Genomic DNA, 72,089 nt, shown 5'->3' with positions numbered 1-72,089 from the left:
ATGTACTGCTTTACTTGAGGGGGCACAAACATGTTAAGTAATGGTAAAGTAAGCAGGAAGTAATGGTGTATTCCTTAGTAACTACTCAGTAAGATGTACTGCTTTACTTGAGGGGGCACAAACATGGGAACTAATGGTAAAGTAAGCAGGAAGTAATGGTGCATTCCTTACTAACAACTCGGTATATACTATAGGAATACACCATTACTTCCTGCTTACTTTACCATTACTTAACATGTTTGTGCCCCCTCAAGTAAAGCAGTACATCTTACTGAGTAGTTACTAAGGAATACACCATTACTTCCTGCTTACTTTACCATTACTTAACAACTAGTGAAATATAAAAAAAATAAATAAGGAAGTAATCATTACTTACTAGTTCGTTAACATGGTAACTAATGGTCAGTTCTTAAGTAACTACCATGGGAACTAATGGTCAGTTCTTAAGTAACTACCATTAAGGATCTTTAAGGAACTACCGATTAACTATTAACACATTCACTGCCAGCCGTTTTTTTTTACTGTAGGTAGGTTCTGCCAGAGGGTTTTTTTGAGGATTCTGGCTCATCTTTCAAGACCCGAGGATTCTTTTCTGCTAAGATTTTGTGAACACACAATATCTCAAAAGAACTAATAGAATGTGTGCTTTCTCTGTCTAAAAGAGTTAGTTTGTAGAGTTAGTAGTTATGTAAGCATTAGCAGTTGAATACAGCATGGTTTCAGCGTCAGAAAAATTATTCAGAGATAAACGGCTTTTTGTGAAATTCGATAGAACAGTCACTTTAACCATTCATTTTTGGCATCAGTAAGACGTCAGACATCTAAACAATAGTTTTGAACAGTAATTTCCTCCATAACAGCAGGAAACCCCCCTCTGCTTCCAACTCCTCCCTCCGTGTGTGTCTTCTTGGCTGCAGCGGCCGTGTCACAAGCTCGTTGCTGCTGCTGTAACCTCGCGTCACCAGTCTCATTGCTTTGCTGCTGCTGTGCCTGTCTGCGCGGCCGCTCTTTGAGGAAGTCTGGATGGACTCGCTCGCTTCTTGGAGTTTTGGTTGAGAGCTTTGATGAAGCTTTTGCGATTCTGGTCATATTTATGCTGCGTGTTTCAAAGTGTGTTCCACCCGTAATCTATTATGCAAATTTGCAATCCCGCACCGCCAGCAATCAGCGCGAAAACGAAAGCGTTTTCGCCAATCCATTTTCATGAGAATGGCTTCAGTCACACTGCTTTTTGCTTGCCTTCCTCTAGTCAGGAAAGCACTTAGTGGGTCGGTGGAATGGGTTGTACACGTTGTACACGTCCAATACTTATATAAGAGATGTAAAAGGGTTAGATGCACATCCCACCGTCAAAAAAACAAAATCGATTTTTTTTTACGTAAAAACACGTCATTGGCAGTGAATGGTTGGATTTTGTTTGACGTAAAAACACGTCATTGGCAGTGAACGTGTTAATGAACTAGTGAATGAAAACAAATGAAAAAAAGTTTTTTTTAGGGAAGTAATCATTACTTACTGGTTCGTTAACATGGTAACTAATGGTCAGTTCTTAAGTAACTACCATTAAGGAACTACCTATCAACTACTCATTAACTAATCATTAACTATTCATGAACTAATGGTTCGTTCCTTACTCGTTCCTCAGTAACTACCCATTTTTTGTGTTACAGTATTATGAAGTGTTACCGGTTGATCTAACCTGCTCCGTGTGTCAGCGAACAGGCTGAGCAACGTGTTGCTTGATTGAAAAAACACCTTCGTGCACAACTCAACCTTCAGTGTTGACTTCTTCTGGTTTATTTTTATTATTAATTTATGTGGTCCTCTGCCATTTTCTGTACTGTGTAGCCTACATGTCGTTTTGTGTTGACTGTGCTTTTATATGTTCTTGCTGAGGCCTCTTGGCCAGGTCATCCTTGTAAATGAGAATTGGTTCTGAAGTGTTTTTACCTGGTTAAATAAAGGTCAAATAAAATAAAATTTAATACAGGGGCATTTTTGGACGTGAGGGTCGTGCTGCTTCCTAGTATTGGACATCGCTCATATATGGACAATTATTTGAGCTCCATAAGCCAGAGCTCGCTCGCTGTATGTTAGGAAGAGGTGTTAGAGAGTAAGAGTGCCTGCCCACTACAAGCGACAAATAAGCCGCCCCCATTCACTTTGTATTGAAAAAGCATGCTGGGATACCTGGCAATATGAACGACAAGACGAGAGGAGGGGCCAAATTCAAAATGGACCAATGCAAAATGGATAGACAGCAAGAACGCAACCAAGCTGCAGCACGAAGAGACCAGCGGAGCAGGGCTAAACAGGGCGAAGGAGACTCATCGCAAATTGTTCGCTTGTAATGGGCAGGGACTGTAATGCCTCTTCCTAACATATAGCGAGCGAACGAACTGTGGCTTATGAAGTGCAAATAATTGTCGAGATACAGTACGAGCCATGTCCAATACTGGGAAGCAGCATGACCCTCGCGTCCAAAAATGGCCCTAGGTTGGAGGTGGAGTTGTGCGCGAACCTTTGCAGAAATAGAGCCCAGGCGAGCAATTTATCAATGAAGCGACACGTTGCTCAGCCTGTTCACTGACGCACGGAGCAGGTTAGGACAACTTCATTTGAAAACTTATGATGAGATATACTTTAATGTCCCCATAGGGAAATGTGTACTGGACTCTTACACAGCAGATAAGATCACACATACGTAGTAGAAAACAAAAAACTGAAACTATCTGATGTTCACTCGCTGGCTCATCGGCATGGCGTCCAGTTAGGAATTGGTGTAAGTAGGGGACAGAGACGGGGCAGGAGGGAGAGAGGACTTGAGGAATGACACGTTTCAGATAGTACCAGGTTACTTTACGTTTTTAATGTTTGCTGTTTTGCCTAGGTGCAGGGAAAACACTCATTCTCAGCATAAAGTGAGCGAGGGCAAAAAAACAACATCAGACAAGTTTTCAATATACCGCTTCTTCCAAGCCTCCTGTGCTGCTCCTATCTGTGGCTCTCATTACCAAACCCTCACAGCCCAGACAGATAAAACGGGAAGGTGGTGCACCATCATCCATAAAGCTTTTTGAAGCCGCTATGAACTTTTACGGTTCCCTCCTCCTATATAGTGGAAAGGTGTTGTGGGGGAGCCGGGGTTGGGGAAAAGCTGGTAAATGTCAGAGGTTGACAGCTAAATTGGCGCTGCGGACCGAGCAGTGGGGGTCCGGGGGAAACGTAGCGGAGAAAATGGCATTCTGACGTGGAGACACTGAGCTGTGGTGACAGCTAGCGCAACGGGCATCATGAGCTAATGCCAGGCTGTCTGACACAGGTGTGTGTGAGGCTGTGTGAACTGTGAAGCGTAGCTTTCAGTCACGTCTGCTGCATGGATGTGTGAGGGGACTCAGCCCGGTCGTGTCAGTGGTGAACTGTGAACTGGGCCATAAGTTAACATATTGAAAGTTTTCTTCTGGACGTTTGAATGTCGTGCACGTGATTTGGAATGTCATGAGATTATTTTAGGCCGCCATCGCAGAAAATCCTTGTCACCTTTACCCCCGTGATATATGGGCAAGGAGCGGAAATTGTCCCAGTGTCAGAGAAACCTGACAAATGTCTCGCAGAGAGGAAAATCAGCCAGCTCAAGCAACTTTATGCGACATTATCTGTCAAGGACAGTTTGTTTTTGCTGTTAGCTGGTGATGTATGGCGTATCGGAGCCGGTGTGCTTTGTCAGTCGTCAGCCGCACAGCAAGGTGGAAGCTGGATCTGGTCCTGGCTGGCTGGATGTGATAATGGGAAATAAACCATTTTCTGCAACACTATGCACCAACGCCTAAGCAGCAGCTTCACATCAGCAACATCGGACGTTCATAGACACCGATTTAATACTCATCTCAGTTTTCATTAGCTTCATGTAGCACTTGTGCCATTTGCGGTGGGATGATGTGTTCATTGATTGAAAGGAATACCATTTAAAAAAAAACATCTTTGCTTGTTGAATTGCCACACTATTCCACTGCTGTAACCACACTGCCACACTGCTGCACTGCACTGCACTGCTGCTGCCACACTGCTGTAACCAACCACACAAGTGTTTCATGAATGTCTAATCTTGTTCAGGAGTTAGCAAATGATGTTTGTGTGAAGCACATGTGAAGCGTTTGTTTACCTAACCTAACCCTCTCACTTCTGTTTTCTGATGAATTGTTCATTTAACTTTTGAGCGTGGTGTACTCCCATATCACACATACGCATTTCTAACACACATCTTCATAAATGGGATTTTTTTTTAAAGTCTTTATCTAAAAGCAACATGAGCTTAAATCTTGTGTAGTGGCTGAGTGATTTCCTGGAGGATTTTGAGAGCAAACAGACAAAACACTCCTCAACCGGTTCTTACAATTTGGCTTTGAATGCTCCTTGGAATGAACGTGTTAAATTTAGATTCCACTGAAAAGAGGCTGCACTTGCTGATGCATGGCTAAAATGATTGGCTACTTTGAACGCTGGATTTGAGTGAACTGAAACAGCGATAATGGGTTCCTAAATACATGAACATCAGGTGGAAGGAAGCCTTTTCTTTGCCACTGAATAGCTTTCTACAGAGTCTCTACTGAGTAATACCCACCCAAGAGAACATACCTTTGATACAATCAATAGCTTTCTACAGAGTCTCTATTATATCCACCCAAGAGAACAGACCTTTAATACACTGAATAGATTTCTACAGAGTCTCTACTGAGCCATATCCACCACTGAATAGCTTTCTACAGAGTCTCTACTGAGCCATATCCAGGGGTGTAGTGGTAAATACAGAGGTGGGTAAGCTATCCAAGGTGAGTAGTTTACCCACCTTGTTTTCCCTCATTAATTTATATAGGTGATCTGAAAATAGGTGAGTAAACTATCTGCCTCATTTCAAAAGGTGGGTAAACTGCGTTTACTCGCTTTTACCCTCCACTACATCCCTGGTCATATCCACCACTGAATAGCTTTCTACAGAGTCTCTACTGAGTCATATCCACCCAAGAGAACATACCTTTGATACAATGAATAGATTTCTACAGAGTCTCTACTGAGTTATATCCACCACTGAATATCTTTCTAGAGAGTCTCTACTGACTGAGTCATATCTACCCAAGAGAACATACCTTTGATACAATGAATATATTTCTACAGAGTCTCTACTGAGTCATATCCACCCAGAGAACACTGTTAGCCTTACAGAGTCTCTACTGAGTCATATCCACCCAAGAGAACACTGTTAGCCTTACAGAGTCTCTACTGAGTCATATCCACCCAAGAGAACAGACCTTTGATAGGATTCTGAATAAAGCACTATCAATTCATTATGTTTCTTGACAATTAGGGCTGGCAGGGGGCGACTTATGTTTCTGGTCCAAATATCCCCAGACTCTACAGTATATTCTTATTTAGATTATGATTTTGCTCTTATATGACTTCCGCTGCCACTAAATGTTTCCAAGTGCATTAAAAACCAAATGATGTGTGACAAAAGGCCAATATCCTGTCGTCCCAGAATCCAAATGTTCTGCTCTATTGAACTGCTGATTATTTGGTGCACTTGCCTTTTGTAATTCTGAGAACTCTTTCCATCGTAGTAAACGGGGGCACGAGTTATGCAGCACTCTCCGGCTATAGCGGCTCGTATAAAAAAGGGAGTTAAGGTTGAGAAATGCATTACTACTAAATGGAAGTGAATGATTTCACCTGATGCAGTATGTGCGGATGGATCACAAAGGCCTCATAGATTTGTATGGGCCCCTTAAATTTTTATGGCGCATGTAGGCCTAGCAAAGTCAGCCATGGCTGGAGCTCATACTGTACTGTAAGTTTGTTTGGGGTGGGTTGTGGGTAGAATGAATGGCTTCCAGCGCTGTAGAGAAACTCTTCCACTGCGCTGCAAACGAGCGCGTGTTAGCAGTATTACTATTGACACTGCCGATGTAGGCACCTGGGCAGGGAAGGGAAAGGGGGGGGGGAGGTGTTGAGCGCGCGCTTGAGTCCCTCAGGCACTTTCCATTCGCTTGTCTTCCTGACCCAGAACCACCCGCTGACAAAAGTGCTACCTCATTTCAATACTAATGTGCTGTTATGGGCATTTTTTCTAAAGCGTCCCTCTCCTATTTATTATGAATCAGCTTACCTGAGAGGCAGCGGCTAATCCTGAAGATCCCCACAGAGCTGCTGCTGTGCAGAGAGGTCATGGAGATAGTGTTTAAATAGACTCTGCTTCCATTATTATTCTACTGGGATGACCGCAGGCCCACGCCGCTAACGCATTCTCTCTTTTCTCCCTTTCCCCCGGCCACCGATATGTGTGGTGAGAGGTACTTTAGGTGAGGATCATGCGCTTAACTGTTTCCACGTACTGTAACCAGCTCTTCTAATGATTGTGGTTTTCTTCATTTTTTTCTTGCATCTAAGAATAAGCTGGTTTCTAAATCTCCACACTCCTTATTGCCTCTCTTCTGAAATTCTCACACATGGGCAGAATCAGAGGTGAATGCTTGATTTGGCCTATGGCAGTTCAAGTGTCTTCCGAAATAAATCTAGCACATTGCAATCCAAGTAACCTTTTATGTCCATATTATTCATATTATTCAAATCCCTATTCAGATAAATGTTGCTCTGTATATTTGTTGACAAGGCTACAACAGCTAAAAGCCTTAAGTGACTTTACAGCAAGAAAAAAAATCACTAAATATTCTGCTTTCAGCTCTCTTCTTTCTTCTCATCTACGAAAAGGCAAAAGGTGGTGGCGAGGTCTAGGACTTTCTGAAGGACAAGTGAAGGGCTCATGTTGGAAACGGAGCAACAGCCTCCGTCGTCTGTCCCTCTGTCTGTTTCTGTCTTTCATCACAGACATGTGAAGCGTCTCCCCACCTACCTCATCTCCTCGCTTGACATGCTTCATATCAGACTTCAGATCATGTTCAGAGAGCCAAGTCTGTTTTAATCACGCTCACCCTCCAGCGCTTCAGAGGCCATCGGTGTGTGAGCCGGAGAGCTGGGAGTCAAGACACATACTAACCAGGAAGTTCAAGATTACATCCACAGATCACTAACTCTGATCCACCAATCGATTACATCCACAGATCACTCACTCTGATCCACCAATCGATTACATGCACAGATCACTAACTCTGATCCACCAATAGAGTTAACAAAACTAAGAGCAAGCAAATAGTAAACATCTTGTCCCCCGATGTAGTTCCACCGTTGGGTCAGTCCCATTCAATGCCGCCCCCTAGCAGCACAACGTCAACATTACAGTGTGACTAACTAACAGATAGAGACCGATTCATAGTCCCCCCTTTGGTCGGGGACAATAATGAGACATATGGACGTAGAATGTTTCTAGTCTTTGTCTTTTTGTTTAGGGTTAGGGTTGTGTTAAAAAGAGAACGGATTTGGGCACAGAATTTGCTTGATGGGCTACTTTTACTGAATGAATACGAACTATGCCAGTAGATGGTGCTATTAGCTTCTTCGGCCCCCCTGAGGAAGAGCCAACGCCATTTGTACAAATCATGTCATCATGTCAATGTTGTAATACATTTTTCAGCAGTTGGCCTAAGCAAGACTGTCTGCAGGAGGTTTTTTCTCATACATAGGCCATTGACGAACTCCTTGCATAGAACTCGGTTTGGGATTATTTGGAGCAAAAATGTTCTGAATTCAGATCACTGTTGAGTCTGCTCTCTGCTGCTGCATTTCATCTGCAAGAAACCAAGTGCCCCATCTTTAAGTTGAGGATGTGTTGAAAAAATGTATATGAATTATATTTTATGATTTATTGTTTGTATTACACAATATGTGTTGCAAACTTAACAAATGACATTCGTACCAAACAAGCTGAAACTAAGCAATCGTAAAAAAAAAAAGAAAAAGAAAAAAAGCTAAACTGAAACTAACCCAAAGTTCAAAATGAAATGAAAACTGTATAAAAATCTAAACTAATGAAAGACCTCACAGTAGAATAACCCTACTCTGACTTTATTCAGGGGAGCTTTATTAAATCAAGGCCCCCGGGACAATCCAGTAAATTTGATGCATTGCACTGTTCTCCCTCTACTTGTGTGAAACACTGATACCTGTATGCAAGACATGAAGAGGGAGGAGGCAGGCGGCGTCGGACTGCACGCTCCAGGCTATTTCACCATACATCATCCATAGTGACACCCCATATCGACTGATGCACCACTACTCTGCTGCTGCTACACTGAAATGCAGCAACACTGACATCTCTTGGCTTGAGGAAGTACTACCCTATAAGATAGATATTCTGGTGTCTACTGGCTCATCTGGAAGTCGTTCAGCATACCAGCGTCAGCTAAAATACCTCAAATGAGAAAATCTTTGTGCTTATGGTTAGATCTCACAGAGGTCTGATCCCCATAATGAGTGAAAATCCTGTGCTTCTATAATCTGACTTCTTAGCATCACATTTTCAACTATCCCCTTCACGTGTGCTGTGTTGCATAATTATTGCTTAATCTTGTTTACCTGCACAGTTGTGGGCCTACATGAATTTAGATAATCAGGGGAGATGGACACCGTGGCATTGAGTTTCAGCTTTGTTGTGCCTGGTTTGGTCTTATGAGTGGATGTTCACATGTCTTCTGTAGTCAGAAAACAGTTTGGTTTCTCAATCTAACATGTGACCACCATGACCTTTGCATCTTCTGAGAGATCATTGTGTGAATTCTCAAATTGACTGTTATTCCTTTAGTGATACAAATTTAAATGTATTTGACATCTAAATTTGAGATGTAGCCTATCCACAAAAGTCATAGCCTACTTGTACACGAAAAGTAAAGTTTTAACTGTTACTGAACTTTCTCAGCTCATATGCTGTATTTGGGTATTTTCTCATGAATAAAAGCGACCAGCAGGGGCGCTAGGTATCACTTTTCCTCTATCCACCTGGTAAAGGAAGCACCGAAGAAGACGTGTGTGTTGGTTTTGGTCATGTGCAGTGGTGACTGTTGATGTGTGCGCTGCTGTCGGCGTCTGTCAACCAACTTTGTGAAAACACGAGACGGTAAGTAATACTCATAACGCGTTATTCCTCTGATACACTATAGCATAATCTTTGTATTTAGTGCTTTATCCAATTCATAAGAACGAGGAATAACGATATAGATAGAGACTTATTACTACTAGCATGCTTGGTTGGTTTGTCACCGAACAACAGTAACCACTTTTGACAAATGAAGCATGTTTGCGCATGCGTACCGTACCCTCTAGTCTGATACATGCCTTCACCAGGGGGGCGTGACATAAATAACAGATGATTAAATTTCGCTATGTTTTGAAATATTTAGCACTAAAATCTGTTACTGCAGCATTATTGGATGTACTTTACAATATGTAGGAGATGACACAAAGCATCATTATTGTAGTAGGCCTATGTATACGCTGTATACTACTACAGTATATAAATAGGTGATTTCACTTTCCTTCTGCCAGGTGATAATTGTGTGTTGAATGTTGAAATAACTGTTGACTGTGTTTTTAAGACGCAAAAGAAATGGCCTCAGTGAAGAAATTCGTTTTTTTCTAACCTAATCTCAGGTGAGTATCTCAGATGGAGGTGGTGTGTGAGCAGGCTGTGGGGGATGGAGAGGCAGAAGAGCATTCAGGAGCAGGGGCCATGCTGTGGTCCATCCAGGAGGCGTTGGAGAGGCAGACGTTGCAGATAGGCGTGTCGGCCTGCGGGGCCACGGCGGTGGTGGACGTGCTGAAGGCCCTCGGGGAGGCTGTGGAGCCGGGGGAGGCCGACCGCTGTGTCCAGACCCGCCTGAGGAGGAACGAATCCCCGCTGCCCGACTACCTGCTCTCCCGCAGCGAGGCCGGTAACTGTCTTCAACGCACACAGCCAAAAGCCAGGGCAGAGTACTCAATCATACTGATGGAAAAATGAGGCTTGCTAAACCAATGAGGCTTTCCTTTCAATTGTATTGAAAAAAGGTTCACTACTCAAACTACTCAAAACACAGTACTCTTTTGTGTCACCTGGTGGTCAAAATAAGGAGCAAAGTGTAGCACAGTGAGTGAACCAGAAGGATAGTAACAGCTTTATAGTTTATTAACGCCCTTTTGAGCAACTGTCTGTATAGCGCACTGACTAAACTTTTGCCCTCCCACACAGGAGACCCAGGTTCAATACCATGTACTGTACGTGGAAATGCGTGTGCACGAGGTGGGTTAGAAGTAATTCAGTGATACATTTTGAAATTGACTGTATTTTGCCATTATCAAATGTGTTGCGCAAACACACGGATTTGGTTTGCATATGTCTGTTTCAAACATAAATCCATTGAAAGTATTATTAGGCAAAGACATGCGTGTGTAATATGACAACCTTGTTAGGCTCAATTCAAAATAGGGCAGCTCTTTCTTTCTGGCTAAATCGTTTTTCATGATATATAAATAAGTTTACACAATCTAATCGACTGTCCACAATGACAACGCTATGCACGCTACTACCATCCATGACCTGTTCTTTCATTCACCAATACGTTTCAAATCTGACAAACGTGGTACTCGGCACATCGAAGCAGTCACGTGATTCACTGTGGGACATTTTCCGTAACGAAGCGAGCCTCGGCACAGTGGTTCAATACAACTGCCTAGCGAGTAACGCCGTAACATCACTACTCAAAGAGTAGTATGAGAAGCCCTGTATGTTCACCAGGTTGAACTGAGATCTGATTAAGGCCGCGGCCACACTGATCCGTGGTGTCTGCACGTCTCCGTTCATTTCTCTGTTCACTTCGATTCATTTTCAAAGACAGCTGTCAGTTGTCCGTGCAGCATCTCCAGCAGATTTCCATACGTTTTGATGGACAGAAGTTCAAGGGAGTTGAACTTTTTTGGAATGGACGGATTCATCACCGTCCGTTTAGCCAATCAGAATCGAGGAGGCGTTCCGACGTAGCCCACTGGACAAAAACAACACAACGGACAGAAATCTATCCATTTACAGGGCTTAAAATTAACTTTGCAAACTGGGGGGGAATTCCCCCCTTATGCGTTGTGTCCACCTAGCGTCTTTTCCTCAGGTCCAGCGTCTTTTTTCAGTTGTTTCCAATGGGGGGAGAGCGTATGCGAGTGCACACGGACGTGTAGAGAAAGTGCGCAGCGCCCAGCGTCTATTTTCGGCATTTTTGTGCGCCCGACTCCCAGCGCTGGCTTCAAGCTGAAAATATTTTAACTTTTCAGAAAGACGCTGGTGTCGGCTGCTCCTTTTCTGGTAACTAATCATATGGAAAAACTATCGCAACAGAGACAGAACGGCTCAATTGTGGGAGCAGTTCGGCTAGACACTTAATATTTCTGGTGAGTGTTGTGCTTACTGCTTTTAATAGCGTAGCCTACCTGTGTTATTAGCTTGCTAGCTGTCAGCTATCAAGCTGAACTAACGTTACTTGCAGACTGCTTCCTTGTATATTGTGCGCTGGGATCAGCGTTCCCCAGCGCACTCCCAGCGTTTAACGTCGGAAAAAGACGCTAGGTGGACACAGGCCCTTATGTTCTTCAGATAGGGGGGATTTATAGACTTTGGGGGGGCTTTTTTCAGCCGATACTATAACCAACAAATATCTGCTTCTCAAGTCCGATAAGCGATAATTTCACATTTATGTATTTAAAAAAGGAAGTTCTTAACCTGTAGTTATGCACACCTCAGTCTAAATTACTATGGCTTTTGTCAATGTGTTTTATCTGCAGACTAGGAGCCATAGGCTTTTGGTCCTATCAAAACCTTTATTTTTTGTATTGAGTGATACACTTTAATAAAACACTCATCATATTATATCAGAAGTGCTTTGTTTTGTGTTCACAATAGTGATGTCAGTTAGAGTTGGTTAGGTCAGAGCTCTGGAATATTACAGTCAAATCATCCATCTTTGCTCACTACATCTGCCTTTCTTACTGTCATGTTACTGGCAAAGCTGTAACAAATTTGGCATTGGGGAGAGTTCTATTGAAGTGAATGGGCGTTTGGGCAGGCATGGGAAGTCTGTCCCACTATAAACCATTAGGCTATCTGCCTGTGTGTTTCCACCTGATTAAAGAAAATACATTATGTGATGTTGACTGATGTTTTATGTATTACATAAAATATTACATGTTTTCGTTAAAAAGGGGGAAGCGTTTTTCAATCAAAGATGAAACGACACAGATATTATGGTTTATAGAGGGACATATCCCACACGCAATTTAACGTTAGCTCCGGTTAGCCACTGTAACGTTAGCCAGGCAGTTTTCAGAGCCACCGACCGACACAAAACCTGGACGTTTCATTTCGGGTAAAACGTGGGTTTTTTATATGGATTACGCCAGCTCTGGGAGTATGAAGTGCTTTGAATGCGCGATATTTGGGCACAACAAATATGCTGTTTGCCGAGCGGGGGGGGGGGCTACACCTCTGCCTGAGGTAACGTTGAGCTAACAGTCCGCCCGTTTAATGTGTCCGACACGGCGACCAGTCGTCCGTATTCACTATTCAGCAAACGTTCGTTCCGCTCTGTCGGCTTAACGTTATAGACATTGGTGCGCAAACAATTGCGGGACTTCTCCCGCATTATAAATTACAAATCTGCGGGAATTGGCAAAAAGATGCGTGATTCTGCCCTGCATTTATAATTCTGTCAATTTTCTGACCAATCAGTGTGGTTGCTGCCTAACTCTCCATTTTGCAATGAAGCTAGGCCAGGGTGAACACCTAGGAAGGAACCTACAGTAACTGAGATGCTAAAGGGTTAGGTGAGAGGGAAGAGGAGTTTACAGTGAAAGAATATGAAGTGGGATGGGGGCACGGTAGCTCAGTGGTTAGCACTGTTGCCTCAGAGCAACTTTCTCTGTGGAGTTTGCATGCTCTCCCCGTGTTCGTATGGGTTTGGGTGCTCCGGTTTCATCCCACCATCAAAGACATGTATGTTAGGGTTCATACTGTATGTCAGTGCCCCTGACGAAGGCACTGGCAATCAAACTGGAATTGGTCCTGGGATGCTGCACTGCTGCTCGCTAGACCCAAAAAGCAAAGGTACAAAGGAGCCCAAAAGCAACTTTTTGGCTCCCATGACAAAAGCTGGTCAACTTTTTTTACTGACCTAAATAATTGTCATTTCTCATAGAAATACACCACCCTACCTGTTCTCAGTGCTATTTTGTGTATAAAATAAGGCACTGTGTGCTCATTTAAAACGTGCTCACTCACATATGCAATGGATCAAGTTTGTAATTCATCATTAAGTGCAGCATTTAACAGAACAGAATTAAACCAGGCAGCCAATCAGGAGCCTGTGTTATACAGAGCCATTGATCTGCTTGTATTTGATTGGCTTACGGTTAGCAGCAGGGACAAAGTTTGAGATCAGAACCCATATAAATGAGGTATTCAAATGTATCTAGCTAGTGTGACAGATAAGACTTATTGACTTATCTGCCAAAGATAAATCTTACTGGCGTTTGATGCTTGGCGGGTGTTGATTTTGGACCCTGGCACTAAGGTTTCACAGACAGTCGACTATCAAAACCTCTAGTTGATACTGTGCATCATAGCCGACTAATCATTCATCTGTGGTTTTAGGAATAAACAATAGAAATTAATTAATTTAACATAGATTTGTTTGAACAATAATTTTCTAGATTATGCCATAAACAGAATTGAAGGTATTTAGAGGGGGGAAGACTCCCGTCTATGTTGTTACTTCAGTCAAACAGTCGGTATCTCCAGCTCAGACAAGTTGCTGGGGTTTAGCGGCTTATTTGTAAACAGCCTCTCAGAGCCAATGGAGGACTCTGCTATTCCGCACACCCCCAGGTTGGCTCATTTTGAGTTGTTTTTTTTAACTCAAAAGATTGTTTTTGAGTCTTTTTTAAGGAGAATCAATCATTTTTATTTGGTGAAAAACTGATAAATGATATATCTTGCGTGACTAGTTGACTAGTCGACTACCTTTTGTGAGTACCGGTAGTCGATGACTACTAAAATGCAGTAATTGTGAAAGCCTTACCTGGCACTAGTATTAGGTACTAATACTGCCTAATACTAATACTGCGGTTCCATTCCCACTATGTCCGCCGATGCAAAAAAAAGTGCCTAGTATTCATGGTAATTTACAGTATGACGCGTTATGTAATAGCAAAGTTATATGTTATTATATATAAAGATTGTGAACACTGCACACAATGGTAGCTCTCTCCAGGAAACTGCACTGAAACTTTGACAAACTGTGACACTTCAGGGAATGAATCTATGTAAATGATGACTTTGTATGGGTGCATATTTCAACTCAGCAATATTTCAGATGTTATATCAAATGCATATGAGCGTCAGCTAAAATAGCTCAAATGAGAAAATCCTCTTTGTGCTTAGATGGTTTAGATCTCACAGTTTGCTTCATGGGGAGAAGTCTGATCTCCATAATGAATGAAAAACCTGTGCTTCAATAATCTGGCCTCTTAGCATCATTTTCAACTCTTCACATTTGAATGTGTGCTGTGTTGGATGAGTGCTTAAACGTGTTTACCTGCAGTTTTACATGAATTTAGATCATCAGGGCAGCTTAGCTTTGCCTTGTGGTTGTTTGGGGTCTTATGAGTCAGTGGATGTTCGTGACTGTCATGACTCTGTGAAGTCTTGAACCCATAAGTGCTGTGCCTGCCAGCACAACAGCTGGCTGCACTGCCAAGCAAGTACATCCAAAAGTACCCCCTTGAATTAGGCAAAGACTTTAATGTCTCTCAGAGGGGTGAATTTAATTGACTTTTCCAGCTTAGTTCCACATTCTACATTTACATTTTTTTAGGCGTTTAATTGATGCTCTCACCCAGTGCGTGCAGCGTTGAATAGTTGATTTGAGGGTTTTTTGGTGATACATTTTTTTCAGATTTTTCTCCCATTTTCTCTGTGGAGAGTTGTAGACTAGCACATGCTTCCTCCAATACATGTGCAGTCGCCAGCCGCTTCTGTTCACCTGACAGCAAGGGGTTTCACTGGCAGGACGTAGCGCTTGGGCGGATCATGCTATTCCCCACAGTTCCCCTCCCCCCCGACCGACCAGAGGACGCACTAGTGCAGCGACCAGGACTCATACAACCCAAACAGCTTCCCACCCGCAGACACGACCAATTGTGTCTGTAGGAACATCTGATCAAGCCGGAGGTAGCGCCGGAGGTACCGCTACCGGGAATTACTACCCGGGTCTCCATGGTGGTAGGCGAGTACTTTTACCTCTACACTGCCTAGACACCCCAAACATCTAATTTGTGATTACTACGGCAGAATAAATTGGAAATAATATCGCGATTACTTTTTCTGCTCCACGATACTTACAGTATCACATTTTGGTATTACCATATATTGAGTTTCGATATATCCTCCCATAATGATTATTTATAATGTATAATAGAAAGTGCTAGGTAATGAAATTGAAACAAGTACGTTGTTTTTCCAGGTGCGACTCACGCTCAGCTGATCGTGGGGGCGGAGCAGGCCAGTAAGGGGAAGGTGATTGGACGTTTCTTCCACCTCCACCCTCGTCGGCGGATGCGACTGGTCCCCTGGCTGGCCGGCTGGATCCGGAAGGGAGCAGTACCTGTCGCCACCATGAACATGCAGCGGGCTGTGGCAGAGGGAGAGGAGGTGCCCGACGCCTGGCACCACCAGCTCATATTCGGGGTTGCGCCCAACGCTGTTTTCATGACCAACCCTTTAGATGTAGGTGAGTTCGGGCCAGGCAGCAATTCAGCATTATCATTTATCATCTTTCAGTGGATTATTACTTAAAGCAGTGGTTCCCAAACTGGGGTAGGTGTACCCCTAGGGGTACATGGAGGTACTACAGCAGGTACTTGAGAGAAAGGGGGAAATGGGAAAATTTAAGAATAAATCATGAAAATAAATACAATGTTAAAAAAAATCTGCTCAAGAGGCACTAATTGCAACATATTTTGTAATGTTATATTCTTCAAAAGGTGGTTTATCATTCATTTATTGCATCATCTGCAATGAGTTTTCTCTTGCTGTTTTCTAAGCAAAGTGTAGTCTGGTAAAGGGGGTACTTGGATTCAGAAATCAGGAAAGGGGGTACTGAAGCCTGAAACTGAAAAGTTTGAGAACTCTTTAGTTTGACAATTATTGAGAGTTGTTTTGAGTTAAATTGTGGACCAGTGATGTATGTGCATGAATGACATCACTGGTCCACAACTCAAATCAACTCTCACTAACTGTCAAACTAAATGAATGCCTGCAAAACTGTTTACAGCTTTCGGATATCTTAACACATAAAAGGGCAAACCTATCCTGTATGTAATGTATGGATGTATGATGTATGGATGGATGTCTGTCTGTTCCATTTTGCTCGGACACCGTCGGCCTGACAACATTCATATTTGGCACGGGTACTGGCAGAGGTCCAGACTGTGACAGGGCCGGATTTTTGAATTAGGTCATTATCGCCGATTAAATGGGCAAAAATGGCCAATTAGTCGTAGTACTACCCACAGCAGCCAGCAGGTGACAGACACACACATTACTGATAGCACTACCCCACAACAGCCAGTAGGTGATGTGACACACACACACACACACACAAACAAATTACTGATAGCACTACCCACAGCCCACACCAGCTAGCAGGTGACACATGCACGCAGTACACGCATGCACGCAGGCACACACACACACACACACACACACACACACACACACACACACACACACACACACACACACACACACACACACACACACACACACACATTTAAATGATTTATTTATGTCCACATAAATACAGAGTACAAAGGACATAAACACTAATAATGCAGTCAGATGCTGGGAGACAGTTACAAAAGTGCCTAGTTGGCAACCACAATAATGCGTACAAAAAAAAAAGAACACCACACAGGGTGATGGCAGTGGCAAGTTGACAAATACAGTTACACTGTAATACAAGATATTGGTTAGTATCCACTTCAAGGATACAAAAAGCAGCGCCTTCTCCATGTTGAGCGGCTACCAATAATAGCAGAGACTGAGCAATACCTTGCTAGCTGTTTGGCCCTTCTCTTAGGTAGTCCAGCCATCTGGAGGCCTCTCACAACCAGTTTGTGAACATGACCCAGGCTACCAAATATGAAAACTAAAAGTTTACAACTGTAGCCCAGCTGTGAAATGGTCTGCTTCAGCTGTTGATACTTTAACATCTTGGTCAGAAAGGCCTCCTCTAGGCTGTGGTCAAAGGTACAGCCAACCTCTAGTACTGATAGCACTACCCACACCAGCTAGCAGGTGACACATGCACACAGTACACACACACACACACACACACGCGCGCGCGCGCGCACGTGCGCGTGCACCCACCCACCCAACAACCCACCCACCCACCCAACAACCCACCCAACAACCCACCCACCCACACACACACACACACACACACACACACACACACACACACACACACACACACACACACACACACACACACACACACACACAGTGATTGCATGCTCCAATGGCTATCAGAACTAGTACTACTGATTTTGTAATGGTTGAAAATTTGTGTTAATGTGTCCAAATTGATGTCATTGTAATTCAATGTCTATTATTTCCATGTGTTTATTGTCTTTTCTGTCCCAGTCAGTGAGGGAGAGCTGCACCAACGACTCTGCAGTGAATCGGTGTTGCTGATTCGTCGAGAGGACGTGCTGCAGAGACGGACAGCTGACTGCTGCCTGTCCAGCCTATCAGAAGCCCAGTCTGATCAGCGCTGGAAGGACCTGGATGTTGAGGGTGAAGCAGTCCTCTGTGATTTTCTGTGTTCTGTTCATAAAAAGTAGCATAGCACCTTTCTCCCATTATTTGCCAACATACATACTAGGTATGAGCGAGTACACCATTATCTGTATCTACCAACTAAATGATCTGGATCTGAATCTGTATTTGTACTCGGAGGCGGAGTGGCTTAAATCGAAAGTGGGTGGGTTTAGACTGAAAGTGCGTGTGGCTCAAATGTTTGTTGTTGTTGTTGTTGGCAGTTTAACGTGCCAAGATGCCACCAAAACGTTCAAAGTATGGCTATTTGTATGGGTATCTCTTTAAGGGTACTGATATCATCATTTTTTAAACAATAGCCAGCCCTAATCATGAGTACACATATTCACACATTGTACCCTATATTGACACATTGTACTCGGGTGATACTCGTGTACTTATAAAAAGTACATTATCTGTAGGGGATACTTTTTTCATCAGAGTATTCGGCTCAACCCAAATACATTATTTATTTTCTTCTTCATATCAGGTCAAGTGAGGCAGATGGCCCTGGAGGAGGAAGGTGAACAGGATCAGCCCAAGTTAACGCACATAACGATCCCAGCGGCGTACAGTTCGGGCGTCACGCTCTTCGCCTTACGAGACTCAGACTTGGGACAGGAGCTGCTCAACACTCCTGAACTCCCTCTGTTGTGACCGGACCGACTCGAGCACTAAGGGATAATGTACACCGCCTCCGGAACAGTGCGGCATTGCAGCCGTAACACATCAGGTGTACATTGAGACAATCTGCCTCCATCATCTGCTGTGATAATAACAGTGGTAACGTGGTACTGTGTTGATCACATTGTTTTACATTCTGTAGCTGTTTCCATTTGAAGACTCATGAACAGCTTTTACACTGTGAAAAAACCCTCATTAACACATTGAGTGCCAGCCGTTTTTTCAATGCTTAGGTAAGTTGTGCCAGGTTTTTTTTTGAGGATTCTGGCTCATTTTACAAGAGCCGAGGATTATTTTCTGTTAAGACTTCGTGAACACCAATCATCTAAAAAGAACTAATAGAATGTGTGCTTTCTCTGTCTAAAAGAGTTAGTTTGCAGAGTTAGTAGTTATGTAGATATTAGCCGTTGAGTACAGCATGGTTTCAGAGATTTTCAGAGAGTTTAGAGATAAATGGATTTTTAGAACCACCTCACGTGCCTGTGATTATGGGTGCCCTTGGGCAAGTCTGTATACTGTATTGTGTGTGTGTGTGTGTGTGTGTGTGTGTGTGTGTGTGTGTGTTCGCGCGTTGCTCCGCGGCTCTGAGAGGAAGAGATCTCTGTCCGTTCTTTGCCCCCACAGCGTGTCTGTCTCCCACTCTGTGTGCTCTCTCTCTCTCTCTCTCTCTCTCTCTCCTCTCTCTCTCTCTCTCTCTCTCTCCTCTCTCTCTCTCTCGGGACTAGAGAGTGAGAGAGAGAGAGAGTGTGTGTGTGTCTCCAAACTCCTCCCTCCGTCTGTGCTGCGGAGGGAGGAGGCTCCGCGGCCGCTCGGGCAGTCTGGACTGTAAAACTGGCTCGTTCGTTTCTTGAGGTGTCGGCTGAGAGCTTTGAAGAAGCTTTTGCGATTCTGGTCTTATTTATGCGCAAAGGTACTCGAGTGTGTGTGTGTGCGCGCGCGCGCGCGCGTGTGTGTGTGTGTGTGTGTGTGTGTGTGTGTGTGAAATCGAAAGAGTTTTCGCCCAGCTATTTCCTTGAAAATTAGAATGCTTTCTCCAGCACGGAAAGCCACAGCCACGGGTCCCGTGGCTGTGGCTTTCTCTCTGTCTCTGTCTGGAGAGAACTGTCGCCACTTAGTGGTCGGTAAAATAGATTATACACATTCTCTTCCTCCAATAGTGATATAGAAGACGTAAAAGGGGTTGATTGATGTCCCACCGTCAAAAAAAAAAAATGTTTATGTAAGACGAGATATCTCGTCTTTGGCACTCAACGGTTGGATTATGTAAGACGAGATATCTCGTCCTTGGCACTCAACGTGTTAACATCACTGCCATTTAAATGTACACTATTAATCATAGCTTGGAAAAGAAAGTTTGTGCTCAGTGGACTTTGTTGTCAGTTTCTATGAACTCACATTGGGGCTGTATCAGGGTCTGAGTTTTGTCATTTTAGGGGCAAGGCCATCTGGCCTTCGGCGTCGCAATTCTTTTTAGGGCACAAGGCCACATGCCAGGGCACAAAGGCCATTGCTCTATTGACATCGTGTAGAGCAATTTTTCTGAAATGTCTCTTAACACGTTAAGTGCCATAGCCGAGATAATTCGTCTTACATAATCCAACGCTTGAGTGCCAGAGCCGAAATAACTCGTCTTACATAAACATTTTTTTTTTTTGACGGTGGGACATCAATCAACAACTTTTACATCTTCGAGATCACTATTGGAGCAAGAGAATGTGTATAATCTATTTTACCGACCCACTAAGTGTTGACAGTGCTCCCCCAGACGAGCGAAATCACTGCCGCGGGAGCAAGCCATTCAAGGAAATGGCGAGGCGATTTTACAGTAATCCATTCCACACTTGTCTTGCCCGAGAGCGGCCGCGCAGGCAGCCGCACACAGAGAGCGGAGAGCGATTTGCAAAATAGATTATAGGTGAAACACACTTTGAAACACCTCAGAAAGGCCAGAATCAACATCTGCCCATCGCCCACGCATTCCCCGGCCCATCTTGACTCGCACAAGGAGCGTCCGCACGCAGGCAAGCAGGCAGGCAGGCACGCAGGCAGGCAGGCAGGCAGCAGCAACGCGCTTCTGACACGCCCGCTGTAGAGCCAGGAGGAAGGAGGAGAAGACACACGGAGGGAGGAGTTTGAATGAGAGGGGTGTTTCCTGTTGTTATGGAGGAAATTACTGTTCAAAACTATTGTTTAGAATGTCTGACGGTCTTACTGATGCCAAAAATGAATGGTTAAAGTGACTGTTCTGTCGAATTTCACAAAAAGCCATTTATCTCTGAATAAATTTCCAGACGCTGAAACCATGCTGTACTCAACGGCTAATATCTACATAACTACTAACTCTGCAAACTAACTCTTTTAGACAGAGAAAGCACACATTCTATTAGTTATTTTTAGATGATTGGTGTTCATGAATTCTTAACAGAAAATAATCCTCGGCTCTTGTAAAATGAGCCAGAATCCTCAAAAAAAAACCTGGCACAACTTACCTACAGGATGAAAAAATGGCTGGCACTCAATGTGTTAAAATGAGCCAATCACACATCCTTTGCATTGGGCAGGCTATATTAAACTGAGACGACTGACACTTAAAGCAACTGACAGTAGTAGGCTGTTAGCAGGGCACAGCTGCCAAGGTGGCCTTAGGGATCTCAGGGCATCACGGCCAGAGGGATGGGCCTCCATGTAATTACCACCCTGTGCTGTATTATGAAATCTGATTGCTAGACTCTATAAATGAGGCACCTGATGTGCTGTATTGCCACTTTTTCTCTGATTAATTTATTTCTACACAAACAAAATGATAAAATATGAGAAAGACAAGGGGGGAATACAAATGTGTGCAAGTGAAATAAACAAGGGGCATTTAAAAACATGCCTTCAAAGAAAGTCAATTCTTGATACTGCTTAATAGTAGATTAATTCTCCAATCTTAGCAGTTGTGTTAATACAGTTCCTCCAGCTGTATGTGCCTGGGTTTGGGGCTTAATTTGTAGGCTGTTGCACCTCCCTCAAACATGAGTAAATTGCAGAAACTTGCAGTAACATCAAGGCTCCACAGATCAATAATTGCCAGAGGGCCTTTATTGGTCAAGGCAACACACAGTGGGCCAAAAAGCAAAGTTGATGCAACATTATCCTAACACTGATGCCTGCTGTTTCCAATGTGGTATTGGCTACATTTAATCTCAGACAATTTGAATGAAGTATTTAAAGAAAACCAATGTGTTGTTGTTGTTGATGATGATGATGATGATGATGATGATGATGATGATAGGAGCTTCCACACAAAACGACCCCACTACATACCTTGGTTTGCATGTAGATACATTTGACAATTGTAAATTGTGATAACCCTCTCTCCGGCCCTGTCTTGCAGGAGCCTGGTGGTTACAAGCAGTCAGATAAATATAAACTACTGTACATTTTGTCAACGTACATTTTAAACAAATGTCTTATCGATTATAATCAATTATGTCATGTGACTGCATCGATGCAGAAGCATCCATGTCCGCATCGCAATCCATCTTATAATCAATTAATTTTGACATTCCTATGATTGAGTGCATCTGGGCCCGGTGTACTGCTTGTGCTTTAAAAGCTACAGTGTCATTCTCATCGATGCATGTTTTGTTCTGTCCTTTTGGTTTGTAGTAGTTTTAGTTTTAGTTAATAAATTGTTGTAACTTTTACTTTGGCGTATGACTCCTTTGTTACTTCCTTGAGCCGAGTTGTAAGTAACAGGAGGTTCCGGGTTCAAATCCCGGATGAGTCCCCATATTACAACCTGGCTCAAGGAAGTAACTTAAAGGATGGGTTTTCCGTGGGGAATATGAATATATATTAAATCTCACGCCCCTAAGGTTTTCGAATCCGTTGAAATTTTTGAAATTGGATATTCACTGCCAGAGATATCAAGCATCTCTCACATATTTTTTGGGCCAGCCGACGCGTTTCGCGTCATCTGGCCTAAGTCCGCCTTGCGGAAGTCGTGCACCTATGAACTACAACTGTTGTTGGCCATGGTCCCGCCTCTAGAGGTCCTCCACGCCCCTTCAGAGGCCTTGACCAAAACAAAAACGCAGCCATCTTGTCAACCGCCTAGCCTGCTGTAGCTAATATTAGCTTCCCATAGTTCCTTGCAAAGAGACCATTATCTCGGGAACGGAAGCACTAATCGACACGGGACTGGCGGCATTGGAAAGCTCGTCAAATTTTACATCTAGTAGTAGGTGGGTTGAAGTAACGAAATCAACGCTGAGCAATGTACCCGTTTTTACACATTTTTACAGAAAATAGTTACAACATCAGATGCGCGTAACTCCTACGAAAATGCCTTAAAATGCATGAAAATTTTTTTATGAAGACATCTCCCGACATATATACTACCGTTTACATTTGGTGCAATTTGGAGGCAATTGATTTTCGATTTATTTTCGATTTATTTCTTCTTCTCTCCATGTCTTCTCTCCATGTCTTCTTCTTCTTTGAGTTTTATGGCGGTTGGCAAACATATATGTGCATTACCGCCACCTACTGGAGTTTGATATCAGCCAAACGCCTGAGGGGTGGGCATGGAAACGAAGGCCACGCGAGCCCAGTGCATTGTGGGAAATGTAGTATTTCGAGTCCCCGCACCCCCCCCCCCCCCCACCACCCCCCCCCCCCACACACAGAGTGGATTTCTGGTGATATCTCAGGCTGTAAACAACCAATTTCAAAAATTTCAACGGATTCTAAAACCTTAGGGGCGTGAGATTTAATATATATTCATATTCCCCACGGAAAACCCGGCCTTTAAGAGGAGTCATGCGCCAAAGTAAAAGGTAAAGCAATCATTCACTACCTAAAACTAAGCACTAAACACAAACCAGTACAAATCAAAAGAACAGAACAATAAGGTGCACACAGGTGAGGAGGGAAAGAGACACTGAATGGTCTGCAGGCTTTTAAAGCCCAAGGAGTACACCGTGCCCAGGCCAGGTGCATGACCCCAACCCCCAGGCTCCTGCAAGACAGGGCCAGGAGAGTGGGAGGGTCATCACAAAATTCACCCTCAGACAAATGAGCAAATACATTAAACTGTTTTCATTTTGTTCACCATGATCAAGTTGTTCAGTTGTTACCCGATCGAGTAACGACTGAGAAATGTCTCTTCGTTCTTCATTCTCTTCAATATTGATGACTGTAACTGCCTGCCTGTATTCTCAACCTCTATCTTGTCTGCAACCTGCTGCAGCCAAGCGTTTAATTGGAACTTAAAAATAAAATAAATCACATCATACTACCATTTTAGCCACTTTACACAGGCTCACGATTAATTTTAGGATTGACTCGAAGATGGTATTGATTTCTGTCAACTCAGTAAATGGCCTGGCTTCTGCAGCAAATATATTTCAGAGCCTCATGTCTCCTCATGTGGAGAAGATAGATCAGCAGACAAAACTCTTCAGACTGTTCCAAAGGCTAAAGGTGATGACTGTAATATCTTCTTTAAGAACCAATAACTGAAAACTCACTCTTTTGCATTCAAGTAATATGTTGTTTCATGTTGTGATTTGTTGTTTTGTTTTCCTTTCAACTTAGTTCCTTCCATGTTTTTCAGCACCTGCACTGTAACTTTCCCATGGCATGTTTGATTTTATTATTTTACTCGTGAAGCAATCTATTCATGTTTATGAAGCGTGTGAGAGAAAGTAATTATTATTATTATGTACAGGGTTGAATGAATGGTGACTGATGTCACATGCTGGGGCTACATCATGGACATGGTGTTTGTTCCCCCAGAAAGTGTGTTTCCCTGGCAGTGTCAGTTTTCGTGTCCGATGTTTGGCATCGCACAAATAAATGGAAAAATCGTGGGGGAAACCTGAAAACGTCCTTGTAGAATCACTGCGCTTATTATTTGTTTGAGATAGACACAAACAAACTGACTTCAGGAGGCTACTTTCATATTTTGCAATCCCATAAAATGTTTTAACCAATGGTTTTAACCCACTATTTTACGGTTATAAAAGGATATACCGGTAGTCAGAGTTGGAAGGGTTACTTTGAAAATGTAATCCAATACAATTACCTGTTAACAATTGTAATGCAAGTATCACAATATAAAAGTCATGTAATTTGTTACTTTTGGATTACTGTTTTTTTTTTGGGGGGGGGGGGGGATGGAGTCCAGGGGGCTAATGGAGTCCAGGGGCTGCAGCATGCTCCTCAGGAGGACATTAAAAAAACAACAGCTCTGTAATCCTCATTTCAGACCTTATGTGTTGGTTACAACAGGCTTTCAGCCAATCTAGTGTCACCTCTTTCTCATTAATAATAATACAATGACAATTCCATTTTTGGATTACAGCACTGATTTGTTATCAGGTTTCTTCTAGTCAATTGTTTTTTGGGTGCAGTTGTCCTTTTTAAGAGCCAAGTATGTTTTTTTCTTCTTCAAGGTTTTAGGTTTTTGCAGCATATGATATCAAACATAAAGTAGACTGATTACACTTTAACTGGATTATTGATCACAGTAACCAGATTACATGTAATCATTTACTTCCCAACCTGGATATAGTAAAAGTAACTTTATTTTCTACCCTGGCGGGGTGAAACTGAGACGATGAAATACATGTTTCCCCTATAAACTTTGGCACAACAACACTGACCACTGCCACTGACCTAAACACTCAGCATGACGAATCAACTACAACTCCCATGATGCTCTCGCCTGATACACGCGGAAGTTGAAGAATCCACACCATGGATCCACACATTTGCCTAAAAAGTTTATGCAGGAGACGTTAAAGGTAAGAGACGCACACTACACTAATAAAAACAAATAAGGAGGCATATGTCACTTTTTAACCGTATCTCTCTGCTTTTAAAGTAGTTAGCTTCTTGTTAGCGTTGTTTCGGACTGTCAGTGCATCATGTTGAGATAGGTAGAGAAATTGGATCCACGTGGTGTGAGTTGATAGCAGGTTTTCCTCCAGGCAGCAGACAGGCTGGAGTAGGAGAGGGAACTCATCTGACCGAGTGACCGCTCATCTCAACCGGGCTTCGGCTGTTTCCAGCTTCACACACACAGGTGAGAAACCTATCCGTCAAACCAGCATCCCAGCATGCTTAAAACCGATTTAGTGTTCTGCTAAACCTGGCTAGGGAGACTTTGCTGTCTAACTAAGTTATTGTTCTTTCTAAACAGAGATTTATTTCCATGCAGAAGCAAGATACTAGCATCTCGCTTTACATTATTAGCCCAAACTAGCTGCTTTAATTTGAGGGAAAGCATTGAAGTTGATGTTGCACTGGATACTATTTCACGTTTTGGAAGAGATTGTTGCAGGAATGGAATATAATGCTTTAATACAACTTACTGGCTTCAGAGTAGATGAGTGCATCGATCATTTGTTATCCATTTGCAGCCATGATGGTGGTGACACATACTAGCTATTGTTTGAATGAATTTACTTTGCACAAGTTAGTAATTATAACTATGATCCTGCTATGATCCTATGTATTTTAGGACACTAATGCTACATAAATCGCAGTAAACATGTAGAAATCCCTATAAGAATATCACAGTGATATAGGACAGTGATTCTCAGCCTTTTTCATATCAAGAACCCCAAATTTAGTTAGAGCCGTGGACCTCCATTTGATGAATGTTTCTCTCAAACACAAGTCTGTCTTGTTAGATATGATTTCCCCTGCCCCCCCAGAATCCCATGACTATCTATATTGCAGGTAGAGAGATAACACAAAGTATGATCAAAACATTCTTCTACACACTCTAATTGTGTTCTTACAAATGAAATAATTGTGAAGTTTAACAATTCATCTTTTGCTGGTGGAACCCCCTCGAGGACCCCTGGTGGTCCCCGGACCCTACGTTGAGAACCACTGATATAGGAGATCGCTTAAACATTACAGTACTATTGAGCAGGCTACCACAGACAATATACCTATAGCAACATTGTAGTGTTCTACTTGGTGATTTGTAAAACTTGTGGATTGCCTGACTGTTTGACATGTGACTCACATGAGAGTGATTCCAATCAAAGCCAATGAGTAAACTAATTGCAGAACACGAGTGCTAAAATGTGCAACACTTATCCCTTTGTGTCTTTCTCCATAGTGGCTGAGGTGAGGAAGCCCTCAGATATCCATCCGCTGATACAGGACTGTAGACAACTAATCAATTGCACAATCCTCAGACTTGTAGCAGTGGGTTTTCAGCTCACTGCAGGTGGGGATGGCTTAAACTCTGACCCCAGTTTGTTTGAGTTGTTGGGGGTTTGGTCAGAAGGCTATGGATTATTTCTAGAAGGGATACCTACCTAGCATGCCTTGTATCATTATAGGACAGCAGCGTCCTTTAGCACCCCAGTGTGCAAAATCAAACTCTAATCTACTTGAATTGGATTGTCCTTCATTTCCTTTTGCATCAAAATATCCAAGGCGTTTTGCTACAGTCACTACTAAACATGGATTAGAAGCCGTTTTGCTACAGTCACTAGTAAACATGGATTAGAAGCTGTTTTGCTACAGTCACTAGTAAACATGGATTAGGAGGAGTTCTTTGATTAAATTAAGTTACAGAAATCACTGTTAAAAGTGAGTGGTGAGTAGTTTAAGCGAGTTAGTAAATTCAGGATAATAAACCGGCCTCCATTAGTGAAATCATGCAGCATTTTATTCTGATGGGTCATGTTTCATTCATCCAAATATGTTTTTCACTAATGACTGTATTCTGTGTAATAACGCAAATCATGTCTTATTTGTGATAAGTTAATGTTTTGAATTGAGCATAAAACCACTGTTGACTGGTGCAAAAAAAAAACAGCAAAAGGGATATGCATTTCTTTTTGGGTGATTGGGACAAATGCTTCCATTTTAAAATGATTGGCGTATAAACCTATAAACGCATAATATAGGAAACACTTGAGTATCTGGAATATTAACAGAACCCAGTCATCGTATTTGATAAATGAGATGACACCAAGTGAGACATTGCAGAGACAAACTGTGCTGCCAGACTGAGGCTGTGGCAGTAGTTTATATCCACCTGGTAATGGCATTGTTGTTCCATCACAAATGAGAGCATGTTTTCAGTAGCTGGTGATTTGGCCCTGCCTGGTGACCATGCCAGTTAATTGTTGACCAGTGTTTTTGTTCCGGTTCATTGGTTCTTGTTAGTGTGGCATTACAAGATAATTTAAGACCGGAGGCGTCAGAGAAGGTCAACAATTCTTCACAACTAAGCAAACTCCTTTTGTTATAGGTCAATTTTTACATGCAATTAAATAGATACTTTATGAACAATTAAAGACATGTAAAAAAAAAACTCTGCCTATTAATTCTTTAGAATGGCCACGAAGGCCTGAATGGCTTGCGTCTCATTGGCCCTCTGATCTGCCCGTCACTTAGTTGCCATGGCGGAGCGGGTGCTGCTGATTGGCAGTGGAGGGCGGGAGCACGCGCTGGCCTGGAAGCTGGCCCAGTCGCCGCAGATTCAGCAGGTCCTGGTGGCTCCGGGGAACGCAGGCACCGCAAACTGCGGCAAGATCAGCAACTCCGGTAAATGCACATACACACATACACACACGCACACACACACACTCTCAAAACTATTTTGTAAAATTCCCCCCCATAACTGAGTTTTACCCACATAATCCGGAGGGGAAAACATTTCAAATTTTTCTCCAAACTCCCACAGAAACTTCCACAAAAGTGAATGGCATATTACACCTTTGAACATCATTAGATGGTTTAAGGCTTACTGATGTAAGAGACAAGTCACGACTCACATTTCAAACTATTCACCTTATGTTCATACGCGGCAGTGGGCCAAATTCTTCCGGGTTGTTTTAACACTTCCGGCGGTCACGGCGCGAAATACAAAAGAACGTCGGAAGAAGAGTTGTTTTTGAAGCGGACAGTGCAGGGGGTAAAACAAAGAACGTAGCCTACTACTTTGAGCTCGGTACACAGCAAGCAAGCGGAGTATCCACTGTTAGCCAGGTCAGATAACGCTATCGTCGACAATGACGAGCACTTTCTTGTAAAACATACCTGGACTCCAACAAAGAAAGCTTCAGATGGTTCTCTCTCCTCTGAGCGCAGCTCAAGCCACTTATAAGACCTGCAGACGTTAATGTAATTCCCTGAAATGTGAGAATTAACAAGCCAGTTACATGGCATTGCATTCTTAGACATTGCCGTTTGCTTTTATTTGGTATGTTACATACAATTGGCTAAATTATTAGTTAATTCAGAGTTAGATGATATTGGAGCAGCCGGCCTTTTTCTTTTTCTTTTTTTTTGCCGGAAGTCGTCACACGACCACACAACCGGGTCAAATGGGCGTGGCTACATAAGGTGAATAAGGAAGCCTGTAAATCAAGTTTGATCAAAGTACTGGGTCTTTCAAGGTAATAGGTACACCTATTATTTATGTACCATTGCGTGTTGAATTATTTTGTTAAATGATTAAAATTATACAGCTTGCTTTTCATGATTATAATTATAAAAAGTTATAGACATACTTTTCAAAACTGTGTATTACAAAATCCTGCAAGTCATTCTGCTTTATCAGTGCTGCTTTGTAGAAGAAAAGTATTTCTGATTTGTTCCTCTGATCACTGTGAGGTCAGTAACGTGGGAGAGGAATCACAATATTGAATCTGACCTTCCATCACCTCCCTTCTATAACTTGTAATATACTGAAAAAGCTGCCGTAATCGACCCCCCCTCCGAAGTCTGAAGTACGGTAGTTTTTATTCAAGCGATCTTTAACTCATTGAGTGCCAGCCACTTTTGGAGAACGGACGCTCCCAGTGCCAGAGTTTCAGAGCGTTTTCAGTGATTTCTCGAGGCCCACAGAATATTGTGTGATATTACTATGTAAACACCGAACACGCCCAAATAACGCCCAAAGAACTTCTATCATCAGCAAAAAAAAGTTTATTGATATCATTTTCCATTCTTTAGTTATGAGCCGGAGAAGATAGGTTGTTTTGAGCAAAAAGAGACGTTTCAAATTAGAAGCTGAGATAATTAGCCTTTTGTGAAATGAAGCATTTCAAGCACATTCACTGACTCTGAAGCTAATATTTTCTGATGTGACATCTCAAAAATAATTTCCTTCAATAAAACAGTGAAAACAAAGGAATTTTGTTTGGCAAAATAATATTTCTTAGCTGCAACCAGCAGCGCTGGCCCCTGCGTGCGCTGCTGGTTGCAGCTTCTTGCTGGTCTTGATTTACTGCTGGTGGGCATCAGATATTCTAGCTTGTGTTGACAATCCTGACCTGCTGTCTGGGTCTGTCTGGGTCGGTGTTGTATGCTGCCCTGCGTGCCCCACCCCCCCCCCCCCCCCTCAACTGCAAACCCCTCCTCCGTGGGTGTGTCTCTGGTGGCTCTCTGCTGAGTTTGCTCTGCACTGAAAAGTGCACTACATCCAGCTTTTTTACAGCGTTCCGCGTGTATTTGTTACCGGCTCCCATCGCTTCCAGTTGAGAATAATAACAACTCCACAACTAATCATGCGGATGGGCTATCGCAGCGGACACGGAGGGGCTCAATTGTGGCAGCAGATTGGCTGCTGCAGGCACAGCTAACGTTATGCTTCATGCATATCGATGCATACCGATGCGATTTCCGTTTCCCCATGACTTCTCTCTTTTTTCCTCGCCTTTCTCTAATCTGGAGAGCACTGTCGCCACCTAATGGGTCCCTAAAATAGCTTTTACACATTCAACATCCACCATACTTTCACAGGAGATGGATCTGGCTTTGATCCACGTCCCACCGTCAAAAAACGCAATTGACGACAATCGTCGTCATTGGCACTCTACGTTAGTATTCGAATTGACGACGATTGTCGTCATTGGCACTCAATGAGTTAATCACCTCATCTCTCTCTCTGTCTCCACCCAGAGGTGTCAGTGAGTAACCACAGCATCCTCGCCCAGTTCTGTAAGGATCATAATGTGGGGCTGGTTGTGGTTGGACCTGAGGTGCCGCTAGCTGCAGGTAAGTGACCCATTGTGTGCATGCATACAATTATACTTCTGTTTATGTTTCCTAGCATAGGAATACCTTCTCTAAGCCAAAATTCAGTTAAGATTCTCCATTCTAAATCATGTTGAAAACAGTTATGCAACCTCAATAAATTGGCTTTCGCCCTCAATTCATGGAGCTTAAACACAGCAAACGTCACACCACCGAGACGCGCCGGGCGACAAACAAACGCACAGTATATAACTTTATTCAAAAAAGTTGTGAATATATCAGAAAGAAGAAACTAAACAGGTAGAAGTCCGCTCAGGGATTCCGTTAGCCGGTAATAGCCGGCTGCTAGCCGGTATTTGTTGCCGTGGGCTGGCAAATTAAAAGGTCGCCGGCTCAAGTGGCCGGCTGAAAATACGCCAGATAAATAAATTCATTCTATAAAATAGCCTAATATTGTGTGACCTACAGCCTAAGTGATGTTGCCAATAAGATACGACTTAAATAGGGACTTATTACATCATATTTTTTCCGCCCCCTGTATGTTGAGTGTTGGTGAAAAAGAAAAATATAGCAGACGTTTTCGTTAGTGTAGAGCGCCGTTTAAAAGCCACACAAGCAGCATCAGTCCCGCCGGGCAGCGCTGGACCCGCTGTGAGGAAACGCACAGGAGGAAACTGAAATGTCAAAACAGACATCCCTTGCTAGGCCAGTCCTTTTTTTTATCGAGATCATGCAACGACAAGTAGCCTACTTCAGGCAAGCAAGACGGCAGGAAAGAACCAGAAGCATGCCTGCCGCCGTCAAAAGCGAAAGCGACCCGACGTAGGCTGTCAATTTAGCGGAGGTAAAAAGCCTTTTTACCTACTCGGGCGAATCAATCAATCAATCAATCAATCAATGGCTCGTATGATGAGGAGATGAATCAAAATGCTTACCACAAATAAAGCTACATGGGAGCCGAGAACCAGTGCAGGAGAGCTGCCGCGCAGGTGCCAGGTGAGTGGGAGAGATTAAGGTGCCTACGTAGCCTATTGCTGGAGATTCAAGTTGTGCGCTGCCGCACTTATTACTTTTAGCTAACGCTACGTTGTTTTTTCATCAAGGCAATGTCCAGAAGATATGGGTTCATGAGTTTCTGCAAATGCAGATAGATAGGCTACAGTAGGAGCATGCATGCATGTTGTCTGTTTCAATAACGAAAGCGTCCTTTACCGAGAACGACGTGCCGACCAATTCAATATTCTTGCTGCGAAATCGGCCTCTTAATGACAACACTGGAATAAATAAGATCGACTACGACTATAGAGGCTATAAAGAATAGACTATAGAGAAATACCGTAAATTCCGGACTATAAGCCGCGGCTTTTTTCCCGTTTTTTGGCCTTTTTTGCCCCCTGCGGCTTATATAACGGTGCGGCTTATCTATGGATTTTTCCAGCAAACGGCCACTCGGGAACCTCCAAAATCTATGGATGTTGGTATGAGGCAGAACGAGAGCAAGACAGACATTATGAGAGCGAGACCCTGATTGGATGATGTTGCAAAAAATGTGCCTCGCGACCTGATTGGAGCACTGTGCCACTACTCTCTCTCAGCCACTACGGTAAAACACCCTCCCTCCTCCCTCGCTCCGGGGGGAAAAAGGCAGCGATTGAGCCTGAAAGACAGTCTGAATGAAATTGAATGTAACATTCCCAATTCTATGTATTACATTCTAAAAAACTAACAGCAACATTTTGGAAGGCTAAGCCACACAACTAGCTCGTTGTAATCTAACATCATGCTTCAAAAGATGGAGAACTGGCTGTGTTACGACGATGGCGGCGATTGAGCCTGAAAGCCATGTCTGAGACAGTAGCGAGACAGGAACAACAACAGCAGCAGCAGCAAAGGATCATGCACAAACCCGAGACGAAAGGGACTGTCCGTCAGGGCGCGGACGACTGTGTCAGCAACTCCCTCCCAACTACCAGGAGAAAATTACAAACTTCGGCGAATTCACACAAAGAAAGATCAAGGAATATTCCATCGGACCGGAGCAGATCATAAATATGGATGAAGTGCCTTTGACGTTCGACCTGCCTCTCACTAGGACTGTTAACAAGAAAGGTGAATCGTCCATCACGTTGAGAACCACAGGTCACGAGAGAACGAATTTCACTTGTGTTCTTGGCTGCACAGCATCTGGAGTAAAGCTCCCGCCGATGGTGATTTTTAAGCATCTCACAATGTGTGATTTTGTCTGGGGATTAGTGACCTGACTTTTGTTTTGTTGAAATGTTAATAAATGGGAGCTTCCCCAAACAGCCATCTCTTTCCCGACAATCCCCTCTGTGCACGAAGCCTTACATATGGTAATTAAACATCAAAACACCCGCGGCTTATAGACCGGTGCGGCTTATATATGTAAAAAACAGTCAACTCTGCAGGTGCGGCTTATACACCGGTGCGCCTTATAGTCCGGAATTTACGGTAAATGGATTCAAAACGTTTATTTAGGAAACATAGTGGCCGGTAAATATTCGATAGGGCCGGAATTTTGGAACGTTACCGGCTGCACTGGCCGTCTGGGAAAATGTCTAGCGGAATCCCTGAATCCGCTACAACGCGATGACTGCACCTGAATAAATAAACTTTTCCTGGAAAATATAATATCCATGTTCGGTGACTACCTTGACAGCTGCGGCGCAGAGCAGTTAAATGAGAAGTCAGAAACGCTGAGGAAACGTATGATCTTCACTAGGGGTGGGAATCGCTGAGTAGCTCACGATACGATATCGTCACGATACTTGGCCCTCGATAACGATATATCACGATACTGCGATACTGCGATACTGCGATATATTGGAAGACGATACATCACGATACCTGTGTAACAAGTGAAAAAAATACCTCTGAAGGCAAAAAATCATGTATTATGCATTTATTAGCAGAATTGACATGAACTCTCTGAGTTCACTCACTCACTCATACCATTTTCGATACCACGGAGGAAAAGTTACACATTAAGTCTTTTTATTATTACTATTAAAACAAGAAAACCTATAGGCTATAACCTACCTACCTACCTATATAATTTCTAAAAGTAGATATTAATGATCAAACATTTCCATTCATGTAGCCTACAGTAGTTATGTTTTTGTTTCAACTACAAACATAAATAAAGTCAACTTGAAAAAAATAATAAAAAAAAATAATAATTAATAAACATATCGATACTTGGCGCCAGTGTATCGATAACGTATCGCGGGTGGAAATATCGCGATAACGTGGGTATCGATATTTTGTCCCACCCCTAATCTTCACGGTGGAAGAAATCGAGAAACAGACACAAACGGAACAGAGCCGACAAATATCTTCTCTTGTACAATGTCCAGTGTAACCGGTAACACCGGTGTTGTCACGAGTTTATTAACGCTGGGAAAATTTCCACACCGTGTCGCGCCTACATCAAGGTCTAATTGTTTGAATTTTAAAGACTTCAAAATAGGGATGGGCGATATGACGATCTTAGATCGTTCACGATCAGAATGGCTCCACGATCTGCCTTTCCAGACAGATCGTTAGAATCGCGCTACATGCAGTGCACATTCTATCATTTGCATTTCTATGTCTGAAAGACGCTTCCAAAGTTTTCCTCCCCTCCCCCTTTTCACTTTGCAAAGTGCAGCAGCATGGAGGAGGATAACACGGAGGGGCAGTTAGTTTGGCACACACACACACACACACACACACACACACACACACACTTAACCAGGGCTTGCCTTGACACAAAGGACCTCCCGTCATCCCGGGGACCTTAAAAATAGCATCAGGGACGATGAAAATTAATTTGGGGACGGAGCTGGGACGATAGCCTAAACACACGTTACACGCTCGTTACAATGAACGGCGATGAAAATGACACGAACGCAAATGCAACCTTTACAACAAACATGCAGGCACTGGCAGACAGACAAACAGGCAGATCAAGCGGAACTCATCGAGCAAAAAGTGTCTGAATCTCATATATGGCTGCTTTATCTTTGTGATAGTTTGAGTTTAATTTGTGTGTGTGTGTGTGTGTGTGTGCCGCATGTCTGCTCTGTCCCCACGCTCTCTCTCTGTCTATTGGTCTCTCTCTCTCCATTAAATTAGCAGATTGACAAATGACAATCACGCAACCGACAGTGGACTCAATCGCAGATAGCCCATACATTCGTCCCATCGCCCAACCCTACTGTATAAATAATTGTGAACCAAGAGATAGATAGATGCATAGAGTGTTTGCATGCTTGTGAACATTATGTCTTAGCACATGAATTATTGGAAACTCAGCGTAAATGAACGACATGAAAATACTGACTTTTCCAGGTTTCTCATGACCATACGTACCCTGCAATTTGTTTGGTTGTACTTGTACTGTTCATTAATTAGCAAAATAGTCTTAAAACCAATATGAAAAAGAATCGTGATAAGATCGTGGATCGTGATCCTGCCTGAAAAAATCATGATATGATATTTTTGCCATATCGCCCACCCCTACTTCAAAACCCAGAAGTCATGTGACATTAGTAAACCACACACTCTTGCACAAACCTTGGTGGGTTTGTGCTGTTTTGTATTGTTTTGTACTCACAGAGAAGATTTCCTGCCAGTGTCCAAACAGACACCTTAATCTACAATCTATCTTAATCTCAGTTAGTGGGGATGGGACACTTTTCTCTCTGTTGCAGCCACATTTTGGAATTTAAGATTCAAGATTGACTTTAATAGCCACAGTAAGTAATCAGATTACAAGTATGCTTAGGCTGATGATGAGTGTTTCATAAAAATCCTGCCTCATCTTGCAGCACGGATAGTTCTCGTTTTGCCATTTTTGTGTCCTTGTTCTTCTTCCTCTCTCCTTCTCTCCCCCTCTCCGTGTCTCTTGCAGGTGTTGTGGCTGACTTGATCTTATTCCTCTCTCCTTCTCTCCCCCTCCCCGTGTCTCTTGCAGGCGTTGTGGATGACTTGATCGTAGGGGTGTCACGATACACTCAGTTCACGATACGATACGTATCACGATACTGGGTTCACGATAACGATACGATACGATACGATTTTAACAATATTTTTTAAAACTTGAATAATGACAATATATGACTGGAAAAGTAGTATTTTATTTGAAATGCACAAATACAAAACATGCTGTTGTGGGAAATTGTTATTACAATAACAACTAGAAAAAACATGAGATTGGAGATAAGGCTTATCTTGAAATAGAATGAGTTACACCGTCACTTAGATTTACTTTGAACTAAAAGGTTTCTCAGCAGTATAAATTCTCATTATGCATCTTCAGTTTTTCTTCAAACTCAAACAACAAGACTTTTCTTAGTCTATTTTTTATGCATCTTCAGTTTTTCCTGTCAAGTAAACAGTTTTGCCAGAAACTCAATTGAATGGTTTCTCTCCTGTATAACTTCTCATGTGTCTCTAGACTTGTTCAACTGAACTACTTCCCACACATTGAACTTCAACAAACAAAGACGTTTCTTAGTCTATTTTTGAAAAAAAAAAAAAAAAAATGATAAAAAAAAAAATTATATATAAAAAAAAAAAATCACGATATGAGATTTCATCTCAACGATACATATCGTGACGTTTTACTATCGCGAAATTTCGTGGGACGATATATTGTGACACCCCTACTTGATCGTATTCCTCTCTCCGTGTCTCCCACTCTCCGTGTCTCTTGCAGGTGTTGTGGATGACTTGATCTTATTCCTCTCTCCTTCTCTTCTGCTCTACGTGTCTCTTCCAGACATCGTGGATGACTTGATCTTATTCCTCTCTACGTGTCTCTTGCAGGTGTTGTGGATGACTTGACAGCAGCAGGGGTGCCGTGTTTCGGCCCTTCTGCCAAAGCGGCTCAGCTGGAGGCCAGCAAGAGCTTCTCCAAGTCCTTCATGGAGCGTCACAGCATCCCCACCGCCCGCTGGGGCGCCTTCACCCAGCCGCAGGACGCCTGCAGCTACATCCGCACGTTAGTACTGCAGGGCCAGAACGACGAACGCCGTTTATAGCTTTGGAAGGCTGTCGGGTGTAGAAGTTTGTGCAAATGATTTCATGGTTGACGATAGAAGACATGGAAAGAAACGTGTCCATTTAAATCAAGCCATCGAGGCATTAAATTTAAGGGAGTTTTACAAATTGTATCGTTTGTAGAAAATGAAATTTTCACCGTCATCCTTATAGAACCTAACTGAACTAGCATAGACATGATTGAAAGTTGTACTTTTTTATGCCTCCGCCGGCGATAGCCAGGCCGGAGGCATTATGGATCCGGGTTGTCCGTCCGTACGTATGTCCGTCCGTCCGTTCGATGTTCGTTAAGGCAATATCTGAGGAACGCCTTGACGGAATTTCATCCAATTTGCCTTAAACATCCACTTAGACTCAAGGATGATCTGATTAGATTTTGGTGGTCAAAGGTCAAGGTCACTGTGACCTCTCGAACACTATTTTCAAGCTCGTTAACGTGATATCTCAGGAATGCCTTGGCGGAATTTCATCAAACATCGACCTGGACTCAAGCATGAACTGATTCGATTTTGGTGGTCAAAGGTCAAGGTCACTGTAGACTCAGCTCTCAGTCTTAATCCGTTTCACTACCTTAAGACTGAGAATATTATTATTTAAATCTTTTCATAACGTTAGGTGGTGCTGTTGGAAGCCTTGCATCAGAGAACCAATCATGAGTGTTGTGGGCGGGCCTGCTTTCTGGGGGCAGTGACGCTCATGCAGAACCGGTGTCTCGCAAAACATCGCCGTGTTTGCGGAGAAACATATGAATCACTTAGAAACAAACATAACCTGTTAATAGGACGTGTTTCATCCGGCCCCGGCGGTTAGAGGTCTTTCCCCCAGCGATAAGCCTGACTCCCGAGGCTAACGGTACAGAGCCTGCTGATGACTCACAGTAGCAAGCGGACCACTTCCGGGTAGGAAAAATTATTGTAAAATAAACAACAGATATAAACTCTCTTTGCAGCACATCGGTGTCTTGCTCTATATTGGAACTATGAAACATTGCATTGCCGCTACCAAATAAAATTCTAATAATAAATGTAGGCGTGTCTGCTGCCGGCCGTTCTCGCCGGGCTCGAAGAGACAGATTTTGACAATGAAATTCCCAGACGTTTGGTGGTTAGGTGGCGCTGTTGGCGCCGCTCACCAAACGTCTGGAAACCGAGACTAAGGTCACTGTGACCTCTCGAACGCCATTTTCAAGCTTGTTAACGCGATATCTCAGGAATGCCTTGACGGAGTTTCATCAAATTTGCCTGAAACATCGACTTGGCCTCAAGGATGAACTGATTAGATTTTGATGGTTAAAGGTCAAAGTTCAAGGTCACTGTGACCTCACACACCCAATTTCCAAGCTCTGTAACGCAACATCTCAGGAGTGCCTTGACGCAATTTCTTCCAATTTGCCTCAAATGGCGATTTGGACTCAATAATGAACTAATGGCGGAGGCATAAATCCGCGGTGCGGTCGTTCAAGTTTAGATGATGGAAATCATCCGTGAAATTCAGTGAGAGTCAGTATTTGTCTATATAAACTAATTTGGGGAGGACATTAGTTGTCCTATTTTTACAAACTATCCATATGGGTCCTGAACTTGTTCCCAGTCATTTGTGTGCTCGGCAAATTTTAAATTGTCCACAAACAAACACATTTCATGCATTATGACCATGTCCCCCACTACCATAAACTGAATTCTCAGCTATGTGGCATCTGCTGCAGACGCATTTTCAATGGGAAGTGGATAATGTCTACTGCAAATCTAATGAGGGCTGCCCGTTGCCATCTATTGTTTGCTGTCTCCAGGGCCGACTTCCCGGCGCTGGTGGTGAAGGCCAGCGGCCTGGCGGCGGGTAAGGGAGTTATTGTGGCCCGAGACCAGGAAGAGGCCTGCCAGGCTGTGATGGACATCATGAAGGTACTGGACCATCACACACTCCTGTGTGTCGCTGTTTATACTCTGCAACACAGGCTGTAACATAGGGTGAAAAGGCAACCAAATGATCCTGCTCATGTAGAACAAATAATCACGTGGCCCACGTTTATATTATAGTTATATTTCAGAACCATTCAGTTAAACACATTCTCATCTGTCAGCTGCCTACTGACCAATTCCACTGGAAAATGTAGGTGTTAAATGTGAGGGGGAGCATTTCTCATTCATTTTCCCAACACACTTTTTGCCAGCCAATTTATGGATTCAGATCACTGACCTTTTGACCATGGCACTACCGCTGCCCTACAAATTATTTTATAGGCAAGGGAAGGGAGATAAATTAATAAAGTTCCACAGTAAGTTTTTTTCATAGCCAACTATTTATTTAGTTATTTATTTATTTATTATTTATTTACTCTATTTGTAAGACTTGGTATGCAGTTGACATGGTGGGAATCTCATTTTGGACTGAAAAGTTGCTCCCTGAAATAAATAATGTACTGTGAAGGCCTTCAAACAGTCTATGCCTCTTCTTGCTTGGGTTGGCTGCCTGCAAGGCTAAATTGCAACCTGCAGCAGTCAGCCTATACAGTTTGGTGAATAAAATATTCTGGGTCTCAGAAGTTACTTTTTGGAAGAAATATTCAGCCTTGAATGTACTTCAGCCTCATGTTTTAACACCGTGTGTCCCAGGACAAAGCCTTTGGATCTGCGGGGGAGACGGTGGTGGTGGAGGAGCTTCTTGAGGGAGAAGAAGTGTCTGTGAGTAGAACATTTTTCACTGAAATACATCAATAAATCACACTAATCCCATATTCATATATGACTATTCCATGAAGTACTGTTCAGCACTTTATTGACAAGAGGTCTGTCCCCCTCCCCTCCTTTCTCCTGTAGTGTCTGTGTTTCAGTGACGGCTCCTCAGTGTCTCCCATGCCTCCTGCGCAGGATCACAAGCGGCTGCAGGATGGCGACATGGGGCCTAACACCGGTGGCATGGGGGCGTATTGCCCCACACCACAGGTACACACACACACACACACACACACACACACACACACACACACACACACACACACACACAGAGATGTATAGAATATCTTGAGTTTATAGTGACTGAGCTAAAAACTACCACTCTTATATTATTCCCACTGTTTTATTATTCTGTCTAAAACTTTTAAGGGGGGAATAAGTTAGATTTCCAACTGCTCAACAATGGAGAACAAATGACAGATGAGCACTACTATTATTATTAAAGTAGTTTCCACGGTGATATATTACCTCTTCACCAGACGTTTAGGTTCAATCTCTGCTACAATTTCTGCTATAATGTAGATATAGCCTCTATTGTGAAAATGTGACTTGATTGTTTGTATGAATTACAAGCCAGAGATTGATTGAAGTCATAGATTGGTTTTTGCACCTGTAATTACTTGTACATGTTTTCAGCTACAGACTCAATTCCAACTGTAAAATTGTTTGGTTGTTCCCCCCCTACTTACAGGCTCCATGCTGGTTCTGACTCTGCCTCTCTCTGCTGTGTGTGTTCAGGTGAGCCAGGAGCTGCTGCAGCAGATCAGAGAGACGGTCCTTCAGAAGACTGTGGACGGCATGAAGGAGGAGGGAGCTCCTTATATAGGCAAGTGCACCTGTTCAAGGCTTTGTCTGTTTGGCTACGTTCAGATAAACTCCCAAGTGTGACTGTTTCCCAGTCCTGTATGTCTTTTAGTCAAATGAAACGTGGCCTGTGCCTCTGTCTGTTATTTAAAATGTATTTTCCTCTCCAGGTGTGCTGTATGCAGGACTGATGTTGACCAGGCAAGGGCCAAAAGTCCTGGAGTTCAACTGTCGCTTTGGAGACCCCGAGTGTCAGGTGTGTGTGTCTGCCACTGGATGTTCACTGTATGGTCTCTAGATTCAAACAGTCAAACGTCAAAACAGTCTGACTGCACGTTGGTCTGTGCCGTCACCTCCCCAGGTGCTGATGCCCCTGCTGAAGAGTGACCTGTATGAGGTGCTGCTGGACACGCTGAACGGCCGGCTGGCCTCCAATGCCCCCTTGTGGCACCAGGACAGCTCTGCAGTCACCGTGGTGATGGCCAGCGCCGGCTACCCCGGCTCATACCAGAAAGGAGTAGAAATCACCGGTATGTCAACTCACTTATTTGCACAGTGGTTAAACATGGATGTAACAGGATAAAACACAAGAGGAATCGGCAGAAAATAATACCAATTTGTGCAGATGAGATTAAAAACCACTTCTTGTAAAACACATCTTGCCTCTCAAGCCATTAACTCACCTTTAGGTGGGAAGTTGAAAATTGATTAAAAATGGAGGCAGTGAAATGGGTCACGTCAGTGAATTAGCCTAAGCCCTATTCACATGGGAATAATATTACCTGGGGACATGCAGTGATTTGTAGTAATTGCAAAGATAAATCTAATGCCGTTTGCATCAAATTCTGTAATTTCAGACATGATTGTTTTTTGTGCACATTTCTTTTTCTTCTTGTTCTTCAAGACACACAATTTTCATCTTTCTCCTGCCATGAAAAATGGAGACAGTAAAGGAATGAATAGAGCAGCCATTCCCAAACTGAATGCCCGGAAATCTTCCACGGCCCCGCCCAACCCTTTAATCACAACACTGATCAACACACAGGACAAGATAAAATATTTTGCTATATATTTTTTCTTTTATAAACGGAACATGTGAACAGTGGGCATATGGGCAATGCAGTGCAAATTAATGATCCAGCATAATAGCAATGCTTATTGTTTCACCTTTGAATAAAATAACGTGCCATATACACACTGTATATATTGTGTATATACATGTGTGTGTGTGTGTGCGTGTGTGTATATATATATATATATATATATATATATATATATAGCGTAAAACTACACCGTTGTCTCTGTCCTGCCTCAGGTCTGTCCCAGGTCCAGGAGATGGGCCTGCAGGTTTTCCACGCCGGCACGGCCCTGAAGGAAGGGGGCGTGGTCTCCAGCGGGGGACGGGTCCTAACGGTCACCGCCGTCCGCTCGTCCCTGGAGACGGCCCTGCAGGCAGCCAATCAGGGTGTGGCGGTCGTGGGCTTCTCGGGTGCCACGTACCGCCGCGACATCGGGCACCGGGCCATCGCCCACCTGAGCCAGCGCAGGTGTGTGTGACTGTGCGAACACATACACCCAACACTAAAGTTAAACACTTCAACATTCCATAGGTTTTTTTGTATTTTGTTTAGATAAGGAAATGCCACTCTATAATAATTTGAAAACATCAAGGTGTTGAAAATTGTTTGACCTCCTATGCTGCATTTCTGTTTTGTCTAGAGAAGCATCATGATTGTATGCCATGCAAAACTTTGTAATAAACACTATTTGAATACTTGCATCTTAGTATTTGTTTATTTTATTACAAGGTAATTTATATTTGATAGACATTCATTGAAAGATATATTGTACGTCCTTTATGGAGGACTTGTTATCCATAAGAATTCATAAGACTTATTGCTTTAGTTGAAGATAGGCATCCAACTTTCATGATATTACCCAGGGAATAAAGATGGCAGATGAGTGCACTGACCCACACTGTGTGCCTCTGACCCACACTGTGTGCCTCTGGCAGCTGGCTGACCTATAAGGACAGTGGAGTGGACATCGCTGCAGGAAACAAGCTGGTCGACATGATCAAGCCTCTGGCCAAGGCCACCTCCCGTGCCGGTAAATTCATTCTCTCATACATGAATACTATACAGGCTGTGTGATCAAAAACAAACATCAAATTGCTTTCATCTTTAACTTCATTGATATGAATAATATGAAATAGGATACATAGACAAAGATTGTCTTTAGTTCAACGCACTCAAGCTGGGATGAGGGGATGAAGCAGCTGCCTGTAATTGGGCGTTTTGTAACCAGGGTGTAATGCAGATCTGGGCGGCTTTGCTGGGCTGTTTGACCTGAAGGCGGCAGGCTTCACCGACCCCATCCTGGTGTCTGGGACGGACGGAGTGGGCACCAAGCTCAAGGTTAGATCTCAGCTGTCCTTTCATTCACACTGTCAGAAAAACATGGCAGGTTAGCCAGGAGAGCTGAATGTAACCATAACTTGAGATTTTATTATTATCAGGGTGGGAATTTTGTCATTTTAGGGGCAAGGCGGTTTGGCCTTTGGCGACGCAATTTGTTTTAGGGCACAAGGCCACATGCCAAGGCACAAAGACCATTGCTGCCTTTACACCATGAAGAGCGTATTTTCTGAAATGTTTGTTAAAATGAGCCAATTACACATCCTTTGCATAGGCTACATTAAACTGAGACCACTGATGCTTTTAAAGCAACTGACAGTAGCAGGCTGCTAGCAGGGCACAGCTGCCAAGGTGGCTGTAGATATCTCAGGGCGTCACAGCTGTGAAATTCCAAAGTTTGTGAATTTGATAGAGAGAAAAATCAAGGCTTAATGTTTTTGAAAATAGACAAATAGACATGGGTCAATGAAAGTGCTTGAATTTATATATATATATATATATATGTATGTATGTATATATATATATATATATATATATATATATATATATACATATATATATATATTACTAAATGCAGGGCAGTTGAGAAGTGTTCACCAGAGAGTTTTCAATAAAGAAACACTTCAACTTCCAGTCACTTCCTGTATCTGTGCCACGTAGGTTTCACCACTGCCATGCCCACTTAGGAGACTAGCAGCAGGACCTGAGTCCATTGGAGTCAATGGAGGAGTGAACGTGATCTAGATTATGACAGATTCTTTAGCCCCATAGTTATCAAAGTGAATATTGGGCCCATTTCCTGCAAGCCACATATCTTCTGAACATTATGTCACTAAAATGGCATTTTTCAGACAGATCAGCAGAAAATGTACTTTGTTCAAGACCTGTCTCTGTCTCAGCAACACACTCTCGCGAGATTTGGCAACAGGAGCTCACGTTAGCAGGGATCGATTAGCTAAAGCTACTGTACATGTGAAGTTCGTTAATGTAGTAGCTAAATCTGTTAGGCATTTTTTTTAAGCAAATATCTTAGTTACAACTAGATTAAGCTAACAAGGGGCAGCTTTGTTTTTGTGTGTGTGTGTGGAGTTTGGCAAATCAAGATCTCTCTAGCTCAAGTTAGCTTGCTAGGTCAGCACAACACTTCAAGGGGGGAGATGTGACCACGCCCATTTAGGAGACCGGCAGAGTACCATTTCTTACTATTGGCAGAGCCTGGAGTGGAGTGTCTCTAAATTATCCATATCTGTGTTCACACACATTCTAGTCTCTCACTCTTTTTAATTGGTGGCTGAGCTTCTGTAAAGCCTGCTAGTTCTCATAGAAATTATGTGTTGTAACAGTAATTAACCTCGATCTGTGTCTGGGTCCTTGAATTTGAGGGAATTGGTCCTGGAAAGTAATTGAAAAGTCCTTGAATTTGATGTTTAAGAAGGTGTGGTACCCCTATATTACCACTATTTACCAAGTCTTTCCCCCTGTAGATTGCCCAGGCATGCGGGCAGCATGGCAGCCTGGGACAGGACCTGGTGGCCATGTGTGTGAATGACGTGCTGGCTCAGGGGGCAGAGCCTCTCTTCTTCCTGGACTACTTCTCCTGCGGCAGGCTGGACGTGGGCGTGGCCGCCGCTGTGGTCGGGGGCATCGCCGAGGCCTGCCAGATGGCTGGCTGTGCTCTGCTGGGTGAGAAGAGCCTGTCTGTTTCCTTGAATATTTGTTATTTTATCTTCATCCTCATGTCTGGTTTTGCTTGTCTTTTTTTTTAATCCATGTCGATGTCTCCTTATATTCTTATTTTGTTTTGTTTTGTTTTGTCTTAATTTGTTGAGAAATGATGAGGGGAGTTCTGTTCCAACATGCCATTCATGTAGGTCAAAAGTAATGACCCGAAGTCTATCATTCTGTGTCTATAAAATATGTAAATTGGTCGAATTTTGTCACACAAGGACTGTGCTTCAAAAACGACCATAATTTGATTCAGTTTTGTGCTGTTATTTCACTTATGCAGTCATTGTAAATCACTTGAGGCTAAAAGTGTCAGCTATATAAACGCCTAAAATGTAAATGTATGAATGTGGAGGTGCCAATGGTGGATTTCAACAAGATGTTGAAGCAGCAGTCTCAAAAAGCTTAGAGTACTGTGCCTTGTCGCCTCTGCTTGTCTGTCTGCTTGAGCTTTTCCACTGCCAACCAAGGACTTTGCATTTGTTGACTTCTGGAAAAGTGGCCTGGTTTCCTAAAGCCAGCTAAAGCACTAACAAATATTGACTTATCTTGTCTGGTGCCTTATTTTCTGCTGCCTTGCTTGTCTGTGTGTGTGCAGGTGGCGAGACAGCGGAGATGCCGGGCGTGTACGGTCAGGGGGAGTACGACCTGGCCGGCTTCTGTGTGGGGGCGGTGGAGCGCGGGGCCCTGCTGCCCAGGCTGGGGGACATCGCTGAGGGGGACCTGCTGATCGGAGTGGCCTCCTCTGGGGTCCACAGCAATGGCTTCAGCCTGGTCCGCAAAGTCCTGGAGCGGACCCACCTCAGCTACGGCTCCCCCGCTGCCTTCGGCAAGCCTGGGCAGACCGTGGGTAAGCAGCACCGGGCACTCCCTTGTCTCTAAATCACACAGAGAAATAGCGAAACTGAGTGCAGGCGAATGTCAAGAGAATATTAAGGCAGTGCCTCTGAACACACTAGTGGGCCAAAGTATGGTTTTGTTTTTAAGCAGTGCAGCCGCTTCTATACATGACATGTGTGTCCGTTTGTAGCACGATGTCTGTTTGTAGCATGAGAGGATAGACCAATCAGGAATAAACTATGCATAAGGAGAGGGGGGTGGGGGAGAAGGGGCCGGCCACTCCTAATCCTGCACTGCTTACTTCCAACACCTGGGTGTGATTTTTCAAATATGTAAGATAAACTAGATATAATCAAACTGAACGTTTCTTTATGCTCCCATTACATTGAGGGGGAGCCGTGGTTTAAGGTAGCCGGGAATTGGAATATTGATTGAATAGCAATGTTTTGAGCCATAAATCCAGCAGATTTCCCACAAAATCCAAACCTTTGGCACACAGTGTATACTGCAGTGTAGAGGCTAGTCCAAATGTATGATGTAATGATTTGTTGATGCTACAATGTCAGGCAACACCTCTTACCAGTGTAAATACAGTGTCTTACTCCTATTGTTAATCTAGACTTGATGTACCACTACAATCGCTTGAATACAACAGTATTTCTTTATTTTATTTGTTATAAATTTGTTGTAAAAAATTATATTTTAATTATCATCTTACCCCTTAATAATACACACCATTTTACTGCAATTCTGCTTTCAGGAGAGGTTCTGCTGACACCAACCAAGATCTACAGTCGTCTGCTGCTGCCAATCTTGCACAGTGGCGCTGTCAAAGCCTACGCTCACATCACAGGCGGAGGGCTTTTGGAGAACATCCCTCGGGTGCTGCCCCAGGAGCTGGCAGTCGATTTAGGTGAGAGGAAAGCACACACACTTTATCATCATCCACAACACTAGGCCTATAAAAATGCTTATACCAACACCAACAATCGAGACAGATGGTGTGCTTCTAAACAAGGCTGGTATTTGCATTTTGGAAATTAAGCTTGTTTATGATGTGTAATGAACAACGAAAAAATCAAAATGTTACCGGAAATGTGCATGTATTGCATTGTGCAGCCATATTTACTGTTCCATGCCCTTTGTAGACATATTTATCTATGCAGGCAGCTGTTGGCTTGAATAAGCAATTTACTCTTTGTATTCACGGTGGTTCCCTTCACCCTATTTGTCTAGTATTTTGCTGTCTTGGGATCGCTGTGCCCTTCGCTACACCCCTTGTGGTGGAAAATATTGAGGTCTCTCTTATTAATATTTACACTCTGTGTCTGTGCATACAGATGCGTCTCGTTGGAGCATCCCCCCAGTGTTTTCCTGGCTACAGAAGGAGGGGGGTCTGAGTGAGGAGGAGATGGCCCGCACCTTCAACTGCGGCCTGGGTGCGGTGCTGGTGGTCGCCCCCCCAGATGCTCAGAGGGTCCTGCGTCAGCTCCAGGCCCACGAAGAAGCCTGGATTGTGGGTTCATTAGCGCACAAGCAGCCCGGTGAGGCACTGGATCACTCATCCTTTATTAATTATAATCACAGTGGCGCAGAATTTTTCAAAACCTTTTTGAAAGTGTTCCACAGACAAAAACAACAACAACGTATGATTAAAAGCTGTTGGCAATAAATAAAAAGTCTGACTTAAAGAATGAGGTTAAAGAAGAATGAAATGGGAAAACACTAGAAATAAAATGGGTGCACATCTATAACAATGGGGTCAATGTGTTTTGTCATGTGACTGAACATCTGCATGTATTGACAATAGAGCTGAACAGTCACGTGACATTTCTTGCCACGGAAGTGAGCTTTCCCATTCATTTCTCCATAGACATTTTTAAAAAATCCTTATAAAACGAGTTTTAAGGCTGGAACCAAGCCAACCTGTGACCTACTGATTCATGAGTGACCATAAAACATTTCACTTGGAGCAAAAACCAAAAATAACAAAGGGGATGTCTATGGAGAAATTAATGGGAAACTCACTTCCGGGGCAAGAAATATCACGTGACTGTTCAGCTCTATAGTACATTGACAATACAATCACCTGCATCTTGCAAGTATATTATCAAACCTACAACTCTTTGATCATGCCATTATCCAAGTAGAGAGAAGAATCAAGTAATGTAATATTCTGAGAGGTAAAAGCACTCGCCTACCCCAGGTTCAATTCCCAGTAGCGGTACTTCGGCTTGGTCTCAGATATTCCTATAGACACAGTTGGCCGTGTCTGTGGGTGGGAAGCCGGTGGGGTATGAGTCCTGGTCGCTGCACTAGTGCCTCCTCTGTTAGGTGGGGGGGACTGGGGGAATAGAGTGATCCTCCCACGTGCTACGTCTTGCCGGTGAAACTCAGATTGGCAGAGGGTGGAGCAATGACGGGGACAGCAGGGCCAAGTACGATGACCCTTTTTCACCAGCAGCAATTTTCTCTAAAAGGCAGGAAGTAACACAGGTGCGAGCAAACATTAATGAGGGTTTCCAACTTCCAATCCATTTAGTTGTTGTAGTGCCGGGGCCCTCGTTAATCTTTTGCTTGCACCTGTGTTACTTCCTGCATTTTAGACACAGAATGGCTGAGGTGAAAAAGGCTAATTAGGGAGAAAATGGGAGGGAAAAAAAACTTGTCATGTCATATTCTAAATCTATATCTTAATCATGCTCTTGAATTGCTGTGATGGTGCATGTTTGCTGAAGGTTTGTGTGTGTTTCTTTAGGGGCAGAGCCGGTGGTCGTCCGCAACCTGAAACACAGCCTGTCTTTAGGCCCCGCCCACGGTGTGGAGCTGAGCGTCCAGCTGAACGGCGGTTGCCATGGTGACAGCGCCTCGCCACGCAAGAGGACCAGAGTGGCTGTCCTCATCTCCGGCACAGGTCTGCTTCTCTTAGCTTTTAGCCTCCCTATGTATCACACTGGATCAATCATGGATGGAGGATTACATTACAATAGAGTATTGATAATATTTTTGTAATCACTTTTCAAGTCTTCATAATGACCAAAATGTTGAAGAGTGTACCTAAACAGTAGTGATGTTTTTCTGTGCCAGGCACCAACCTGCAGGCTCTGATGGAGCAGGCCAAGCGTCCCTCCAGCTCAGCGGAGATTGTGGTGGTTATCTCCAACAGGCCTGGGGTGCAGGGCCTGAAAAGAGCTTCTCTGGCCGGCATCCAGACACGGGTACACAAACAAACTCCATTTGTTAACAAAAATACCAAAACAAAAATACCAATGTGGCCCATATCAAACTCATTAATCTGATTGTGAGCATTAAGCTTAATATGTTCATTTCACAGATTTTGATCTAACTTGATTTAACTGCCATGGGCCTTTGGGGGATTTCACGAGATACACAGAGTAGTAATTGGATGAATAATGCTGGTTGACAGATTTTGCTCACTCATTTCAAGTCTCTTAGGATGAAAGCCTAAATGTAATTACAATGTTAATGCACGAACAGGTGGTGGACCACAAACTGTTACAATTACAATGTTAATGCACAAACAGGTGGTGGACCACAAGCTGTTACGATTACAATGTTAATGCACCAACAGGTGGTGGACCACAAACTGTACGGGAGCAGAGCAGAGTTTGACGGCACCATTGACCGCGTGCTGCAGGAGTTTGAGGTGGAGATAGTTTGTCTGGCCGGATTCATGAGGATCCTCACTGGGACTTTTGTCAAGAAATGGAACGGTAAATACTATCAGCTAAAGCCGGTGGCACATTCAGCAGAAACCCTAAGTAGGATGTTTGAACGTGTGTGTGTGTGTGTGTTGCCATAGGTAAACTACTGAACATCCACCCGTCCCTGCTGCCCTCGTTCAAAGGCGTGAATGCCCAGAAGCAGGCTCTGCAGGCTGGGGCACGGGTCAGTGGCTGCACGGTCCACTTTGTCGCTGTAAGTACAAGATGCTGTGGGAAACCCAGGGGCCAAAGCAACAAGACAAATATTCCTGATGGGTCTCCATACATTTCCTATACATACAGTACATCCCATACATTTGCTTAGACAGCTCCAACTTGACAATATAAATATTCTAAATTGACCAAAGTTTATTTCTTGTTGCAGTGATTGCTAATACAATAGCTGACAGGATTATGTTTGGGTTCAAACTGTTCCATAGCATCAGAAGAATTCCAGTAAAACCATCTATCAACTGCCTAGGCTATATCAAGCTTTTGAATCCTTGTCTGGTCTCATCAAATAAATGTTGTCCTATCAACATGTGTTAAACTTAACCCATTTATGACTAAACACTATATTTATTATGAAAAATGGAAAAGTATGGAAAAGTCTCACAGATTTTTCTGTTTGAGGTGGAAACAAAATTTAGAAACTGTCAAGACGTGGCTAGGCTACACATGACATTTTTTGTTGATTTCATATTTATCGGGCCTTAATTGGTAGTGGGCCTTAATTGGTAGTTAATTGTTTTTCTTTTCTTTTTTTTCAAAAAAATCACAAAAACCTCCATTCACCTTCAATTCATTTGACTTAAATGAACACTCCGTTGATTTTCAACCAGCTTTGTATCATTATAAAATCAGTAGTATATCCGAAAACTGTAAACCGTTTTGCAGGCATTCATTTAGTTGACTAGTTATTGAGTTGATTTTAGTTAAGTTGTGGACCAGTGATCTCATGGCCTCATACTTTGATGGATTTGAAAGATTTCAATTGATTTGTGCTTAGCTCAGCCAATACTTAAATTCCTGTCAAGGAAATTATAAAATTCCACCATGAACATGAATGGGTTCACTGGGCTGGTGATCCATGTCTAGGAGGAGGTGGATGCGGGAGCCATCATAGTACAGGAGGCGGTGCCGGTGCAGGTGGGCGACACAGAGGAGAGTCTGTGCGAGCGGATCCGGGAGGCGGAGCACCGGGCCTTCCCTGCAGCACTGGAGCTGTTGGCCAGCGGCACCGTGCGGCTCGGAGAGGACGGCCGCATCGCCTGGAAGGCGAACCCACAGAGCTAGGAAGCAACGACGCTAACCCCAAACCCAGCCTCTACACCACTGTCTGATACTCTTCACCAACATTCCCAACAGGTTGTTTTTATCATTTACAACTAATTCAAGAGTGATGAGACACATTTACTGAGCAAACTGATAACGAAATGTAAAAAGATCCTCACTAATTTCATGAGGTGAAGAAGACATTGACTTCTCACAGTTCCACAACATAGTTTGAATTCTTTACTGGATGTTTCAAGCCCATCTTGAGACGCTGATAGCAAAGGTAAGGGCAAAGCTTTCTTCTCAGTTCTGTTTTTTCTTGAGCTATTCATTCCTTGTCAGTCCGATATTTGAAACAAAAACATTCCATTTGTATCTGAACTGGAATTAACCTCTATTATTATAAAAGGCATGACCGGTTTGCAATGGTTTGTGGATGGAGTACCTGTCCTACAGTACATGTAGTATAATACTGTAATGGATGTTCTGTAATGTCTGCATAAACTGAAACTGTCTGTTTCATTAGTAAACCTGCCTTGTTCAATGTAGATAATTGTTTTTGTCATTTCTGCTTTATTAGATGTACAGTGGAGAGACAGAGAAAAGTGTATTAGTGAGACTCGTGAAAAAAGGCAATGATTCACATTTTAACCAGTACATGGGAGGAATCTCTGTCCACAATGCCTGTGAATGCTTTTTTTTTGCACAACGAAGTCTTTCACATGCTGCATTTTAGTTCTGTAGAGCTTAACAGAAGTTCTTCGCCCCACCATTTCTCCAATGCAGTTGTGTTCCACAGCCGTTTCCTCCAAACATTTGTCCCTCCTGAGTCTGAGTCTCCATGTCCCATTAGGCAAAAGAGACACGCTGAAACGGTTCCCAATGACGTCTCTCTCAGTTCAGAATGTCCCGACAGAGTTCTTGTTGGGACAGACCGAGCGGGACTGTCCATCTAAAGCTGGGGCCTGTGGAAGCGCAGGACGGACAACCTCTCGTTTCCAGCTCTCCTGGACAGGCAGGACACGCCCATCAGACCGAACTGCCCCAGGAAACGGATGATGTCCTCTGGTTAGAAGGAAGAGGAATAGTCAAAGTTATGCATATTCAGATGGGTTTTCTGCACATGAAAAAGTTCTGCAACCATTAAGAGTGCCCAAGTCATGCCCTCTTCCTGTTCGGCATGGGGCCAAAGAGATTTCATTCACTATTCATTTTTCCATAGACATGTTGAAAAACAGTTGTACTTGGTCAAACAAAACGATTCAGCTATATTCAAAATCAGGAGAGACCATAGAACATTTCACTCTGACCAAAATCTAAGGGACTTTTTAGTTTCGGTCTGAGTGAAATGTTCTATGGTCTCTCCTGATTCTGAATATAGCTGAATCGCTTGGCTTGACAAGTACAACTTTGTATAAGGAGTTTTAAATGGTGCTATGGGAAAATGAATGGTGAATGAAATCCCTTAGTTCCCATACCAACCCCAGAAAAGGGCGTGACTTATACCCCATTCAAGACAACTCGGACTGCCGGAAAAAATGGGTTCCGACCTGTAAAAAGTGAATTGAATGGTCGTTCAGGCCGGAATTACAGCTCGGAAATTCGGGTATCATTCAGAGCTCCGGTTTCTCCGAGTTGATGTCGCAGCCACATCAAAATGGCAACTTGCATCGTTAATGATAATCACAAAATTATTATAAAGATGTTTGTTGATGTTTTAACACACAATTTGAGGTCTTAATGATGTAATGTTAACGTTTCATATGTGTTTGTGTCATCTGTGTTTCGCTCTGTGTGAAATACAACATTCAGCATGTTCGGTTAGCATTGTTCGCTAGTAGGTAGCTGCCATGCTAACATGGGTTGCTATAGCAACAGTTTGGGTCCCCCCCCCGAGCGGGAGGTGCAGCATGAACGCAAATCTGTCCGGGGCAGAGGTTCTGTGTTGAAACTTACGGCGGTCCGAGTTGTCTTGAATGCGGTATGAGACACACTATTGATGGACATCTGTTCCTTCTGGTGAGAGATGGTAGTAAACCCATATCTGGCTTGTTCTCGGGCTATGGTAAAGAGGTAAAACAGTCATTTACTGGAGAGATGGTAGTAAACCCACCTAGCTCGTTCTCAGCTATGGTAATGAGGTAAAACAGTAATTTCCTGGAGAGATGGTAGTAAATCCACCTGGCTCGTTCTCAGCTATGGTAATGAGGTAAAACAGGCCTTTACTAGAGAGATGGTAGTAAATCCACCTGGCTCGTTCTCAGCTATGGTAATGAGGTAAAACAGGCCTTTACTGGAGAGATGGTAGTAAACCCACCTGGCTCATTCTCGGCTATGGCAATGAGGTAAAACAGGCCTTTACTGGAGAGCAGCTGTGCTACCATGGGCAGAAACCTGTCTGTCACCTCCCGCCCTCGCCTCCCCCCGGCCCAGGACGCCTCTATGCCTTTGCTACCAACCTGGAAGAAATAGAAAAAATAAATGAGTCCACACTCTAAAACACGTCGAACTGACAAGGACGTGCCGAACAGAGAGAGTCGAGTCACCTCTTCCGAAGGTGTAACCACATAGGGAGGGTTGAACAGAAGGACATCCACTTTTCCACACAACCTGGGCAGAAGACATTCCACCTAAAGTAGGGAAGATTCAGTCAATCTTGAGAAGGGTATATGTTGTTTGAGGAAGAGAACGGTCTCAAAGTTGAGCCTCTTCTGCTTTTGCTTGACTGCATGGACTTGTACATCATGTAAAGCTTGAATGCCTAAAATGTCAAAATGCAAATTGTCTTACCAGGTCTGTGATGACAGGCTGCAGGGAAACACGGTTACAGGAGGCTGTTGTCGCCGTGCACTGTGCTGCTGCAGGATTCACGTCAGTACACCTGAGACACACACCGGTGGTTATTCATGCTCTCTCTCTCTCTCTAAAAAGATCAAGCCGTTGACAGTCATACAACTAGACACGAGGAGAAATCAGAAATGACAAATGTAGTGCAGAAAACATTTTGGGGTAGAGTAATGAGAACGAGGGGATTACCAAAAAAAGAAAGATCTGAGGCATTTCCAGTGTAATTCACAATGGACAACTTCTAACTATTTTTGTTAGATTTCATTAGGTGACATTTTGTGCTTCTTAGATTTTATTCTCTTTTTTGTGCCTTTTGTCACTGTATATTTACATATTTATCTGACACGCCCATCTAGGTTGACTTTCAATTGTGTTGGTGTCCTACTTGCAATTTTCATAAAGGATGGGGGCATATGTGATGTACTGTGACTGTGTTCATGTGGCCCGCAGGGAAAACAGCCCCATGTACCTGCTGAGGAGCAATCAACTGACAGAATGACTCACATGTATAAAGCTGAAGATCCAACCACTGATGCCAGGAATGCAGACACCACTCCTGAGCCACTGCCCACCTCCACACATACTAATGGACTGGGGGAGAGGGAGAGAGAGCATACCCAAAATCACTATAAGGATTAAAAAGAGCGATTAGGGTCCATGCAGCCTTTAAATCAGACAGTGGTTCCACTTCTCAACGTGGTGTCCAGAGACCAGGGAGTTCCAGGGGGTCCCCAGCAAATCATTAAACTTCATCATTATTTAATTCTCAAGAAGTGAACACAATTAGAGAATGTAGAAGAATGATGCTTTGATCATAGTTTATCTGTATCTCTACCTACAACACAAAAACTCATGGAATGCTGAACAAAATAGAGCAGCAAAGATCAATTGATCGACAGAAAATAAATCGCCAACTTTTTTTTTCTTTATCTTGTTCCAGCTTCAATTTTATATATATATATTTTTTTAACTCTGTGACCGTAAACTGAATATAGACGGTTTTCACCAGAGCGCAACCCCACAGCACTTCCTTTTTCTCAGCATTCGGCAAACTGCAGAAATATTCACTCGACATTGTTACTTTTGTTTTCGCTGCTCAGCTGTATAGATGGTTTTCACGGAATGGTCAGTCCTGCACTTGCATGTTTTTTTTTCTTTTATGTCCATAGCAAACACTGCAACAGGAAGTGAGCGGGGGTTCAATTTAGAATGTTTTTGTTGTCAAGTTAAAACCGTCTATATGGGGTGTGGCCAAAACAAGACATTTGAGGATGTTATCTTGGGCTTTGGGATACGCTGGACACATCAAAATTGGGAAACGTCACCATTTTTCACCATTTTCTGACATTATATAATAACAAACAACTCTGTTTTGTTCTACTGCAAGAGTAGAACAAAATCATATCTGACAATAAAGATATTCTCATATTTGGGTCAGAGAGACCAATCTCATCAAATGTGGGCCTGTGACTAGTGTGGAATAATTAAGGTCCTTGATATGAAAAAAGTTATGAATCAATAACTGCTTTAAATCACGTTTCTTGACTAAATGCATCGCCCAATGTATTTGAAATTGAATAGTTAAGTCAATGCCTCTGGGACCACACTTTGCACAGTCCAAAAACGTAATCCCAAACTTTAGGGTTTTGTTTGGGAGGGGGAACCAGGGTCATACTTAGATTTACTGCATGGTCACTAAATTCTTATCAGTTGTAAATGACCCTGACCTCAGTCTGCAAAAAGATAATTTTCCTACAAAAATCAATACATTTTCACATTATAAAAGTACCGTTATTGCAATAACAATATGACATTCAAATCTCCAACATTTAGCATGGAAATAACTAAGGTTAGTCATGTGAACTTAGTTACAGCTCTGTCAATTGAACACACAAGGTCACTGGAGCAGTTGTGGAGGGAGGTGACTGACTATCGTTTTACATCCACCGGATCCAAATAAAGGAAACACGTTGTGAAATGTAAAATGGGAGGTACAGTTACTTTTTTATTTTTTTCAAAGTCAAAACATACAAGGGAGTGCAATGTAGGTAAAACAATACATAGAAATGTGTAAGTAGTATACAAAGTGGAAAAATAATAAATAAAAGAACATAAATTGGGGACACCAGGGGACAATGACATTATGTTAGCAAAATACCTTAAAAAAATCTCTATATAGATTTCAGAGCTTTTCTATTGGTAGAGAACTCAATAGATTTATTAAAGTAACGTTTTGGAGGTACAGTTACTCATAGCAGCTCTCACCCAAGGAGGCGTTATTATGGATCCCACTGGCCTTGGGGGCAGACACGGCTCGCTCCTAACCTAGCTCGCTCCAGGCCAATCCCAGCACTTGAATGCTGCATAGGCGTGTTTTGCCCCCAATGCCGGTGGGATGCATAATAACGCCACAAGGAGGTTCTGAGGTCTCACCTCATCTGCTGCAGCCTGTCGGCGTCTCGCTCCAGAGCGTCGAGCAGCAGAAACGAGTCCTCCGCCGGCTCGTACACATCCCGGTAGTCTCCCCGGCCAGCATGGGAGTACCCTGGCGTGGGGTAGCTGGCAGACATCACGGGGCAAAGTAAGCTAGAACGTTAGGGAATGACAGTCATATAACCACGTGTCCCCACTGGTCTTTACCGACGTGGGCACTCTAACGTTAAGTTAATCATATTTTTACGCAATATAATATTTAACGTTACTGATTGAGTCGGTTTAGCCGCAGGATTTCTCGAATAAGTGACGATACTCTTCATAAAAACGTTTAAATTAGTGGTTCTTCTACATAGAGCCGACCCGCCAACAATCTGCCAAGTGCTGCTCTGAGGAGACACTTCCTTGTTTACAATCGACGTCATGGTGACGTAATTTGGCTGGTGTTACAGTACCAGAGTTCGAGCTTCAAGTCATGTCATATCATGTAAAACAATTATAAGCTGTAAGCTTTTCTGGTTTGACTTTCACTCATGTTATTGTTGTGTCAGTAGTGTGAACCCTTTAGAATAATGAAGTGTTCATCTCAACTCAGAAGAAGTAGCTCAGCAGGATAAGCAGCTTGTCTCTCCTTCACTAACTGACAGTTGGTTCAGAGTCACAATCATGACATCCAATAGGCTACATGCACATACTGGGTGGGGCTTCCACCTTTATACCCGCCTCCCTACAGCTCTCTGGAAGGTTGCGGGTGACATCAAAATGCAGAAACAGCATTGGCCCTGCTCTGTCCAATGACTCAATCCATTCGTCATCTGTTCATCCATCATGCACAATACCTCTGCATCATTTGATGGTTTTTGTTTACTTGTTTTCTGAGAGTTTTTCAGTATTTCCTCCAGATGCTGGCTGGTATATCACAGGCAAGAACGCACAAAAAGGTGTGGACAGTATATCACAGGCAAGACCAGTAACTTTGAGTATCTACTTATCTCAGCTTCTGAACCTGCATAGTGGCTCTCAAAAAGAATAATAATAATTTTAGGTTAGAACTGAGGTTGAGAACTGTAATCTCAGTCGGCTGTTGAAGCAGTAATAGGTTTATTTCTTTGAGCTTCTGAATGAAACTCCAGTTTAGCTTCTGAAATCAATTCGATTTCCTCTTAGTGCTGGATCAAATATTTACTCTAGGGGACTATAAAATACAATCTGTTGACTTCTCACTATTTGCTGATGCTAGCAGGCACCCACAGATACTGTAAGGCAACATAACTGAACATGCTGTGAGAAAAAACTACACCTGTCTTCTCTGAGAGCTTGTCAATTTTTCGTCTGAATGTTAAGAAGAGATGGATTTTAAAGAGTCAAAACAGAGTAAAAGTGCACCTCTCAAATCTATATCTAAATCAGATCCATCAATTAGCCAACAATGACCAATGTCATGCCTCATGCTATGAAAAATTACTCCAATTTATGGTTTAGAAGCATAAGGTGACTGTTAGTACTACAGTAGCATCAGTGTTTTACACCTCAAACCCACTGTGCAAATCGAAAACTTTTCTCAAATTATTACAAAAATTGTATAGTGTGAAGCCTATAATGAACTGCAACTACTGATAGCAAATACATTCAGCAAAATGAGAGAAACAAAGATTATTGGTTAGTTTGATATAACTGTAAATATTCCTTTTGGCAGCACTGTTTGCATCTGTACACTGAAAATATTCTAAGTAACAGACCCAGAAATTTGACACGAGTTTTTGGGTTTAAGCATCAAATTCAAAATTTCAATACAAGGAGAGCAAAAAGCGATGTAAAGACAATGTACGCCAGACCTACCATAAATCAATGGAGCCTTGTCCATGAAAAAGCAAGGAATTATCTACATTGAGAAATGTAATATTTAATATTCAACCACAACAAAACAATAACTGAAATAGTGACATCTAATACAGTCTGCAATAATATAAAAAAGTGATAGTAAGTAACAGGTCCTTGGCTGATAAAATGATACATTTGTACATAATTTATTGCTGACATGACATGACATAGAGCAGCGCATCCTCACATATGCTATAACGGTTTGGTTTGGAAACTTGTCAGCTGAGGACAGGAGACAGTTGGATAGAGTTGTGCACAGTGCATCTAAAATCATCAGATGCAATCTCCCACCCCTAGCATAAATATAAAAGGCTAGGCTTAAAAAGAAGGCCCTGAAAATTTTAAGGGACCCGTCCCACCCAGCAAACAACCTCTTTAACCTCCTGCCCTCTCAGACAAGATTCAGAAGTGTTAAGACCAAAACATCCAGGTTTCAGAACAGCACATACCCTGAAGCTGTCCACCTTCTAAACACCTTTAATCTTACACACTACCTGTACAATTCAGATAATGCACTTGTAGCACTTTCCATGGGGCCTACATTGCACTTTAAATACTACATAGTGTTGCTGCTACCCCCCTTCCTATGGTGTTTACAGTGTTGCAGTAATGTATTACGATGCAGTATTGTGAAATCATGCTCTTTCCATTGTTGTTTTGTATTGTGTGAATGCATGCATGCCTTTATGTGCTTGTCTTTGTATGTGAGCTCACTAAGACAAATCCCAATCAACTTGTTGACATGGCAAATAAATATTGAATCTGATAACATAATATTACATAAATCATATTATAAATTATATGTAATACATTTCAGTTATTAATTATGCTTTTTGTTTCTTCCAAAATGATGATATAATGTTTTAGAGGAGAACTCTTCAACACTGTAATGATTTTACTAAGTACAAAGTGCTGTCAAATAAGCAACAAAACAAACAAACTCAGAAACAAACGCCTACAAAGGGAAGCATTGTGCTTCTGGCTCAGTTAAGACCAGCAGAGCAGAAAGACCACAAGACCAAGTCATGGTAATATAAATATAATTAAGATAAAATAACACCATGGGCCAATTAGCTGATCAGGAACCACTAACTGCACCAGCAAACTGAAAGCAGAAGCACAACTAATATCAATGTCTCATTATGCCGATTCAGCAAAATCAAGAAGCCATATTCGACTCCTGGAATATAACAAATTACTGCTGCATTAATAAGAACGTTAATGAAAATGAATTTCCACTTACACTGTAAAGTACAGTTTGTTAATTGTTCTTCCTTTAGCAGGATGTTAGAAAGTTGTGTGTGTGTGTGTGTGTGTGTGTGTGTGTGTGTGTGTGTGTGTGTGTGTGTGTGTGTGTGTGTGCGCGCGCGCATGTTTTACCCTCCAGCTCCCCCAGGGTTCCTACAGATTTCTATTTTTAAATTCCATAATTCTGATGTGTTCAGCATGAATTATGGTGATAGGGAAGTGACAGTCTGCTACAGTAAGTCATATCTCATATAGCTGAAGAAAACTCTTCATAACAACCAATATAAAGTGATAGCAGGTCTACATAAAATGCTATGTTTTATGTATCAGGTCTAGAGCAGTTTTACTTTCCAGACCTTTTGTCCAATTCCAAAACCTTTCAATTCCTGGAATTATCAGCCCTGTTTTCCGTCATTTTGCATTTTGATTTGTGCAGGAACGCTTTGAGATCAAATGGATCAATATTTCATACAGTGGCAGCCACTCAGAATTGCCGCTCCCAGCTGGCTGCCATAGCAAAGAACTGAAATTTGTTACACCATAATGGAGACTGCTTAGAGAAACTATAATGACATGTTTCTGGTTTATTAAGAGGTTGAATTGGTTCAAGTTATGTTAAGTCAAGTTTAAGTACAGTAGGTAAGTTTCTGTTTTCTCTTTGTTTAATCTGCCATGGATCTGGATTAGCCAGCAGTTATAGATTGCTGCATCTCTATATGAAACCTCATCTTCAAATACATACCCAGCCTAAAGGGCTGTACATCAATCAAGACAATGGGTTTCACTGTGCCAATCAAAATTAGTCCATGATAACAAAAAGGCCAAGACATGGAACCAGCATCCTTCCTATCTCAAAGCCCTTACATCGACACACATTCACAGGAAGTTCACTGGTGACACATTCTATGTTTATGTTGATTTATTTATAAGGACAGCACACATTAATAAATGAATGTTGATTAATTCATTAATCAACATTTCTGTAAGTGCCAGCAGCTGGCTATTATTGATGGAGTCTTCTTCTATTTGCCACTGATATAAAACAACACCCTGTTCACCTCTCCAGCTGCTGTGACACTGCTGCTGCAGGTCAGCATGAGGTAATGCACCCTGTTCACCTCTCCAGCTGCTGTGACACTGCTGCTGCAGGCCAGCATGAGGTAATGCACCCTGTTCACCTCTCCAGCTGCTGTGACACTGCTGCTGCAGGCCAGCATGAGGTAATGCACCCTGTTCACCTCTCCAGCTGCTGTGACACTGCTGCTGCAGGCCAGCATGAGGTAATGCACCCTGTTCACCTCTCCAGCTGCTGTTACACTGCTGCTGCTGCAGGCCAGCATGAGGTAATGCACCCTGTTCACCTCTCCAGCTGCTGTTACACTGTTGCTGCAGGCCAGCATGAGGTAATGCACCCTGTTCACCTCTCCAGCTGCTGTGACACTGCTGCTGCAGGCCAGCATGAGGTAATGCAGCCTGTTCACCTCTCCAGCTGCTGTTACACTGTTGCTGCAGGCCAGCATGAGGTAATGCACCCTGTTCACCTCTCCAGCTGCTGTTACACTGTTGCTGCAGGCCAGCATGAGGTAATGCACCCTGTTCACCTCTCCAGCTGCTGTTACACTGCTGCTGCAGGTCAGCATCACTGGTCAGCATGAGGTAATGGAGACCAATCATGGGTCTATACCGGTCTATACCCATGTATGGTTTCAAGCAAACAAACACACAAACATGCACACACACACACACACACACACCAGCACCACACAAGCAGTGCCTTTGAGACCAAATGATATGGCTTCTCCGCAGAAAGCAAAACTAGCAGCTGGGGGGTAATGGCTGTCTCCCTATAGAGGAGCCTGTTCCCACCTCCTGTACTGTATAGGATTCCAAAAAATAACACCTCTAAACCACGGAGGCATTGTGCCAAACAGAGGTGTTTTATCCACCAAAGATAAAACATCCAGAGATAGCAACCCCAAAACAAACAACTCAAATATAGCTTTTCATTCAGAAGAATTTCAGCAGTTTTGAGTCTGCCAAGTGTTTTTCCCCAGTCCATGCAGCTCTCTCCTTCACTCGGTGTCATGGAGAAAATCTTTTTATCAGCTTTTTGCATTATATGATAATGTATTCCTTTGTAAAGACAGAATAATGCATGTGAATAAAGCTAACTCGGAGTGTGACATATACATCATCTGGCAGATAGAAATAAATTCCACAAAATACAACTAAATTAATTCTAAGTGATCATTCAACCCAGGTCAGATATGAAAAGTCACTCGCAGCACAGACAAAGTAAATGTAGTAGTCAGGAAATGGGGAATTTCATGTTGCACTTTGGTCCCAGATGGTAACGGTTGATGTGGAGACATTTCTGTAATTTTGTTTGTGTTTACAGAGACCGAGAATGGGATGTTTTGTTGTTGTTTTTTTGCCCCAAACTTACTACTTTGCATTCAGGGACTCGCCCACGTCAGATGAACATCATGGCTGATGAACTGGCAATAGTCATGAGCATGGCATATCATAATATTGGTCATAATGCCAAGAAAGGTTTTATAATCTTCAACAAATTTGGTAGGCCTATGCCACAAATGCTTAAAGATCATATCTCTAAATCTGGATATTGTGTCATAAAATCTGTCTGGCAATAGTCCAAATAACAGTCAGAAAACTTGGAAAGTGTTGAAAACTATACCACTGTCCTGAACAGAGGCTAAATGATTATAGCTCACTAGACTAGAAGAACACCTGTATTTAACTCACTGCATTAAAATAAAATAAAAATTCAAGTTGATTTTGGCCCACACTCCAGATCAGTGGGCGGCGGTACTGCATCCTGTTTTCCAAGTTACCGTCAATAAATCCAAAGAAGAAGGTTCTGCGATTTTGTTCAACCTTCAAAATTGGAAATATCTTAAACATTTAAAGTATGATACGAACATTGTGTCGGGCCGGCGGCGCCCTTTTAAAGGTAAAGTGTTTTACCTCAGTCAGTATTGGCACCAACACAGTTTTGTGAGCTATTAGAACGCTATGCTTGTGCTTGCTAACTTTAACAGTGCATGTTACTTAATGCTAGCTAGCTAGCTAGCTTAGCTGGTAGCACTTGCCACCCAGGGACAAGTAATAAATTCCCATGCTTAACATTAGTGTGGTTATTATACGTTCGTCCCGCCCACAACACAATCAAGCATTATATTTGTATCTGTATCAATAGCTATTTATTTCAAACATTACCATGTGGTAACAATACAATATACCGCAGTGTGGTTAGCTATTATAATTAGCTATTGCTGTCAAACAGGTCTTTACTTTCTGTTTGGTTGCAATGCATGCGTTTTATTCATACCACTAAATACAGTTACCTACCTAATGATATACCTCTAGGGTTGCCAACTCCTTGAAATGGAAATAAGGAACCGGGGCGGTCCGGGGGGATTTGCTAATAATGGCTTTGGCTTCGACCATTTAGGCTACCCATTAATACAAGCAAACACACAGACACTGGTTTTGATCAGTTTTTGCGTTTTTTGTGTGTGCTATGGATAAAGTTGAACATTTTAAGAAAAACAGTAGTGCAAATGACATTTTGAGATAGCCAAATTTATCTTCACATTGGCATGTAGCCTACTCATTCAAGAAATGTCTTTCAACAGTGCAAACAGCAATTTTACATAGCTATTCTTTTGAATAGAAAGACCTGCAAGAGTTTACATCATTAGTGCAAAACATTTTAGATTTCAGATGAAATCTTCTGAATAAAAGGACAATTAGGCTATTGAAAAGTATGGATTAGACTGAGGATATCTCTGATTACTGTAAAAAGTCTTACACCTGCAATAGCCTACAGTTGTAAGCAGGGTTTGTAGGCTACAGCTTTTAAGAGTAATTCAAGCACTTTCAAGGTACCTAAACCAGGCTCTCGAAGCCTTTATTATCATATCTAAATATATTGACAACGTGAGAAAACAATGGCATTGTGATGCCTGGTGATTGAGGAACTTGTTTTGAGTGCTCCCTGTGTCCTGCGCACTGTCCACAGCCTCTCACTAAGCTGCTGTAACATGACACCGGCTACATATGGGGAGAGGCAGCGGTGCCATCGCCAGCGGACGAGACTTATGGAGTTTACTCCATCAAATAGCTTTGTACTACAGTGTCTTGAATACGGGACAAAGCGCGTCCCGTATCAGTTCAATACGGAACACGTCTTTTTGTTTACAAATACGGGATGATTCCGTATTTTAAGGGACGGTTGGCAACCCTATATACCTCAGTCATGTCGGATATTCATGATTATGCATGGCTGTCTGCATACTGATGGTCCTTTTGATATACAGTATCATACCTATTCACACAGTTTTTCAATGATACTCTTTTGAAATATAATTAATTCATTTAATTTCCCCTACCCGCTTAAACCTAAACCCATTCAGGGCTGGACCCTATCCCAGCATACATTGCTGGAGACACCCTCAGGTCTCCAGTCCACTGCAGCGTTAACACAGATAGACATTCACTTACATTCATACCTGTGGGCAATTTAAAAGTCTCCAAAGGACATACAAACTCCACACAGAAACTTGCTGGGAGGCGACCGGGCTAACCAATGAGCCACCGTGCTGTAGAGCCCTGCACGGGCCGAGAATCAAGCCCTACCGACCCGAGCCATAATTGTTTATTTAAAAACCAGGCCCTACCCGACCATCAGGTTTTGTGTCCTGTCGGGTTCGGGTCGGGTAGCAGACTAGTCTGACAGCATGGTGGACTTAGCTCTCTCATTGGTGCCGACCATTTCAGTCGGTGCCGGATGGAAATCCCATTCCACTCCCTGCAAGCTCTGCATTGGCTACGACCCGCTCTGACTGCGGCTGCGACCATATTTGGATTTCCTTTCCACGCCCCCGTGTCGAATCTGTCTGCCTCTGCTGCTGTACGTGTCGAATCTGCCGAGCTCAAATGCCTGCGCCGCTGCCTTTGAAACAATAACAACAGCAGCGCTAGTCGCTAGCTCGTTGCTACACGCTGAAAATGATTGATGTGGATTATGCAATGAAGCAACCTACATGGTACGTTTCGGTGGATGGCTGTAAACAGCCTTTCCCCCCTCTAGTCCACAATAGAACGCGTCCCCAGCCCCTTTGCTGGGAGAGTCTGGCAAGCGAGACTAGTAGCAGACCTCTACCGTGCTGTGTATGAAACCATTATATGGACTGAAATCTTGTTTTCCTGTCTGTGTAGAATCCCCAGCGGACGGTGCCCAGGTTGTGGGTGACTCCCGCCCAGCAGCGATGGGCCTCCAGCTTACCCATGAACACTGTGATTCTGTTTGTGCCACAACAAGAAGCCTGGGTGGTGCAGAGGATGGGTCGCTTTCATCGGATCTTAGAGCCGGTAGGGCCTCAAAGTTTGGATAGGAATTGGTTACTCTGTCTCACTATCTACATATCTAAATTATGTATCAATATAAAGATATAGAAATATGCAGCAACACCCTCCTTCATGTTCAGTTATACACCTTTACATCCCTATTTCACCCTTTTCGCCCTTTCATGTCTTGTAGGGCTTGAACTTCCTCATTCCCATTCTGGACCGTATTCGTTACGTGCAAAGCCTTAAAGAAATTGTTATTGATGTCCCCGAACAGTCCGCAGTATCTCTAGGTGAGTGTTACTTCTGTTCCATATCTCTGTTGGAATATATAAGTGGTGAATGGTGTGAAAGTAAAATATTGTGAATCTATTTTTTTTTTTTTTTTATGAAGTAGAACATTAAAGTTTTACTTCATCATTGAATTGAACAGTCCTTTATGATTATGTATTTGATAACTTTCCATATCAACATGCTCTTCTACTTCCCCTGTACACAGAAATTATATTTTGTGTTTCAATGAAGGTTGAATGAATGATTCTTATGGCTGGACCAACTGATGTTTGTTTCTGCTTTACACAGATAACGTGACACTACAGATTGATGGAGTCCTTTATCTCAGGATCATGGATCCTTTTAAGGTATGTGGTAAAAATGATAACTGCATAGAATTTCGAATGTATGCTCTCTATTCTCCCATCAGTTACATAAGGGATGATTGTAGAGTTATTATCTGCTTCACGTCGAGATCTTGAAACGCTGTAGCGGCTTCTTTTACAATGTCTGACTCGCTGCACATTATCCTGCTTATTACATGGCTACTTACCAAAGACATAATTTGACACACAATAATAAATTATTAAAGACCCCCTGAAGTCAAAAATCAGTTTTTCTTGTTCCTTCAGTTGGATGTCTGAGCTTCTCTGTGCAGAATGATGTCTGTGCAGAGTTTGACATTAGAAGGCTGTTTTCACAATCATCTGCTGAAAGTGGAGTTTCTCTGAGCTCACTGAAAAGCAGATTTTCAACCAGCAATATTTGTAACATTACAAATACTGGAGTCAATCCCTGTCCAGTATTCAGCAGTTAAAGCCCCAACACATTCTCACTCCTAACTCGTCATATACTGCAGATCGGTCAGGAACCCTTGTCGTCACTTTGTCATGCGTTTGGAGTGAGAATGTGTGAAAGCGCTGTGATTGGCTAGTTAGGTTCTAGTTAGGTTCTGATTTGTTGCTTTGGAATTTTCCATGAGGCAGAAGGAGGTGAGGGGAAGTCATCTTGTGGATTTTAACACTTTAACACAACTTTTTTCTGGGAAAAACCATCAGACACAAATTATTATTTAAAGTAGAGTATTTATCTTGAAACATGACTTTAGGGGGTGTTTAAATTATTTCAAGCTAAAGTAATTTTTAAGGTTGCGCCAACAAATAGTTCAGCCATAGAAACCTAAATAAATCTGATAATATTGCTGTTCATCCTTTAAAGCAGCTACGAGCAAGATTTTCGATTGTTATTAACACATTCACTGCCAGCCGTTTTTTTTTTTACTGTAGGTAGCTTCTGCCAAGCTGTTTTTTGAGGATTCTGGCTCATTTTACAAGAGCCGAGGATAATTTTCTGCTTGGACTTTGTGAACACAAAGTTCACAAAAGTACTAATAGAATGTGTGCTTTCTCTGTCTAAAAGAGTTAGTTTGTAGAGTTAGTAGTTATGTAGATATTAGCCGTTGAGTACAGCATGGTTTCAGCGTCTGAGACAGGAAGCTGAGATAATCGCAGTTTTGTGAAATTCAATCAAACAGGCAGAACAGTCACTTTAACCATTTTTTTTCGGCATCAGTGAGAGATCAGACATCTGAACAATATAGTTCTGAACACCCTCTCCTTCAAACTCCTCCCTCCGTGGGCGTGTCTGGTGGCGTTTGTCACAAGCCAGTTTCTCCTGCCTGTCTGAGCAGTGAGCAGCCTCCCTCTCTGGCGGCCCCTCGTCGGCGAGTGTGGCGAGTGTGGACTGTGGATGGGGCTCAATCGTTTATTGGATTTTCGGTTGAGAGCTTTGATGAAGCTTTGTGCGATTCTAGGCTTTATGCTGCCCACCCAGTCTATTTTTGGAACCCCCCACCGTTGTGCGCCCGTGTGCAGCAGCGTGAAAGCGTTTTCGCCTACAGTATGAGAATGAGGCTCGTTCGTTTCTGGGTTTTCGGAATGCGTGCGATTCTGGCCTTTCTGCGGGTGTTTCAAAGTGTGTTTCACCCATAATCTATTATGCAAATTTGCAATCCCCCACGCCAGCACCGCTCTCTGTGTGCTGCTGCTGGCGCGGCCGCTCTCGGGCGAGTCTGGTGACTGATGACTGTAAAATCGCCAAGCCATTTCCTTGAGAATGGCTTCCTCCCGCGGCTGTTTTTGGTTGGCTTTCTCTCTGTCGGGAGAGCACTGTCGCCACTTAGTTGGTCGGTAAAATAGATTATACACATTCAATACTTCCAATATTTTTATAGGAGACGTGGGGGGCATTGATCCACGTAGCACCGTCAAAAAATTTTTTTTTTTTTTTTTGACGTCTCAACTCGTCATTGGCAGTGAACGGTTGGATTGTGTTTGACGAGTCAACTCGTCATTGGCAGTGAACGTGTTAAACAGTATAATTACAATATTGATGCATCACATCTTACCTATAATAGTAGCTGAGACCAAAGCCATGTGAATCGGAGATTGCCCTCTTAAGTCTGTGTCTGTCTAAACTCGCGTCAACAGGGGGCTCTCTCTCTCTCTCTCCTTACCGCCGGACCGGATAAACCCGGAAGTGAAACCCGGAAGTGAAACCAGCTGCCTGCATTACCCCGTTCGCGCTGCCTAGCAACATACCATAAACAAGGAGAACGACATGCATACTCTCGCGAACATCTCTCGTTATATTCTAACAGGTTTTTTGGAAGTTATTTTGTGGTTATGGCCGAAGTGGCTGCTGCAAACCGTTTCATTTCACTTCCTGATCTGCCCTGGCCACAGAGAGACTAACACTGGCCGATTCACTCGGGGTTCAAGCGAGACTACTCTGCGTTGGTCTCGTCTACTATTAGAGGTAAGATGTGATGCATTGATATTAAATTTAGACTGTTTAATAACAATCGAAAATCTTGCTCGTAGCTGCTTTAAACAGCAAAGTTTTGTGCTCTTTGAATAAATTAGAAATAATATTGGAAAAAATCCTCCATTATTTCTAACCTCAGTTAGCTGAGGTTTTGTCTGCAGTGATGTATTTCTGCCACAAGGTGGCAGCACTTGATTTGATTAAAACTCAATAAAATTGACCAGACTTCTTGACTGTGGACTGAAATGAATTAAATGTGAATCAGGGATCTGATACTCAAAAATAACAGACCTCACAATGCCATCATGAGCCAATTAGAATTGAGTATTCAACAAGGCTGTGTAATAATTTGATGTAATGCAGTTAATAGAGAGTGAACAGCTGTGTCTCTCCAGGCTAGTTACGGTGTTGAGGATCCAGAATATGCCGTGACACAGCTGGCACAGACCACAATGCGTTCAGAACTGGGCAAACTCACGCTGGATAAAGTCTTCAGGGTAAGAAACAATCAGCTGCTTAATCACTGCAGCATGCGTAATAATGACAAGTACCTTAAACCTATTGTCCTGCACCTGTCTGCTTTCCAAGGAAAGGGAGTCTCTTAATTCCAACATAGTCCACTCCATCAACCAGGCTTCAGATGAGTGGGGGATCCGCTGCCTGCGTTATGAAATCAAAGATATACAAGTTCCACCTCGTGTTAAAGAATCAATGCAGATGCAGGTAAGATACAGTATTACGCCAACTTTGTGTTTGTGATTGTCCCCTCAGTCCTGTGTTGGAAAAAGGCACTTAAAATCAAGATCACGGCCAGAACTTAAATAGCCACAATACTTTCTCTGTAACAGTCACACAGTCTCTTAGTTCTTTTTATTCTTACATGTTTCCATTTGGTCTGTATAGGTCAGGAGGAATCCCTCTTGTTTTGGCTACAATCTTGTTTTCAGCTAGCCCAAGTAATATTTATACTGCTTGCAGAATTTATTTTTTCAGATATGGTGAATTCAAACAGAAAAATCACTTTACATAATAAGATTATGAAAATAATAGCACACGACCTACAAGTGTTTTAACATCTTTTTTTTTTTGTATCCCGGGGGAGGGGTGTTTGGATGTGTCTTTGACTTCCCCCTCTATAGAGATGTCAGGGTCAGCTACAGAACACCTGTCCCTGGTGCTGGTAGGGATTGAGTGTCTTGGTAAAAAAAAACTTCAGTAGGGTGAATGCTAGCTGACATGTGGGCTTGAACCCAGGCTTTCAAAAATGGCAACCGCCCTGTGTTTGCTCTTTATCGCCTGTAGGTGGAGGCGGAGCGCAGGAAGAGAGCCACGGTGTTGGAGTCTGAAGGTACGAGGGAATCGGCCATCAACGTCGCTGAGGGCCGCAAGCAAGCTCAGATCCTGGCCTCCGAGGGAGAAAAGGCCGAGCAGATTAACAAAGCAGCTGGTAGGTGCATTGTTTCTCAGAAGCACTTGAGTGTTTGGTAGAAAGAATGATTTTAAATTGGACTCAGTTCAGTTGTCTGCCCAATTCATATGTTCAGATGCTCATATATCTGATTGAAGGTCTTAGCCCTTGTTCACACAGGACGCTGAACATAAGTAGAGCTGAAGCTTGAGGCAGGCACAGGCTGAACTGACGCCTAACCGTTTACACAAGAAGCCTTCTCTTTTCCTCTCAGCGCCTCCCCGGCACGCCTTGAACCTGCCCACAACTCCCATTGACTTAATGTCTGGCAGCTTCAAGTTTCACGCGTCACGCCTGGAAAATAGGACCAGGACTGAATCCTCCAGTGTGGCGTGGCGTGGGGCTGGTGTGAACGGTCGAAATGAAATGAAACTGTGTGGCTTCAGCGTGGCTTTGACGTATAGTGTGAACGGCCACTTAGTCACTTATGCTCTTCCCAGATCAGTGTTTCTGATGCACTCTGTGATTACACTACAATGGGGTTACACTGACTCCACAAAGCATTTGACTATGTGTCTGCAGACTGTGCAGAATTCTACACGAGGAAGACGAAACATGCCAACAATCATGCATACATATTATACATAACATACTTTTTTGTCACAACTCAACTCTGAGTGTCTTAATTGTATGTTCAGACGGGAAGTGAGTCAGAAGGTGCCCTTCACTTTATTGCACAAGCTTGTTGAATTCACTTGAAAAATGAGCAATGAGTGTGGTGATGATGTGCAAGCACGTTTGATCACATGACCACTTCACACAAATCCTGCTTCAAGCTGATTGGCTTTGCTCTACTGTAGGGGTTCCCAAACTTAAGAATGCCGCTGCCCACTTTGAAATCTGAAACACTTGATTCTGGCTGTCTTGCTGTCTTTCACTTTTGCATTGGTCTATTATTTCATCTTCACGTTGTTGCCAGGTATCCCAGCATGCTTTTTCAGCCATTCAGTCACATCCAATATAAAGTAGCTTGTAATGGGCCGGCACAGTCACTTCTGCTGTCGTGTGCGCTTCCAGAAAAGGTCTGTGTTGCTTCCGTGGCACATTACTTCATTCTGGAGCGCTTTTCTTCTTATGAAATGTATTTTCTCCTATGGAAATCGGGAGTGTTGGCAGACCACTCGCGGCCCACCTGCTCTACCTCCACGGCCCACCGCAGCCCTCGCGTTGGGAGTCACTGCTCTACTGCATTACGTATTTCTTACTGAAGCTGAAACATTTCATGCAAACACTGCTTGGCCTCAGTTCATTTCAGTCCACCTAAAGCGAAGCTGTGGCAGTTCACACTTTTTGCTTCCTTCCATGGACTTTGCATGCATGGCCACTTCAAATCTCAAATACAAATGTACTTGTGTGTGTGGCTGTTAATTTATTATGAACTATAATAAATATTGGACAACCCTGGTGATCCTGGTCTGACTGTATTCCTTCTAGGTGAGGCCCAAGGTGTCTTGGCCAAAGCAGAAGCCAAAGCCAAGGCCATTCGTATGCTGTCGGATGCTCTGGCCGAACAGGTAAAAAAAAAATGCTTAATTTATTTATTATAAGCCCTCTGTTATCTGGAAATGTTATCCAGAGTATTCACAATAACAAGGACATGTTGACTGTGTCGTGGACAGAATGGAAACGCAGCGGCCTCGCTGAGTGTTGCCGAACAGTACGTCTCCGCTTTCTCCAAACTTGCCAAAGAGTCCAACACCGTCCTGCTGCCTTCCAACACTGGGGACATTAGCGGAATGGTCACACAGGTACGTGTTTATCTGCATGCCTGCCAATCAGCCTATGTCCCTCTGCTTTGGGATCTATTTAAGGGATGGAACAGTTCACAAAAGTCATGCTAAGTCATAGCACATGTCTCTGTATTGGGGTCATGGTTTGGTATGGTTTCCGTACAGTCAACTAGCATTTGCTTTTTGTTTATGTTTGAGAAATCATATATATCATATCAATCATATATTGCATTTTCTCTTTACAGTTGGAATTTGGTGTTATTAAATAATATCTGAATTTGTAAACCAACAATGAATATCATTGCACTCAGGTAGCCTACCGTAGATACTGTATATACAGCTTATGAAGACAACCTGCACGTGTTTCAGCTCTTACGCTCGAGTTGCTCAAATGGTTAATCCTAGAGTTGTTTTATGTGCACATTGAACCAATGATGATGTGAGTGATGGAAATGTCATCTCCATTCCAAATACAAAAGCTTCCTTCAATACAGTTAACTACTGTTGCATATCTCCTCCTCTTCATCTGCAATGATAACAGTCCCCATCCTGTCCTCCTGCCCTCAGGCCATGACTATTTACAGCACGTTGGCCAAGCCGAGGCCGAGAGCTGACAGCGTGAAGACGGGGGAGGAAAAGAGCGAAGAGCTTGAAGCCCAGTCACCGTTAAGCCAATAGTGGAGGACAATGAACTGTCAGAAGACACAGATTTCACACTTTCCCAACATCAGAAGGTACAAGAGCAGCGCTGTGTGAGCTCTGTCCATATCTACTGCGGGAGACAGGATGTTGAGAGAGAAGAACAGTTAGAAATAACACTCTATAAACAGAGGCTCCCTAGCCTTGGAGTCTTCAAGAGAGGAACTGTACTATTCAGCCAATTTCTTTTAATGTTGGTCAGGTGTTGTCCCTGACCTAAATTCACTGTTATTTATGAGTAATCACATCCGTGGGTGAGTCATAATTGCGCCATAAATATGGCGTGATATGGTGTTCGTGTTACACACAGACAAAACAGGGGATCTACAGCTTCTGAATTGCCTCTACTGATTTGAATGGACGTCCTCTGTGAGTGAAATTACATACCGATGTGACGAAACATGTTTTCAGGTCCACCTATGTTTTGCATGAGTCACATTTCAAAGATGATTCTCATGTTCTGGCTGGTGACAAAATAGATCTTGATTGAATAGAATTTCAAGGGCAGTTATTCATGTTTTGCATTTTTATGCCTCCGCCGGCGAAGCCAGGCCGAAGGCATTATGGATCCGGGTTGTCCGTCCGTACGTACGGCCGTCCGTACGGATGTCCGTCCGTACGGATGTTTGTTAACGCCATATCTGAGGAACGCCTTGACGGAATTTCATCAGATTCGCCTTAAACATCCACTTAGGCTCAAGGATGATCTGATTAGATTTTGGTGGTCCAAGGTCAAAGGTCAAGGTCACTGTGACCTCTCGAACGCCATTTTCAAGCTTGTTAACGCGATATCTGAGGAACAACTTGACGAAATTTCATCAGATTCACCTTAAACATTCACTTAGGCTCAAGGATGATCTGATTAGATTTTGGTGGTCCAAGGTCAAAGGTCAAGGTCACTGTGACCTCTCGAACGCCATTTTCAAGCTTGTTAACGCGATATCTGAGGAACAACTTGACGAAATTTCATCAGATTCGCCTTAAACATTCACTTAGGCTCAAGGATGATCTGATTAGATTTTGGTGGTCCAAGGTCAAAGGTCAAGGTCACTGTGACCTCTCGAACGCCATTTTCAAGCTTGTTAACGCAATATCTGAGGAACAACTTGACAAAATTTCATCAGATTCGCCTTAAACATTCACTTAGGCCCAAGGATGATCTGATTACATTTTGGTGGTCCAAGGTCAAAGGTCA

At 43.0% G+C, this 72,089-nt stretch overlaps 3 protein-coding genes across 3 annotated transcripts; 2 read left to right on the top strand and 1 right to left on the bottom strand.

The window, feature by feature from the left end:
* The first annotated feature begins 25,264 nt into the window (after positions 1–25,264).
* Positions 25,265–50,646, top strand: gart (phosphoribosylglycinamide formyltransferase). The gene is made up of 23 exons (XM_083632655.1): positions 25,265–25,323; positions 25,510–25,604; positions 27,947–28,096; positions 30,458–30,553; positions 36,365–36,539; positions 38,388–38,499; positions 39,211–39,279; positions 39,415–39,540; positions 40,069–40,156; positions 40,305–40,390; positions 40,496–40,664; positions 41,450–41,681; positions 42,149–42,243; positions 42,442–42,551; positions 44,036–44,234; positions 44,875–45,126; positions 45,877–46,029; positions 46,457–46,660; positions 47,875–48,030; positions 48,204–48,334; positions 48,709–48,850; positions 48,940–49,055; positions 49,940–50,646. The coding sequence occupies exons 3-23, from the start codon at positions 27,952–27,954 to the stop codon at positions 50,135–50,137; spliced, it is 3,054 nt and encodes a 1,017-aa protein (XP_083488781.1). The 5' UTR covers positions 25,265–25,323; positions 25,510–25,604; positions 27,947–27,951; the 3' UTR covers positions 50,138–50,646.
* A 146-nt stretch (positions 50,647–50,792) lies between these two features.
* On the bottom strand, positions 50,793–55,727 carry hemk2 (HemK methyltransferase 2, ETF1 glutamine and histone H4 lysine). Its single transcript, XM_083633687.1, has 6 exons — positions 55,397–55,727; positions 53,468–53,554; positions 52,907–52,997; positions 52,663–52,746; positions 52,434–52,575; positions 50,793–51,181 (listed from the first exon to the last, which is right to left on the bottom strand). Exons 1-6 carry the CDS (start codon positions 55,531–55,533, stop codon positions 51,069–51,071), a joined length of 654 nt encoding a protein of 217 aa, XP_083489813.1. The 5' UTR covers positions 55,534–55,727; the 3' UTR covers positions 50,793–51,068.
* A 5,680-nt stretch (positions 55,728–61,407) lies between these two features.
* Positions 61,408–71,686, top strand: LOC310773705 (stomatin-like protein 2, mitochondrial). Its single transcript, XM_083633637.1, has 10 exons — positions 61,408–61,499; positions 63,770–63,922; positions 64,092–64,191; positions 64,481–64,539; positions 67,393–67,494; positions 67,586–67,720; positions 68,300–68,444; positions 69,900–69,979; positions 70,085–70,213; positions 70,763–71,686. The coding sequence occupies exons 1-10, from the start codon at positions 61,458–61,460 to the stop codon at positions 70,871–70,873; spliced, it is 1,056 nt and encodes a 351-aa protein (XP_083489763.1). The 5' UTR covers positions 61,408–61,457; the 3' UTR covers positions 70,874–71,686.
* The last annotated feature ends 403 nt before the right edge of the window (positions 71,687–72,089 follow it).

The sequence above is a fragment of the Poromitra crassiceps genome (assembly GCF_964638095.1).
Source record: "Poromitra crassiceps genome assembly, chromosome: 3".
In the NCBI taxonomy this organism is placed as follows: domain Eukaryota; kingdom Metazoa; phylum Chordata; class Actinopteri; order Beryciformes; family Melamphaidae; genus Poromitra; species Poromitra crassiceps.
This window is presented reverse-complemented; position numbering and strand designations above follow the sequence as displayed.

What these genes read in the sequence shown, in the direction of transcription:
- hemk2 (XM_083633687.1), bottom strand. Translation starts at nt 55,533, where the DNA reads ATGTCTGCCAGCTACCCCACGCCAGGGTACTCCCATGCTGGCCGGGGA. An exon ending in GACAGGCTGCAGCAGATGAG is followed by an intron (nt 53,555 to 55,396) that starts GTGAGACCTCAG and finishes CCTCTCCCCCAG; the next exon opens with TCCATTAGTATGTGTGGAGG. An exon ending in TGGTTACACCTTCGGAAGAG is followed by an intron (nt 52,576 to 52,662) that starts GTGACTCGACTC and finishes TATTTCTTCCAG; the next exon opens with GTTGGTAGCAAAGGCATAGA.
- LOC310773705 (XM_083633637.1), top strand. Translation starts at nt 61,458, where the DNA reads ATGATACGAACATTGTGTCGGGCCGGCGGCGCCCTTTTAAAG. An exon ending in TTCATCGGATCTTAGAGCCG is followed by an intron (nt 63,923 to 64,091) that starts GTAGGGCCTCAA and finishes CATGTCTTGTAG; the next exon opens with GGCTTGAACTTCCTCATTCC. An exon ending in GGATCATGGATCCTTTTAAG is followed by an intron (nt 64,540 to 67,392) that starts GTATGTGGTAAA and finishes GTGTCTCTCCAG; the next exon opens with GCTAGTTACGGTGTTGAGGA.
- gart (XM_083632655.1), top strand. Translation starts at nt 27,952, where the DNA reads ATGGCGGAGCGGGTGCTGCTGATTGGCAGTGGAGGGCGGGAGCACGCG. An exon ending in TGAGGTGCCGCTAGCTGCAG is followed by an intron (nt 30,554 to 36,364) that starts GTAAGTGACCCA and finishes TGTCTCTTGCAG; the next exon opens with GTGTTGTGGATGACTTGACA. An exon ending in GGAGGGAGCTCCTTATATAG is followed by an intron (nt 40,157 to 40,304) that starts GCAAGTGCACCT and finishes TTTCCTCTCCAG; the next exon opens with GTGTGCTGTATGCAGGACTG.